At 32.6% G+C, this 72089-nt stretch overlaps 3 protein-coding genes, 3 long non-coding RNA genes and 1 pseudogene across 13 annotated transcripts; 4 read left to right on the top strand and 3 right to left on the bottom strand.

The window, feature by feature from the left end:
- Positions 1-2260: 2260 nt before the first annotated feature.
- Positions 2261-3167, top strand: LOC112030734 (uncharacterized). The gene is made up of 2 exons (XR_010631496.1): positions 2261-2413; positions 2825-3167. It is a non-coding gene; the product is annotated as an uncharacterized LOC112030734 (long non-coding RNA).
- A 1069-nt stretch (positions 3168-4236) lies between these two features.
- Positions 4237-6357, bottom strand: LOC112030741 (uncharacterized). The gene is made up of 4 exons (XM_024063408.2): positions 6156-6357; positions 5527-5661; positions 5074-5169; positions 4237-4630 (listed from the first exon to the last, which is right to left on the bottom strand). The coding sequence occupies exons 1-4, from the start codon at positions 6355-6357 to the stop codon at positions 4536-4538; spliced, it is 528 nt and encodes a 175-aa protein (XP_023919176.2). The 3' UTR covers positions 4237-4535.
- A 22228-nt stretch (positions 6358-28585) lies between these two features.
- Positions 28586-35064, top strand: LOC136070203 (uncharacterized). 8 transcript variants are annotated; one of them, XR_010631493.1, is made up of 10 exons: positions 28586-28966; positions 30147-30235; positions 30523-30596; positions 31615-31670; positions 31759-31833; positions 32490-32528; positions 33474-33578; positions 33861-34051; positions 34133-34378; positions 34825-35064. XR_010631493.1 is itself a non-coding variant. In XM_065779804.1 (8 exons), exons 1-6 carry the CDS (start codon positions 28893-28895, stop codon positions 33879-33881), a joined length of 369 nt encoding a protein of 122 aa, XP_065635876.1. In that variant the 5' UTR covers positions 28587-28892; the 3' UTR covers positions 33882-34051; positions 34133-34378; positions 34825-35064. The 8 variants fall into 8 exon arrangements, 3 of the variants coding, with proteins under 3 accessions (XP_065635876.1, XP_065635878.1, XP_065635877.1); XR_010631491.1 differs by lacking the exon at positions 30147-30235 and having other exon boundaries at positions 28587-28966; XR_010631492.1 differs by lacking the exons at positions 30147-30235; positions 32490-32528 and having other exon boundaries at positions 28587-28966.
- A 281-nt stretch (positions 35065-35345) lies between these two features.
- On the bottom strand, positions 35346-36087 carry LOC112015443 (actin-depolymerizing factor 7-like; annotated as a pseudogene).
- A 23477-nt stretch (positions 36088-59564) lies between these two features.
- LOC136070204 (uncharacterized) lies at positions 59565-61182 on the top strand. The gene is made up of 2 exons (XR_010631498.1): positions 59565-60412; positions 60463-61182. It is a non-coding gene; the product is annotated as an uncharacterized LOC136070204 (long non-coding RNA).
- Positions 61183-61915: 733 nt separating this feature from the next.
- Positions 61916-62865, top strand: LOC112015445 (uncharacterized). Its single transcript, XR_010631497.1, has 2 exons — positions 61916-62052; positions 62501-62865. It is a non-coding gene; the product is annotated as an uncharacterized LOC112015445 (long non-coding RNA).
- An 850-nt stretch (positions 62866-63715) lies between these two features.
- LOC112015441 (uncharacterized) lies at positions 63716-65500 on the bottom strand (the record flags this gene model as incomplete). Its single annotated transcript, XM_024047843.2, is given in 3 exon segments — positions 63716-64036; positions 64580-64714; positions 65201-65500. Coding segments are annotated over 3 exon segments (612 nt in total). The 3' UTR covers positions 63716-63857.
- Positions 65501-72089: the final 6589 nt, after the last annotated feature.

Raw genomic sequence — 72089 nt, forward strand, 5'->3', positions numbered from 1 at the left:
TTGCTTTCTTTTGCAATTTGGGCCACTTAGATTGGGGGACCTTATTGCCTCAATGTTACTTTGAGCCTANTATTGCCTCAATGTTACTTTGAGTCTATTTATTAGTGGGACCTTAGTGCATTGTTATTGGAGCTACCTAACTATAATTCTTACTTTGAGATTACTCTATGCCAAAGTTTCTTCAAGGTGCACCTAGTGGTTGGAGGTGGGGTGAGCGTAAACCCAAATATCCTGAGTTCAATCCTTACTAGGAGTTCCCTAGATTACCTGATCTAGTTCTGGCAGGTGGGGTTGTGATATGTAGTTTACTCCACAGGTATGGGTCAAAAGGCCAAAAGGAAAAAAAAAAAAAAAGAGGTAGAAGAGAACAGTTAGAGAGAAAAGCCTTCTAAAAATTTTCTCATGAGGAATCCCTCAAATAGATGGCGAGATAACAAGAAAGCAATAAAAGCTTCAAGTTCATAGGGGCTTGAGTTACCTTCTCCCATGACATAGTCAGTGCTCTCCTTTAAAGAATCTACATTGGCTTCCTCATCTACGCCATCAACATACTCCCTTTAAAAGTACTTGATCCACCCCTAAAAGTTGGTTGTAAAGCCTTTGTCCCCGCCAATACTGGTGTCTTTTGGTACTTCCTCACTTGAGGCTTTCCCTTTTCTTGCTGCCTTTAGAACTGGTTTCTTTAGCTTCATCAGGAGACAAAGAAATGTTGACTACTTCATCATTTTCAAACAGGGAAGTCTCAGTATCTCATTGACATCCTTTAAAGATGGAGAGACTTCTTGACACCCTGTGAAGAAGGTGTGAGTAATGGGATTCTACCAATACAAAAGCAAGAGAAGGCTTTCACTGTCCTTGCTAATCTCCAAACCATTAAATATGAGTATTGTGTGCACCAAATGCACCTTTTGTAGAATGTCCGTAAAAGGAGGATGAGCTAACAGCCTTCAACTACAATTTCTCCAACCTCTGGAAACGAAAGTATGAGATTTGAAGACCACATCTATGGTGGGAGCAAAATCCCCTTTGCAAGTACCAAGTTTGGAATGTGCTTCAAATCTAGATCCATTGTTAAGAGATCACTAGGTTCCCCACATGCTATGTAGGGAGGATTTTCAGAATAAGGAAATGAGTCCAATCAAGACTTTTGTCAAACAAGTAATCCTCAAAGAAGGGAGGAATAATCCATTATTCCTATGTGGAAGGATTTTCATCTCCCCCAACAGCGCCTAGTGTTTTTAAGGGTGAAGCATCTGAAAATTTTACAGAGTTAATCTTAGACCACGTTTGACACCCATGGTTTGTGGTTTGGGAAAGATTTTGGGTTTCGGGTTGAAGAAGAAGAAGAGGATAAGATGGGAATGAGAGAAATAAGGGAAGAAATGTTTCTTTTCCTTTTATACTTTGGGAAGTTACTTTTTTCCCTCTAAAAAGAGATTACTAAAATGAGGGTCTTTTCAATTTGATATGTGTAAACAAAGGAAAAATAAATTGAATCTCTCACAAGGGAGCAGTTGATGGTGAGAAAACCAAGGAAACCGCCTTCACAGACAAAGTGGAAAGGCCCAACCCTTCACCAATAGATTCAGTTTTACTTTGTTTCATTTTTGTTAACTGATATGTTTACATTCTTTGCCTTTGTGTAGGGATTTTATATGCAATAAAATAAACATAAAGCATAACATAAATGTAAATATGCAATTGTAAACACATAATGAAAACAAACTACTTTTATATAATATATATATATATAATTTTGTTTAAACATTACAAAATTTGAAAGGGGGATTTATATAATTTGTCCTGTGACCTATTATCGTTTTCCTATATAAAAACACAAGTAAAAAAAAAAAAAAAGCTATTTTAAGGAAAACTAAAATCCTACAACCTAAGCTAGTAATATAGCTTACATAAAAAACAAAAATTACAAAAAGAAAGCTACAGGTTCAACCTAAGGAGAACGAGGCTTGTAGGCATCCTTATCAACATCAAAGGCAGAATCCTCTTGAGGGTAATCCGGAGTCATGTCCTCTTCCTCTTTTTCGCCTTCATCATCTTCAAAGTCAAAGCTATCAAAAGACTCTTGCTCCTTAGAGTCAGCATTAGACTCAGCTTTAGAGGAAGCGCTTGAGTCAGAGCCCTCTTGGAAGACCCTATGCCTTCTCTTGCGCTTGAAGAAGACGCCATAAGCAGCATCCTCAGCAGCATCTTCAGCATCCTCTTCGACCTTCAACCGAATCTCCTTAAAGTCCACCTTTTGAAGTATTACTTGTACCATTGACAACTCCTGATTTTAGTATGCCTTACAATGTCATCACAATTACATGCACGGTGTTTGCATTATATTTTGGATCTTTGCTCAATGTACTTCGAAGACGTGTTGGCGAAGAGGAAAGAATTCTGAAAAACAGAGGTAAGTCTCTCTCGGTTTATTATTAAAGGGTCTATCGGTTTAAATCATTGACTCATTTGTGATCATACAAGTTTGTAGAATAATTAGTAAGCAACACAGTACTACCCTCACCTAGGGTGCCTCGACAGTAAGGGAGAGTGTAAACTTGGTTCGATTCCTAGTTGAGGCATTTCACGATTTACCCGATGCCTGCTTACTGGGGTGTGTAGGCATCCGGGGTTTGCCCCTCAAGGGTGGTCCTACTGGCCCATACCTTCAAGGGGATTCCTTGTCATCAAAAAAAGAAAGAGGGAGCAACACAGTACCGATCATAATAACAGCTGTCCATGTGTCTTTGATATATATCCTGCAATTTAGCTGGCTTGCTGTTTCCCTGCTCCTTATGTTTGCCTTTTATTATCCTGCTTGCAGCTTCCAAGAAAGCTGGTCGGCTTCCTCAGCTGCTATCCCGGTTGTCTGCCAAGCTTAGAGGAAAGGAATGGGAACCCCCTCAGTCTCACTCAACTTCATCATCCATAATCAGTTCAAAACTTATACTAAAAGTCTTAATAGTGGCTGGTGTGGCTGTTTTTTGGCAATACTACTCTAAATGACATTAGCAAGCCAACTAGGTATTTCAATGTACACTATGTGCCAATGAGTATGTACAATATTAGCATCTAACCCAAAACTAACACCCTAGTTTTATGTGTAGGGTACACACTTTGCTAAGAATCATCTTAAATGAATTGACTTATTTACTGACTTCTTTAAATATTAATTACCTTCATCCGTCATTTCCTGGTTAATCACTATTCGACAGTTTTGAGTTTGCAACTGGAAACTAGGCGAGGCCAATCAAACTTGCCTATGCTGTACCTTTCTTCTTTCCTGCATTCTTATTTGCACTATCAAATTCAAAATTTATTATACAGAAATTCCCTTTCTTTTTGTCTTTCCCTTATTCTTCCTTCTTTGGACATACAAGTGTTCTTTTTGAAAACAGAAGGCAATCTCAGCCCTCCACAAACAACAACTAAAATGGGAACCATGCTTAAGATTCCTTTAAGCCCCAAAAAATTTACAAGTCTATTGCGTGAGGTATCAGAAATATCCGGCCAAGTGGTTACTTTGGCTTGAACGTTTTATAAGCTGCACAACTTGGTTCAGTGTGAAATTGATTACCCTACTACTTGATACGCTTCTCCATCCGTACTCATTAATGTGTGAATCTACCAAGTTTTGCACTAAAACACAGATTTTGCCTTTTCATGTGTGTTTATCCTACAAGTATCTTATACATCCGACATGAATCCTTACTCTAAAGTTTTAGTCCCACAATTGTATGTGACTCATGCTATGAAGGGATGATGCATAACTTCCCCTGGTTATTTGTAGTGCTGAGGGAACGCAGATTATTTTTACACGACAAGTTGTAATGACTCTTCAAGCTGCCTGTCTTATTTCAATCGAGTTTGTTCTGAACTGCTAGCCAACTTATAAAGCCAAGTTTAGGTATGGTTATTGATTGCCAAATAATTTAATATACAGTACAAATGGTAATCACCAAGATCAAGTTGTCCAAACAATTTTTACCTGATTGAACTGATTTCAACATCCACGGCTGAACTCATGGAGTCTCAAGCAGAAAAGACATTAAAATATGAATATTATTTTCATAAGTAGAGTCACACCAAAGATGTTTCTGTTTGTGTAATGTGCAAAAAGAAAAAAAAAGAAAATATACTCTAACACACCCAGTATAGGAATTTATTATTGCTAGTGACCAAAGGAAATAACCCATAAACTAGAATCCCAAGATGATTTCATGTGTGCAAAGAGAATGAAAATCAAATCATGTTCTAAACTGCTGAAAATCAATTGTTGGTAGATCACAAACATTTATTTGTAACAATGGCCATTAAATTACAAGACCTTTCAAGCAATATACATAGCAAAAGCCTTATATTTGTATCAAAGGCAATTAAATTACAAAATTTTACAAACTTACCACGCTTATATCCTCATCTAAAACCATTTACAAGTTGACAATCTATCAGGAGACTAGAAGTAAAGAAAAAAGAAACTTATAAGGGGGTGAAACCATGGAAGAGAACGAAAGAGAAAGAAACAAAAAGAAGCCTCATGTCATCCTCTTGCAAGGAGAAGCTTCAATTGTCTCATCTCCTCGCATCCGCTTCAAATTCTTACTTATATAACTGCATGTAAATTGAATATCTGCAAAAAGGCCCAACCAGTATCATTTACAATTAGTTTGCACAGTAAACAAAACACAAAACAAATCTTTTGTATCTGGGGAAGGGGGCAATTGGTTGGACATTTAGAAAGATACTGGTCATTAAATTGTTAGTCAGGTCAGTATTATGAGGATGGGCCATTTAGTTAAACCCAAGCTCTATTCCAAAAAACAAGAAATTCCAACATGAGCCAAATTAAGCAAAGGTGAGATCATGTGGGTAGCCATAGAGATACAAGGGAGAGATAATGCTTTCATCTAAGCAGAAATATTCAACCCAAATCCAACAGGGACCACCTGGCTTCCATGTCTTTGGAGGAAAGGAGAAATATCACATATAGTTGATGACTTCAAGCAAGAGTAACAAACGGTATAAAACTAATATATACAGATGAATTTTAAGTCACATGTCTAGTCAATGTACCTGACTCAGTTTCATTTATCTTTAACTTCTTGAGTAGGCTTACATCTTCCAACATCTGCTTTCTCTTGGAGCTCAGGCCATGGAGAGCTTCGCCTCCTGAAAGAGCCAACCACAGGTTTGTTAGTTTCAGAAAGCATATTTTCTAAGCCCTAATGTTATGCCAATCTTTCATTATCAAGAACATTCCAAATTGACATATGACTTGAAGACATTTCTTATAATCGTCCTTCATTATCACAACCTGTTAAACAAGCACACAAATTCTTTTTATTGTTTTCTTTAAATATACGTTTCTTCACTGCACATGACTAAAATTCCCAAAATTGCAACATCAATTCCAAACATGGTATAGTATGGCTAGAGTTAAAAAATGACCATGGCATGAAAGCAGCTTAGGAAATTATAATTTTCCAAAACATTATCAGTTTATCACAATGACATCCGAATGTTTACCTGTGTCCCTTTCCTTCAACCTTTTATTCCTCACCAAGTTGAAATCTTCAGCTTGTGGCCTTGTACTATCACCATCAACTTTGTCTGCTGCTACATAGTAACTTCCATCAACAGCATCTTGAGGGTCACACACCCCTGGAAAACCATAAGCATATTTTAATGAAAGAACCGAGTGATCAAATCACACTAGGGAAAGACTGTGTACAACATTGTATATATTGTATAGCATTGTGCACACCATTGGACAGCATCATTCAATTTTTTGGATAAATTTCTGAAACCATTTGTGATGTGACCCAATCCTTCTCGCAAAAGTGCTACAACATTATATTACAAACTAATATCACAAACAACTCAACCCTTCCCAGATAGTCTCACCATGAAAGTTTGAAGTGACTGCTTTTGCTCACTAAAAATCTCAAAATCAAAACAAACAGATGTTTATTTCACTTTTTCACATTTTTTGAAGAAACCCAACAGAGCATATAACATTAACTATATATTCCAAGTCCAACCTACAGGTTAAAAGAAAAGCCAAGCAAATAAATAAATACCAATTTTTCTTTCATTCTCCCATAAACTCTGAGAAACCCTTTAAAAGTAAAGAGAAAAGAAAAAGAACAACATACTCTTAGAGCCAAGTTTGGTAAGCTTGCCATCAACAATAAGAGCGTCTTGGTGATTTTTCCCAGTGGAGAAGCCTCTGGCAGAGAAGAAAGAAATAAGGGAGTTCCAGGTGACTGAGGAGGCTATGAAATCAACCCCTCTACTAATGAAGTGACCATTGAGCTTTAGAGTTGATGGGTCGAGCCCAAAGGTCCGAGCTGCCATCAACAATAAGAGCGTCTTGGTGATTTTTCCCAGTGGAGAAGCCTCTGGCAGAGAAGAAAGAAATAAGGGAGTTCCAGGTGACTGAGGAGGCTATGAAATCAACCCCTCTACTAATGAAGTGACCATTGAGCTTTAGAGTTGATGGGTCGAGCCCAAAGGTCCGAGCAACGGAGCCCAGGTCGAGTCTCTGCTCGTCCCATACCACCAACCACACCGCCTTTGATACTAAGGGACAGAACAGCTTGACGCTTCTCTGTTTATTGCTCATTCCTTTCTCTCTCTCTGTTTGTCTGTGGAGACTCTGCGGCAGTTGTCTTGTCTGAGGATATCGGGTGACAGTGTTTACTGTGCTATGGTTCTAACGGCTTCTGGAATTGTCTCTCTCTACTCTCCAGAACTTGTTACTACTTTTATTATTATTATTGCTATTTTATTATTAAAAAAAAAAACAAAAACAAAATATCTAGGTCGGAATCAGAGTTTTATTAGGAACGGTAAAAGCAAAACTAATTTTAGCATTTAATTTATATTATTTACAATTTATAATCTACAATATAATATTTTGTCAAGTTTTTGAAAACTTCACAATTTTACCCATTATTATTTTAATACATATTTTTAAATTTGATTTTATAGTTAAATTCTTCATTAAATTCTCAAAAAATATAAATAAAGATATTCAGTGCATTTCGCCATTTTAGCCGTATAATGAATGTTGCAATTAAGAAACAATATAAATAAAAATATAAATGTCTTATTTAAGAGAATTTCTGATATTTTTGCATTAAATTTAGTTGTACCAATTTGGTATTAAACTAGTTAGTACTTGTATCTTAGTCTGCTGATACAAAGCAATCCTTATAAATGTAGAATAGATAATCTGACATTGATGTTTTTAAAAAGTGGTTGCATAAAAAAAAAGAAAAAAAAAAAAGTAAGTTCTTAAGTTAAAATATATACAAATTTATTAAAAAAAAATTAAGTTCTTAAGTTAAACTAATGCGAATACACTCATCTAAACCCCAAAATCACTTACGTTAGTTAAGTTAAAAATGTGTAAATTTATAAAATTGCTATAGTAACTGTATAAATTTATACTGATATTATTTATTTTACATTTAGTTTTTTTTTTCTTTACATATCTCATTGAAGAAAAAGAATGAATGCCGGTTGTTGTGTGTGAAAAAAAAAATAATTATAAAAAATTAATATTTTAATGAAATAGAGTTTAAAATAAATTATTTTTAGGTAAGAATTTTTGAAAAGTAGTTATATAAGAATCAGTTTATGATAGGCTGTAGGTACTATTATGTGGCGTTGGGTACGGGGGAATCCACATTACTCCTGGTATCTAGATTCCTAGGAATCACATTCCTAAGAATGTAGCTATTCCCATGTTTGGTTTATTCTCAGGAATCTTAAATGAATTATTTATTTTTCTCATTCTATCATTCGATTTGAATGTGAACTATCAAGCCATTTAAAAAAAAAGGTTAAAATTGTCAATTTATAAAAAATACAATTTCCTTTAAGCTTGGGAATCTAGATTCCCACCTGTTTTAAAGAGAATCCACATTCCTACTGAGAGGGGTTTAAGGGGAGAATCCAGATTCCCCTGGCATCTGATTCCCTAGCATGATTTACAACCAAACATGGGAATCTTTAAACATTCCCAGGAATCCTAAAACATTACGCTGTACCAAACGCCACATTATGGTATTATATTGATGCAGTTCCTACGCTGCTACGCAGGTACAATCTTTCGGAAACTTTTTTTTTTTTTTTTTAATGGAAGATATTTTTTTGAATTATTTATTTCCCCCACTCATTTCCGTAACAAGTATATAAAAGTGTCAAATTACGTGCTTCCTTTGATAAGGTTTTAATGGGTGAGCCATGGTCCTTTGATAGACATTTGGTTGTGTTGCAACGATATGATGGAATAATGCCTATGGATAAAGTGGATTTTTCGAAGTCGTCTTTCTGGGTTCAAATCCATAATCTCCCTCTTAGTTGTTTGAATACTGAAGTTGCTTTGGAAATTGGTGATTCATTGGGGACTGTCAACAAATCAGTTGGTATCTCTGACATGGTTGGTGGAAACTTCATGCGAATCCGAGTGATTATTGATATAACCAAACCTTTGTGCAGAGGCAGAATAATTACTTTGGACTCTAATGATGATCGCTTTATTTCTTTCAAGTATGAAAGGCTACCCAATATCTGTTACTGGTGCGGAATGGTTTCTCACGATGACAAAGACTGCTCTCTCTAGCTGAGTAGTAAGGGTTCTTTGAAAATTGAAGACCAACAATTTGGTAACTGGATAAGGGCTGCACTAGTCAATCCATCTAGGAAATCTGTCATGGATGTCAAAGGTTTTGAGAAGAATGATACTCATAGCCGTGCCTCAAGTTTTTCAGATACAAGTTTCTCATCTGTGCATGAGAGGAGTTTAGCATTAAAGCCAGTTATTGAAACACCCGGAGAAGCAGATTGCAGGACTGTGGTTGATTCAAAATCTGTCATGGAATTTTCTGCGGCGGATGATGCTCGACAGAAGAAGCAGTTACAATTTTCTGAGGAGCGGTTACAGGTTGTTTTTTCGGATTTGAAGGAAAATGCATATAAGGAGGTCACGATGCTTGGGAATAAAATGACAGCTGTTGCCAACGTCATTAGTGCACCCAACGTGTCTGCCACATCACTACATGATGAGGTTTGTGTTACGAATTTGGAGGCTATAGGAGTCTGGGACCGATTGAAAAAGGACAATCCAGTGATGTACAGGCTTCAAAAAACAGTGACATTAAATTTGATACTCAGAGTTTGCTATGCTCTCAACCACTATCTTTTCCATCTGCTCAAGGAGATAACGTTGGTCAAATACACACTATTGCCACTGTGATGGATAAAGAAACTAGTGCTAATCTAATACGGGCTTCTGATGCAAATTTTATATCAGGTCAGACTGATAATGTTATGGTTAATGAAGGTAAGGATCAGCATACTGGTACAGAACAGAGGCAATTCCATTTACTCAAGTCAAGTTGGTACGTGGAAAAAAGGGTGGCTTTAAAAGAGGTAGATGGACGAGATTAAGGGGTAGAGTTGGTATGGATAACTTGCAGGATGATAATTCCACCAGTTCAGGTAAACGTAATTTTCCAGGAACATTTGAGGCTATGGTTGAAGGTTCAGAGACATAAAAGAAGTTCAAAATAGAGACGGTACCTACTGAGGACAATGACATTTTGGCTTCACATTTGGAATCGGTGGAGGCTGTTGATCAGCCCCGCCAGGCCCAATGAGTCTCTTAAGCTGGAACTGCCGGGGGCTTGGGAACCAACGGACAGTTAATGCCTTGAAAAAGATTATCAAGGCACAAGTTCCTGATTTAGTTTTCCTAATGGAAACTAAATCTGATATAGGCTGGATGGCATATGGTCGTGATCAATGTGAGTTTAAAAATGGTTTGTTTGTGCCTAGTGATGGATCTAGTGGTGGTCTAGCTTTACTTTGGAGGAAGGAGGTTACAGTTCACTCAAAATTACTCATCTTCCCACATTAATGCTTTTGTTGATGGAGGTGTTGATGGGTGGTGGCATCTTACAGGTTTTTATGGTAACCCAAAAACATCTAGGCGGTGTGAATCATGAGCTTTGCTTAAATCTCCTAGTAATTATTCTCACTTACCGTGGCTTATTATTGGTGATTTTAATGAATTGGTGGGTTTGTCTGAAAAGGAAGGTGGAGCTACTAGACCTGCAAGTCAGATGGCACGATTTCAGGAAGCAATTGATGTGTGTGGACTTAAAGACCTTGGTTTCATTGGTCCTCGGTTTACTTGGTTATATCAGAAATTTGATGGCACACAGATACGTGAAAGGTTGGATCGGGCTTTGGCTACATGTGATTGGATGAGTAAGTTTCCTACAGCAAAACTATATCATCTTTCCTCTTCTGCTTCTGATCATTGCCCACTAGCTTTGCATTTTCTTAGAAGGAAAAAGAAACGCAGGCATCATCAGCCTTTTAAATTTGAATCCATGTGGCTAAAAAACGACAAATGTGAAGAAGTTGTTCATAGAGCTTGGGATGAGGGGTTAATGAGGGATTCGGCCTTCCCATTAAATTCTTGTTTAGAATCTTGTCGTGTGAGTTTAGATGCATGGAATAAGAATGACTTTGGGCATGTTGGGCAGCAAATTGCAAGGCTACAGAAAACTCTTGAATGGTTGAAGTTATAGCCTACTTCTCCTTCAATCATTACTGACATGCAGAAAACAAGAGTTGAGTTGAATTGTTGGTTGGACAAGAATGATGCCATGTGGTTACAAAGGTCGAGAATTAATTGGTTCAGAGAGGGAGATCGGAATACCAGGTACTTCCATTCCAAAGCTTCTGCTAGATATCAAAATAACTTAATAGATGGTATGGAGGACTTGAATGGTGTTTGGCAGGAGGGTATCGACATTGTGGAGGGGATAATTGTTGATTATTATTCTACATCATTTTCATCCTCTAACCCAACTGACTTTATGGAGTTACTTGATGCTTTGGAGCCTAAAGTTACTGGTGCTATGAACCAAATGCTTCTTAGGGATTTCCAGGAATCTGAGGTGAAGACAGCTTTAAAACAGATGTATCCTCTAAAAGCGCCTGGTCCAGATGGTATGCCCCCTCTTTTCTTCCAACATTTTTGGCCTTTAATTGGAAATGTTGTCACAAAAACAGTACTTGATTTTCTTTATTTTGGAATTATGCCTCCAAATTTTAATGAAACTCATATTATTTTAATTCCTAAAATTAAAGAGCCAAAAAAAGTTACTGATTATCGCCCAATTAGCTTATGTAATGTTGTTTATAAACTAGCTTCAAAGGCGATTGCAAACAGATTGAAGAAGATTTTACCGTCTATAATCAGTGACACTCAAAGTGCCTTCGTATATGGAAGATTAATTACTGACAATGTTTTAGTGGCTTTTGAAACTATGCACCATATTAATATGAAAAAAGGAGGGAAAAATGGAGAGATGGCACTTAAATTGGATATGAGTAAGGCCTATGATAGGGTAGAATGGGGCTGCCTTGATAAAATTATGGAGAAATTGGGATTTGAGGCTAGATGGAGGAAGTTATTGTTGACATGCATTTCCACTGTTACTTACTCTGTTCGAATTAATGGGAAGCCACATGGAAAAATAGTCCCTTCAAGGGGATTAAGACAGGGTGATCCATTATCTCCATATCTTTTCTTATTATGTGCTGAAGGCCTTTCTGCTTTGATCAAGAAAGGGGTTGGAGAAGGTCAGCTAGAGGGTATTTCTGTTTGTAGGAATGGGCCCAAATTATCTCATTTATTTTTTGCAGATGACAGTCTCATTTTTTGTAAAGCATCTTTGCAGGAATGTGACTCTCTACAGAGGGTTCTCCAGGTTTATGAGAATGCCTCTGGTCAGCAATTAAATAGAGCAAAGACTTCTCTTTTCTTTAGCTCTAATATTGATCATGCAATTCAAGAGGAAATTCAAAGAAGATTTGGAGCTCAAGTTATCAAGCAACATGAGAAATATTTTGGCCTTCCTTCGCTGGTTGGAAGAAAAAAGCGAAGAACTTTCAATGACATCAAGGAAAAACTTGCAAAGAGGCTAGCTGGATGGACGGAAAAATTGCTTTCTAAGGCAGGTAAGGAAATCTTAATTAAGGCGGTGGCTCAGGCAATACCAACTTATACTATAAGTTGTTTCAAACTTCCTGATACTCTCTGTGAGGAATTGACGAGTATGATTCGAAATTTTTGGTGGGGTCAAAAACAGGATGAAAGAAAACTGAATTGGATGAGTTGGGATAAACTGTGCATGCCTAAGGAAGATGGGGGAATGGGATTTAAGCAACTAAAACCTTTTAATTTGGCTTTATTAGCCAAACAAGGGTGGAGGTTGCAAATGGGTCAGAACTCTCTTGTTTATCATGTCTTTAGAGCAAGATATTTTCCTAATTGTGATTTTGTAGAAGCTTCTCTTGGTGCTAACCCTTCATTTGTTTAGAGAAGTCTTATGGCTGCTCAAAAGCTTGTGCAAGATGGTTTACGATGGCAAATTGGAAATGGGTTCAAAGTGCAGGTATGGAATGATAAATGGTTACCAAGTTCTTCAACTTATAAAGTGGTTTCTCCTAGGCTGAATGCTCCCGTGGACCTCAGAGTTTCAGAGCTCATTGATATGGAGAACAGGTGCTGGAATCTTCACTTGTTGCAGCAACTATTCCTACCGTTTGAAGTGGAGGAAATTCGTAGCATACCACTTAGTTACTCACTTCCATCAGATAAACAAATCTGGACAGGGACTTCTAATGGTTTGTTCACAGTTAGAAGTGCATATAAATTGGCTATGGACAATTATAGTGTTTCTGGGGGTGCATCTTCTTCGAATGACAACAACCTTCGCTGCTTTTGGAAGAAAGTTTGGCGGCTACCAATTCCGCATAAAGTAAAACATTTTTTATGGCGTGCTTGCCGTGATATTCTTCCAACTAAAGCAAATCTTTTGCGGAGAAAGGTCTTATCTGAGGATATTTGTGAGGAATGTATGCTAGAGGCCGAAACTTCTGGTCACTTCTTTTGGTCATGTCCAAGAGCTAAGCAGGTGTGGCGTTATTCTGGGCTTCTCAATCCAGATTATGCAGGTCCGAATTTTGCAGGTTTCAACAGTTTCATGGAGTTAGCATGGAAAATGTTGATGGTTGATCACTGTCATGACAGTTTGGTAGCTTTGATGGGAACGATTGCCTGGAGGTTGTGGGGAAACAGAAATGAAGTTCGCCATGGGGGTAGAGGCTTGGTGAATTGGAGTTATGTCATGATGCCTTAATCTGGCTATTGCAATTCTAGGAAGCAACTGAGCCCAATGCTGCTACGGAACTGGTGCAGTTCGAACCTGTGATTCAACGTACATGGGTGCCTGCCTCAAACCGATTATACAAGGTCAACGTGGATGGGGCCGTTTTCAAGGACAGAAATGAGTCGGGAGTGGGAGTCATAATACGTGATGTTAATGGTCTGGTGGTGGCTGCAATGTGTAAAAAATTATATGTGCCATTGGGCCCATTAGAGGTGGAAGCCAAGGCATTTGAGTCCGGTCTGCTCTTTGCCAAAGATGTAGGACTACAGGAGTTTATTTTAGAAGGGGATTCTCTTAATGTGGTTCTTGCTCTCCAAGGTTTATCGCCTCCATCTGTTTCGGTCATGCCTATCATCTATGGGATCCAAGTATCTTGTAATGATGTTCGGAAAGTGCTGTTTTCTCATGTATGTAGAAAAGGAAATAGACCTGCCCATATCTTAGCAAAACATGCTATTGGTATTGTTGACTTTATAGTTTGGATGGAAAAGAATCCTTGTTTTTTGGAACAAGCTCTCCATCATGATGTAATGTTTTCTTCTGTTTAATAAAAGTGTTCATGTTACTTATCAAAAAAAAAAAAAAAACATGTGCCCTATTTAATTAATCAATATATCAATTGAAAATAAAACCTTTCATTTACTAATGCATACATGGTATACCGTAATCATGTATAATTTAAAGTTATTGGCTATTAGGACAAGGATTTTACATAATTCGGCTTAATGACCTACGTCTGTAGCAAAAAAATCCTTATGACTACATCTTTGATATTAAGCTCTTCACTTTATAATGAATTTATAGTTGTTAGTATTGTACAATATGCGATCTATATCATACTATACATACTGTATTGAATAAAAAATAAGTCTTGTATTATAAGGGCGTATCTAAAATGTTCATGAATCATACAATACATAGGTTCATATTGTTTAAATTATATCATAAAATCATATGTGTCATACGATACACAGGCACGTCGATTTAAAATGAGATTTTTAAAAAAAAATTAAATTTTGTGCTTTTACTTGAGTCTAATGAGTTATTAGACTTGTTTTTGACACAACATTACTGAGCTACTTAATTGAGCCCAATAAAATAACATGCCCATGAGAGTTTTTTTTTTTAAAAAAATTTCTTAAAAAATTTAGACTACACACTTGATATTTCACTTCCATATTCGCAAATATATTTTATATACTATTAATATGGTATTAAATGACAAAATAATTATTTCTTTCTTTATTATTATTATTACAAGTCTAAGAAGTTAGAATGCCAAGAAAAAATATAAAGAAATTTAATTAAAATAAAAGAACAAGAACAAATGGTAAATGTTGATAAGAATGAAGAAATGAATTTGCAAGATGATGAATATGATAATAACATTAGCTTAGGTTGGATTTATTAGGTAAGACGATAAATATAACGAAAAGAAATTATTATTTTAGTTTTTATGTCATGTATTATCACTTTTGAGTTTAATAAATTTGAATGTATATGTTATAAATATATATTAGTTTGATTTATTTAATTAGCATTGTTAAATATTATTAAATAAGCGATGATTGAATTAGTCATTATTTGAATATATTGCAAATTTATAATGAAGATGCCTTTTATATATTATATAGATATATAATTTTTTTTTAAATTATTAGGTGTCCATGTATTTATAATACATGATACGGAAAATTAAAATTCAGTTCATGATACGATTATCATTTTGACAATTATGAATGAATGTAATGTAGAGTCTATATACTAGAGAATATTTAACTTAATTTTAGACAAACTCAATGTTAATTTGCTTGTTTTACAAATATATAGACCTAAAATTGGTTCAGGGTTAGTTTAACTAGTAAAGTCTTTTATCATCGAAAAAAGTTATGGAGTTTATTTCCCACTTAAACAAAAAAACCAATTGGTGTATTGATATGATGATAAAAAGCAACCATCAAGAATAGATGCTATATATATATATATATATATACACATACACACATATTTTGTACCATTTAAATAGAAGTAATCAAAACAAAGTGCCGCAGAACTAAATACATACTGTAAGATTCAAATAACAAATTTATAGTGCCAACTGCCAATGGGAAAGAATCAAAGAATTGACAAAAAGATGGTAAAAACTAAATGAAAGATATACAAAAAGAATCTTTAAAATTGCATGGGTAATGGTATGACAACGTGTACATCAACGACGATAGTAATATTTGAACTCCTTGGTGATCTTAATCCCAATAATTGAATCTTCTTTTTGGTATTTTGTACTTGGAATCGTAGTTTTACTTTCTTTTTTCCTTTTTGCTACTTCAAGTTTCAACTCTAATGACTTCTCTTATAAAAAATAAAAAACTCCGATGACTTCTCCCTCTCTTTTTGGAACCTTTTCTTTTCAAAAGAGTTGAACTTGCATTAGCTGCAAGTGTAAATCCCATCTGTGATTCTGTAGCAATAAGATAGACAAGTTGAAATTGATCACATCATACTCTTGTTGTCTTATCACCGTTCATCATTAACATACCACTCCTGCATCAAGGTATGTGCAAATATGTACATTTAAAAAAAGTTTATTACATGCGTTAGTTAGAGAATTCATAATTTCAATTGTTTTTTTATGCTTGTAAAAATATGTATATTAACGTATGTGCAACAAGTTTTTGCCTTTTCAAAAATACTCCCTTCAATTCTATTAAAATTTGAAAACTACAAAAATAATGAGAAACTTTATGGTAATGTCTCCTTCAAATTTTTATTTTTTATTTTTAAGTATATACACTCATTTTGTATTAGTGTCTAATTTGTTCTTTTATTATTCAATTTTTGCCACATATAACTCATTAATTTTGTGAACATTTAAGAAATACTATGTTTATAAAAATATATAACTAAATCTGTTTAGTAAATGTTCCTTTTCTTTTCCAAAACAAACTCATTTTCATTTGCATTTAGAAAGTTTGGGATGCAAGGATATGATTTTATATATTTTTTACATATTTATATTAGATTGATATGTTAAGGCATTAGAAGATGACATTTATTAGGTTTTTTTTTTTTTTTTTTTGAGAAACAAACACACATACACAATAGGAAAGGAATGAGGTACATTTATTAATTAATTTGTAAGCATTTTATGCTTTTGAATCTTTGATAGCTAATTTTAAAAAAGAAATTGCAACTATAATTTTTGCCACTTCGATCAAATTGAAGCAAATGGAGGAACCCCCAATTAATAATTAACACTTGCATGTATGAAAAGAGAAATAGAAGTCTATGAAAGTTCTCAACGTTTATAAGAACAAATAAGTAAAATTTATAAATAAATAAAAAAAATCAAGAATTTTTTTTTGATACAAGATAAAATTTTTACTCTAACCTAATCTAAGTGTATATATGTGTGAAACTTCCTCTTAGAGACTTAAACCCCGACTTTTACCCCAACACCCCACAAGAAATTATACTTATGGAGTGACCACTGCACTAATGTGGCATTTGGTACAGGGTAATGTTTTAGGATTCCTAGGAATGTTTAAAGATTTCCATGTTTGGTTGCAAATCATGCTAGGGAATCAGATGCCAAGGGAATCTAGATTCCCCTCTTAAACCCCTCTCAGTAGGAATGTGGATTCCCTTTAAAACAGGTGGGAATCCAGATTCCTAAACTTAAAGGAAATTGTATTTTTTATAAATTGACAATTTTAACCTTTTTTTTTAAATGACTTGGTAGTTCACATTCAAATCTAAGGATAGAATGAGAAAAATAAATAATTCATTTAAGATTCCTAGGAATAAACCAAACATAGGAATATCTACATTCTTAGGAATGTAATTCCTAGGAATCACATTCCTAGGAATATGGATGCTAGGAGTAATGTGGATTCTCCCGTATCAAACGCCATATAAGAGTGTGTGGGGATAAAATTTTCAAGATTTACATGCAAGGTCAATGTGGAAATCCAAAAAAAAGAAAAAAAAAATCCATCGAAGCAAAATCCTACTTTAGTCTGAAAAAAAAAAAAAAAAAAAAAAAAAAAAAAAAAAAAAAACCCAAAACGGTTTTGGCAAAAACCCCATTTGTTTTTGCAAGTTGCATACGCCAGCACAATTCAAATTTCTCTCTCTTTGACTCTCTCTGTTTCCAGAGAGAGAGAGAATGAGCGGAGGCTAAGGGTTTTGTCCTTTTCAATACGACGACGCTCGCCCCATCCTCAACTGGATCTGCTCCAGGCTGCGCTTCTCTCTGTCTCTCTCTTTTTCAATTTTCCATTTCAATTAGGGTTTCTTATTTTCGTTTATTTTAAATCACAGGCGTCAGTAATTTTCCACTGAATTTGAATGTTTGGGTGATTACAGGGAGAGAGGACTTGGACTTTGCTTTTGATGATTATAGCATTTCTGCCTTTTCTACTAGACAAGGAAGGAAGCACCTTTTTGGCGTTGAAGAAAGATATTGGGTATTCTTTCTACACATTGCTTTTACTTGTACATGGTTGTCAACTACCATGGACTGAAATTCACTCACCGCTTCTACAACTTACCAATAACAACATGGTTGTTGTACATTTTCCGCTTTGAATTGACAAATAATGTAAGAAACATATTTGGGGTTAGGGTTTCAAATTTGCATCATAGTGATTGTTGTCCCACTTACATAGTTTCCACCAATGGCCAAAAAAGATCTTCAGTAGAGAATCTTTCTTTTGGTAAGTTGATTGTGGAGTCCTTCAAAATTTTATTTATTTTTTTTCTAAGTAAAAAAAAAATAAATAAAAATAATTCTGAGATAACAGTCAAGAATATTTTCTACAGATCCTCTGTCCAAGGTCAGAACCAAATCAGTGATTGGTCCATCTTGGTCATAAGCGTTATTTCAATAAAATATAGCATGCCAGAATTTGAACATTCAACCTGTTGGTAATGACTTAGCCTAAATACAGGCAGAAGAATCTCCAAAAATAAAATATGGATCAAACCATGGATTTTACCAAACTGTTGAATTTAACCATTAATCCATAAAATATTTTAGGATATAAGACAGCTGATACTGAAGAGCATGTCGGAATTGTTTTTAAGCTACCTAAGGGGGAAGATATATCAGAAAAATGTGGATAATTAAAAGCCACAGTTCAGTTCTCAATTTTTTTTCTCTTAATATGTACTTTTTTGAGTGATGGAATTGAAATTAAAGGAAAAACATGGGATAAAGATATATGGGGAAGAAAGATTTTCCACCATTTCAACATCATCACGTTCTTCCTTTAAGACTGCCAACATTACAGGGAAGCCTGCAAAAGTAAATAAAAAATATTATAAAACGCAATCATGGCACAAAAACTAATCCACTACATCATACAAGAGAGAAGCATTCACCCATTGCCCCAAATGCTAGCTGGGCACCACGACTTTCTGCCACAATAGCCTGAAGTTCAATCATGGCACTCCTTCGGTCCTCAGCCAGTTTACCATTGCTTATACAGACTAGCAAGCGCTCAACATAGGTATCAATACAAAGCACAGAGAAGATTGATTACAAAAGGCAAATAATTCTCCAGACAAATAAAACGGTGATACATGGCAATAAGAAATGAAGCAAAGAACGCTTTAGAATATTCAGGACATAAGAAATGTAGTTGCAAGAGAGGCAAAAGGTGGCAACTAGATTGCTTTGAGAAAACAATACAGTACAAAACAGGCTACCAGCTGCACAAACCAGCTAAATTCCTCAAAAATCCTAACAGAACCGATGTATTTTTACATTAACCACCTATTCCAATGAGATGATACATTACTTTCAAATGCCTAACTTCTTCCGAGTTCAGACACATTACAGTATGATCTCTCTCCTAACTCCAATGAAGGACCGAAAACAACACAGGATAACAATTTTACTAAAAAATAAAATTAAAAAAAAAAAAAAAAACGTATAATACGAGAATGCAAAGTGTGTGTGAGACATAAGTCGTAAACCCTTATTTCTCAAAAACAAGTTCTTCTAGAATTAGTTATGACAGAAAAAGACTAAAGTCGTATCTGGGTCATTTTCAATTTCTTCAAATTTATAAATATCATGAACATAAAAGAGAACTTTACTTATCTTCATTTGAACCAGAATTCTCATTGCCAAAAACGAGCCCAATAACCCCCTGCACAATAATTTCAGGCTCAATTACATCCAAACATATTATAAAAGGCACAACCACAAAATCCATTCAATCATAAATTGGCTCAAAATCAAATGGCAACAACCCTCACTAACGAAAAAATAAAAAACCCATTCTGCCCATGACTTTTACATAGTCAAATCATACCATTGGTAGAGGAAAAAAAAACTATTGTGCCCACCATTCATTATAATCTTTGGTGTATCTTATATATTTTCCATGTTAATTTGGTTTTGCATACTACAAAATGTGAAAAAACTTTAGGTGTTAGGGACAATTTTGGTAACTAAAGAGGATCACTAACATGACATATATTGACTAAAGATAGAGGATCAATTACCTTGTCTAAATATATCTCAAAAGAACCACAAAAGCTAGGATTAACATGGAAAATATATAAGATACACCAAAGATTTGGTGTCAAGAGCAACAACAACAACAAAAAAAACTCAAAATATTGCAACTTCAATCACATTATATGGGTTTAAAAGTATGATATAACTTAGATTTTGAAATCCATAAACCCAAACTACACACATAGTTAATAAAACTACAAAAAAGATAAATTTTCAAAACTCAAAATCCATCATATTTCTCAAAAACCAATTGAATTCAACATACAAAAACTATGACATTTGAGAATTTACTATGACATATATCTCACATGCACCATCCATAACACAAAAAAATTTGTTGCATGCATCTTTAACAAACCTCTTTTTCAAGGTTCACCAATTTTGCCTTTTTTAACCCTTGTGTAATGTTTAGGCGAGGGAGGAGGCTGTGGGGCATCAGCCTTAGGCTCATCATCATGCTGCAAAGACATTAGGTGCATACAATCAATATTCGGTGTAATGATAAAAGTAAATAGAATATTGCAAAATAAGCGTAAACATCGTAATTAATGTTATCGTACCATAGAGCTGCCTTTGTGTCCTATTTTGTGTCCACCTGTCCCACATATGGGTGCTCTTCTAGCACGTTGCGGTCTACCTCGTGGGGGTGATGGCTGATGAGGGGGATGCTCGTCCGATACATCAATATCTGACTGTAGCATGTCAATCCCAACCGGAGGTCCTAGAGGGTCGGATGAGGATGAGGTAAGTGGGTAATGATGCTCTATGTACAGGCCAGGAGTGGGGATCATTGTCATGGGTTCAGTACGGGGTGGGTCCATGGGCAAAGTGAGTGCATTGGAGCTGGTGGCTGGGTATAAGGGTGTCTCAGGGTGCATAGGAGGGGTCAAGGGACTGGGCTGCGAAGGTGGGGTGGGTGAAGGGACCTCAGCCTGAGGAGATACATCTACCATGGGTGGAGGGACCTCAGACTGAGGAGATGCAACTGGGATGGATGGAAGGACCTCAGGCTAGGGAGATACATGCGGGGTGGGAGCATGTATCTCAGGACTACTTACAACCGTTGTTGCACACCGACCACGGCCCCTAGTTGCACTTGTGCTTGGGCTTGCTGTAGCTGGCCGACCACGGCCCCTAGCTGCACTTATGCTTGGGCTTACTGTAGCAGGCCGACCACGGCCCCTCGCTGCACTTGTGCTTGGGCTTACTGTAGCAGGCTGACCACTGCCCCTAGCTGCGCTTGTGCTTGGGCTTGCTGTATCATGCCGACCATGGGTCGGTGTAGTTACGGGTGCTGTACTTATGACTAGGGCTGCAGTAGTTGCTAATTTAGTCTCAGTACGGTTGTTTGCCTGCCCAGTGGCTGCAGGATCAGCACGAAGCCCAGCCACATTATATAGGATGCGCCGAACATAGTTGTGTTCTCGGCTGCCTGCAGGAAGCCAATTCAACAATGCTAAATGGATTTCAATTTGAAACAAAGAAAGAACCAGTACAATCAGAATTTTTCACATTTATATAACAATTATAGAATGCATAATATAGTACTTATTACTCTACTTAAATACTCATCTAAACTAAGAACTGAAAGTTTTATTATGAGTCATGCAACAGAAACTCTTTTTAATTGGATGTCAGTCAGATCAAACAAAATTTGTTGAAAGAAGAAATCAATTGATTCTACGTTCGTACATGTACTAAATAAAAAACAAAGCAAGCAATAAAATATAATTAGAACACATTACCATCTGATGTAATCTAGCGCTGTTGCGGTCGACATACTTTACAGTGACCGGACGGTACCATTGGTAATAGTCATGATCGCGGTCCATCTCACCAGTTTGAGGAGGTGCATGGCAAAGTCGTCGTTCTCTGCTATTCCATGAAATGATATACGGTTCATGCTCCTGCCTCCAATTCTTGTCCACCTTCCCACGCAAGTCTATTCTATGCAGCCTTTCATCGTACACAACACGGTCAGGCAGCCCTTACGCCAACCCAAACTGTCGAAGGACACAGTCCGAGTGGTGTGTCTCCATTATGCAAAAACACACAAGCGACACCCTTGCTGTCCATGTACCCCTCCTTGCAACCAGAAGTCAGAAAGGTGGACGAAGTGTGCCTCGTATGGCTGCCACACAATCTACAATAGAAATAAAAAACAATTATCATAGCATCTTAAAATGTGAACCAAGGGAGAATACATAGATACAAGGAAAAACAAAAATTAAAATGGAAGATATGTTAAAGTATGAAGCAATCATATTCTTAAGGAAAATTAACATAACCGAACAGAATATTTGAATATTATTACCTAGTTCGGCTTCATTGTAACTAATTGCTCACGATAGTAGATCAAGGCCATCCTGGATGGCCTACTCTTCGAGCTTGGCACCTGCACCCACCTACAGTTACGAGCAAATAACATAAGATAAGTAGCTACTTAGTTACTAAGAAGAATACATTGCATAACACACTAAATATCAAAAAAATACTTACTTAAAGGCAAGTGGAGCATACGGCCACGGGCCGTAATCACATCCAGGTAGGGGCTCTATCCTCGGGCACAAGAATGGCAACCTTGCCCATGCCCAATACTGGACCAAGGTGCACGCCCCACTAATCTGCGATGCCCCTTTCTCACTTGCCCGACACAACTCTCTGTACAACCAGGCCAAGCAACCACTGCCCTAGCTATACTGTGGCGGATCATGAAAGTTCCGCAGTTGCTCCAAAAACATCAGATGCACCCTATCTCCCGACTTGTCCATAAAAAGCTTATCTCCTAGTAGCACTAAAATATAGCACCGGGCATACTTGTGTATCTGAATTTCCGTTGCGTCATCAGGCAGTGGCGCTGCAATGGCCTCAACAAGGCGGCTAATAAGAATTCTTTGCCCCACCAAAGTTTTGTTGTCATTCGCCGGAGTAAAACCAAGAAACTCCATGCAAACAGTGCTCTAAGTTCCATCTAACACAGCAGTCGGCCCAACCAAGACCTCACCGTCTATAGGAAGTCCGAAAATGACCTCCACATCTTGTAAGGTGATTCACATCTTACCATGTGGAAGATGGAACGTATGAGTCTCCGGCTGCCATCGCTCAACTAGGGCCGTTATAAGGCAATTATCTATCTCTCTGGAAGGGGCCCTAAACAATCCTTCAAGCCTTAGCAACTTGATAATGTCAATCACCCGATTATCTCGCATTTGAACGTTTGCCATCTCCTTAGTGCGACCACGGCACGTAAGTGGGCCCGGGTCCTGCAAAATCAATAAAAATTATAGCAGTTGTTAGAACTATAAATACAACTTTGAAAGAACTTGCTAACTAAAAGTCAAAGATAACGTAAAAATTAAAGCAGTTGTTAGAACTAGATATTTCACATCGCCATTCCAAATGTCCTCTGATCGATGATGTGGTTGTCGTGTCAACAATGACCCATCACTAGGACCAGGCTCCAACATCTGTGGCTCATCATCAATCTGAGGCTCCATACTGCAAAGAGTGCTACTGTGAGATCATTAATAGTGTGGGGGCAAAGGAAGGGGCAAAGAAAATAATAGATATAATTCATCTAAAATCAGTTGATTTAGGAAGCTAATTGAAGCATGTATAGATTCAATAGGGTCACTAGCTGATTCAATTGAGCATGACAAAGATCCACAAAGAGAGTTTAAGTTCTTCACTGATTTAAACCAACTTGACAAACTTAAACTTCTAGCCGGAGAACATCTTATCTTCCAAACAATTAATTAGTGCAATTGTTCTAGTAAGTAACTGTGAGATGGAATCATAATAAATGTGCTGAAATTATAAAGCAATATTGAACTTACACCATGTTTGGAAAATTTCAGTGAAAATAACTTCCTAATATGATTGCATGCTAACTTTCGAGGATTTAGAGGCAACCTCCCAACTAAAAAGAAATTGTCAAGTCAAAAGAAACATCTTGGTAATAAATCAAAAGACAATTAGACAAATCATTGAAAATATTATAAAATATTTTGGAGTGGACATGGACATTACATGAACGTGGTAATGTTAACAAGAAGTTAAAATTTTATATAGTGAGTGAATGAACTTGGTAATGTTATGAATCAAAACTAAAAGAATCAATATGTACCTATATATTCATTCATGTACATGTTCATTTAAAATTTTGACTCTCTGTTAATAAGTTATGCACAGTTTTCCTAGCATGATGGAACTTTTATTTCTATGGCCTTAGTTACAATTATACTTCCTAATTCAGGACCGGTTGGTATTATCAACATTACTCAAATTCTTTGTCTTACTAAGGAATTCTAGACATTATACAAACTGCAAACAAAATATCCTCTTATTTCACCTTTTTCTTACTCCTATATGGCCATCCAACAACACACATAGCAAGGAATACCCATTCAGCTTTTTATCACTAAAGAAAATTAAAATTTGAAATTTTATTAAAAGCCCATAAACACAATCTTGATTCTTGAATGACAAACAAAATAAAGAAAACTCCTTTATCCATTTATTCTCAATCCCACCAAAACAAAAACCAAAAAAAAAATGAAATTCTGATTTCAATGACATCTATGTCTACAAATATAAAGCAATTTTAAACAAAACCCAAATGGGCATGTATCAAAAGCAACTGAAAACCCAAGTAAATCCACAACCCAGAAACAAAAACAACAACAGCAACAATGTGTAACCCTCCATGCAAAAAGCCCAAATCTATAAAATAAATTCAGCAAAAGAGGAATGGAGAACTTTTACCTAGCAAGCGAGATGAAGAACGAAGAAAGGAAGAACGAAGAAAGTGAGATGAAGAACGAAGACAACAAACAAAGCAAAAGAGAGCCCGTGGAGATTGGGAGCACAGGGTAGCTGATTTGGGATTGCGAGTGAGTGAGTTTGAAATTTTAGAGTGAGTGAGTTTGAAATTTTAGAGTGAGAGAGTGGAGTCTGAGAGAGTGAGAGTGTTAAGCGGTCAAAAATGTGTCTTAATATTAAACATAAAGCGAGTTTTAAAAACTTGAGTTCATAAAGCGAGTTTTAAAAACTCGCTATCCACGTGGAAAACTTTGTCCATATCAGCATATGAAAACCAACAAAAGGAGTTTCTAAAACTCGAGATGCTAATATTATATATTCTTTCGTAACCGGGCAACTAACAAAATTCTTAGCTTATTACAGTTATTTAGAAAGGGTGTTCTTTGAAAGTTGAAGGATGTTTAAGTTTCAAATCCTCCTCTCGTTGAATTATCAATTATTATTATATGTCACATACCCGTTCATGAAAAAGGTATAAGAAAAAAATGCAGCATGAATACACAACTCATTCAAAAAGATCCTTGGAGTCAACATGTGCCCTATTTAATTAATCAATATATCAATTGAAAATAAAACCTTTCATTTACTAATGCATACATGGTATACCGTAATCATGTATAATTTAAAGTTATTGGCTGTTAGGACAAGGATTTTACATAGTTCAGCTTAATGGCCTATGTCTGTAGCAAAAAAATCCTTATGACTACATCTTTGATATTAAGCTCTTCACTTTATAATGAATTTATAGTTGTTAGTATTGTACAATATGCAATATATATCATACTATACATACTATATTGAGTAAAAAATAAGTCTTGTATTATAAGGGCGTATCTAAAATGTTCATGAATCATACAATATATAGGTGCATATTGTTTAAATTATATCATAAAATCATATGTGTCATACGATACACAAACACGTGGATTTAAAATGAGTTTTTTTTTTTTTTTAATTAAATTTTGTGCTTTTACTTGAGTCTAATAAGTTATTAGACTTGTTTTTGACACAACATTACTAAGCTACTTAATTGAGCTCAATAAAATAACATGTCCATGAGAGTTTTTTTTTTTTTTTTTTTTTTTTTTTTTTTTTTTTTTAATTTTTTTTTAATTTCTTAAAAAATTTAGACTACACACTTGATATTTCACTTCCATATTTGCAAATATATTTTATATACTATTAATATGGTATTAAATGACAAAATAATTATTTATTTCTTTATTATTATTATTACAAGTCTAAGAAGTTAGAATACTAAGAAGAAATATAAAGAAATTTAATTAAAATAAAAGAACAAGAACAAATGGTAAATGTTGATAAGAATGAAGAAATGAATTTGCAAGATTATGAATATGATAATAACATTAGCTTAGGTTGGGTTTATTAGGTAAAACGATTAATATAACGAAAAGAAATTATTATTTTAGTTTTTATGTCATGTATTATCACTTTTAAGTTTAATAAATTTGAATGTATATGTTATAAATATATGTTAGTTTGATTTATTTAATTATCATTGTTAAATATTATTAAATAAGTGATGATTGAATTAGTCATTATTTGAATATATTGCAAATTTATAATGAAGATGCCTTTTATATATTATATAGATATATAATTTTTTTTTTAAATTATTAGGTGTCCATGTATTTATAATACACGACACGAAAAAATTAAAATTCAGTTCATGATACGATTATCATTTTGACAATTATGAATGAATGTAATGTAGAGTCTATATACTAGACCTAAAATTGGTTCAGGATTAGTTTAACTAGTAAAGTCTCTTATCATCGAAAAAAGTTCTGGAGTTTATTTCCTACTTAAACAAAAAACCAATTGGTGTATTGATATGATGATAAAAAGCAACCATCAAGAGCAGATGCCATATATATACACACACATATTTTGTACCATTTAAATAGATGTAATCAAAACAAAGTGCCGCAGAACTAAATACATACTGTATGATTCAAATAACAAATTTATAGTGAGAAAGGGAAAGAATCAAAGAATTGACAAAAAGATAGTAAAAACTAAATGAAAGATATACAAAAAGAATCTTTAAAATTGCATGGGTAATGGTATGACAGCATGTACATCAACGACGATAGTAATATTTGAACTCCTTGGTGATCTTAATCCCAATAATTGAATCTTCTTTTTGGTATTTTGTACTTGGAATCGTAGTTTTACTTTCTTTACTTCAAGCTTCAACTCTAATGACTTCTTTTATAAAAAATAAAAAACTCCGATGACTTCTCCCTCTCTTTTTGGAACCTTTTCTTTTCGAAAGGGTTGAACTTGCATTAGCTGCAAGTGTAAATCCCATTTGTGATTCTGTAGCAATAAGATAGACAAGTTGATATTGATCACATCATACTCTTGTTGTCTTATCACCGTTCATCATTAACATACCTCTCCTGCATCAAAGTATGCGCAAATATGTACATTTAAAAAAAGTTTATTACATGCGTTAATTAGAGAATTCATAATTTCAATTGTTTTTTTATGCTTGTAAAAATATGTATATTAACGTATGTGCAACAAGTTTTTGCCTTTCCAAAAATACTCCCTTCAATTCTATTAAAATTTGAAAACTACAAAAATAATGAGAAACTTTATGGTAATGTCTCCTTCAAATTTTTATTTTTTATTTTTAAGTATATACACTCATTTTGTATTAGTGTCTAATTTGTTCTTTTATTATTCAATTTTTGCCACATATAACTCATTAATTTTGTGAACATTTAAGAAATACTATGTTTATAAAAATATATAACTAAATCTCTTTAGTAAATGTTCCTTTTCTTTTCCAAAACAAACTCATTTTCATTTGCATTTAGAAAGTTTGGGATGCAAGGATATGATTTTATATATTTTTTACATATTTATAATTTTATATTAGATTGATATGTTAAGGCATTAGAAGATGACATTTATTAGGTTTTTTTTTTTTTTTTTTTGAGAAACAAACACACATACACAATAGGAAAGGAATGAGGTACATTTATTAATTAATTTGTAAGCATTTTATGCTTTTGAATCTTTGATAGCTAATTTAAAAAAAGAAATTGCAACTATAATTTTTGCCGCTTCGATCAAATTGAAGCAAATGGAGGAACCCCCAATTAATAATTAACACTTGCATGTATGAAAAGAGAAATAGAAGTCTATGAAAGTTCTCAACGTTTATAAGAACAAATAAGTAAAATTTATAAATAAAAAAAAAAAAATCAAGAATTTTTTTTTGATACAAGATAAAATTTTTACTTTAACATAATCTAAGTGTATATATGTGTGAAACTTCCTCTTAGAGACTTAAACCCCGACTTTTACCCCCAACACCCCACAAGAAATTATACTTATGGAGTGACCACTGCACTAATGGCGTTTGGTACAGGGTAATGTTTTAGGATTCCTAGGAATGTTTAAAGATTCCCATGTTTGGTTGCAAATCATACTAAGGAATCAGATGCCAAGGGAATCTAGATTCCCCTCTTAAACCCCTCTCAGTAGGAATGTGGATTCCCTTTAAAACAGGTGGGAATCCAGATTCCTAAACTTAAAGGAAATTGTATTTTTTATAAATTGACAATTTTAACCATTTTTTTTAAATGACTTGGTAGTTCACATTCAAATCTAAGGATAAAATAGGAAAAATAAATAATTCATTTAAAATTCCTAGGAATAAACCAAACATAAGAATAACTACATTCTTAGGAATGTAATTCTTAGAAATCACATTCCTAGGAATCTGGATGTCAGGAGTAATGTGGATTCCCCGTACCAAACGCCATAAGAGTGTGTGAGGATAAAATTTTCAAGATTTACATGCAAGGTCAATGTGGAAATCCAAAAAAAAGAAAAAAAAAAATTCATCGAAGCAAAATCCTACTTTAGTCTGAAAAAGAAAAAAAAAGAAAAAAAAAAAAGAAAAAAACCCAAAACGGTTTTGGCAAAAACCCCATTTGTTTTTGCAAGTTGCATACGCCAGCACAATTCAAATTTCTCTCTCTTTGACTCTCTGTGTTTCCAGAGAGAGAGAATGAGCGGAGGCTAAGGGTTTTGTCCTTTTCAATACGACGACGCTCGCCCCATCCTCAACTGGATCTGCTCCAGGCTCCGCTTCTCTCTCTCTCTCTCTCTTTTTCAATTTTCCATTTCAATTAGGGTTTCTTATTTTCGTTTATTTTAAATCACAGGCGTCAGCAATTTTCCACTGAATTTGAATGTTTGGGTGATTACAGGGAGCGAGGACTTGGACTTTGCTTTTGATGATTATAGCATTTCTGCCTTTTCTACTAGACAAGGAAGGAAGCACCTTTTTGGCGTTGAAGAAAGATATTGGGTATTCTTTCTACACATTGCTTTTACTTGTATATGGTTGTCAACCACCATGGACTGAAATTCACTCACCGCTTCTATAACTTTCCAATAAAAACATGCTTGTTGTACATTTTTCGCTTTGAATTGACAAATTATGTATGAAATATATATGAGGCATCAACATCAAACATATTTGGGGTTAGGGTTTCAAATTTGCATCATAGTGGTTGTTGTAGTATATTAGGGGTTACCGGGTTAGGCTTTCAATCTTTGTTAAATATGCATATTTATTGCATGCCTTTTTTTCATGTTTGAGAGATAGGGCTTTTAAAGTTGACCAGCAAAACGCTTGTGTTTGTGTATAAAAGCTTTCTTTTAGAAATTAAAAACGCTTTACATATTCAAGTACTTCTTAGCTTCACATCAAGAATTTTGGTTTACAGATGAAACATAGGTAGAGTGTGGAATGGATTTGTTGGGTTTGTGGTTTTACTTTTGGCTCAAAGGATTAAGGTATACATATAGTGTTTGATACTTTATTTCTCTGATTTTAATCTGTTGATGGTTTTGGAGTTTCATTTTAGGAGCAGAAATTTTAGCGAGTTTGAATCATGATGGATGATATGTATCTGTGTCTTAGTTTGATGCTGAATCCAATGATTATCTTCTGGGTTGTATTTGGTTTTCACTTTATTTTATTATATTAACTAAACATGGTGTTAGGTTCATTAATACATGACACATTTTTGTGTGCCCACTTAATGCAACAGATGCTGAAGGTAAAACCTTATCCAAGCCACCCCTTCTAGGACCTCACTTAGTTGGGAGACAAATACTCTATCTTTTAGCTTCTGATGAAATTTTTTGTTGTTGATGTATTTGTGGTCAATTTTTTTGGGTTAGTGATAATGAAATTCTAGTATTCTGCTTCCAATGCTGATTTTTTTAATTAAAGAATTCTTAAAAATTGTAATTTATTTATAGAGTTGCAACTTTGGTATATCTTCTATACTACTATTTAAGGGGCTTCCCCTGTTTGGATTCCACATTTTTTATGCCTAAAATACCCTCATTATTCCCACTAATAAGTTTTCAACTAACGGGGATAGATATGTAAATTAAAACTCTCACACTTTAAGACCCACAAACTCACATACGCTTTGCAGTTTCTACTTCACTTTCTATCTCTCATTCTTTTTCAGATTGAAGACATTTAGTCTAGCTTTACATCCTTCTTTCTTTTTCTTCAAATTAAAGACATTTACTGTCAGAGGTTCCAACAAATTTTCAGGTTCTATCTTTTTCAAATTCCTCTTTGTTTTCTTCTCTTTTGTTTATGATTGACTTTCTTTGAGTTTTTTATTTTTATTTTTTTTTAATGTATTATGTTAACTCTCTTTGACTTTCTTTGAGTTCTACTTTTTTTTCTTTTTTATGTGTATTTCTACTTTTTTTTCTTTTTTATGTGTATCAGGTTAACTCTCTTTTTTCTTTTTTTTATATGTAATTTTGAAATGAATGGTTCCATCATATACTGTACCATTGTACTTTTTAATGAATTGTAATTTCATGTTGTAGGTATTGTGATCCAAAAACATGGCTACTTTATGTTACAAAAGAAGCATTCAAAATCATTCATGAAGAGTTAAACAGTATGGCTTCCCTTACTTCCCTTTTTTTTCTTTTTCTTTTTTAGATCTCTATTAGTTATTTTGACACGTTAACTCCTTTTCTTTTCTTTTTTTCTTTTTTTCTTTTAGATCTCCTTTAGTTATTTATTTAAATAATTGATGATGTGGTGATAAGATTTTAAAGATTTCATGATAGACTTAAATTCTAAAAGGTCTTTTTTTTTCCACAAAAATTGCAGATTTAGAACCACTAATATGGCAAAAAAATAAGGCTACCTCTAAAAAATGAACACAATATAACATTGAAATATGTTTAGTTTTAGTTTTTTTTTTTTTTTTTTTTTTAATAGGAAACCGTGGGTGGGATTTTTTTAAAGAAGGTGGGTAGTTTTATTTTTTTTATTTTTTACCGAACTTAGGATAGGTGTTTTTTTAATAGAAAACCGTAGGGTGTTTTTTTAAGAAGGTGGGATGGTTTTCTTAGGAGAAAGTGGGGATTGTGGAGAGTTTTTATTTTTCACTTTTTTATTTTTATTTTTATTTTGCAAGATCTTTTTTTTTTCCCTCTCCTTCACGTTAATTTGGTTTTAAAAAAAAAAAAAAAACTCTTACTTTTTTTCCCCCTTATCCTTATCCAAAAAAAAACTCCATCAGGAAAACTCTTCACGTGTTCCTTACAATAACTTCCTACTAAATATTACTAACAGCCCGTAATGGTGGTCACTAACTACAACAAACTTCTCCTAAATTCAAGCACCGAATTTTGCTATTGAAATTTTAATAAAAAATAATTGAAGCGTGGTATTTTTTGTTCAAATGAATTCCATCTTCTTCCTTATTATTATTATTTTTTTTTCCAACTTCTCATCATACTCACTTACAAGTTTTCAACTAATGGAGATAAATATATAAATTAAAACTCCTATACTTTAAGACCCACAAACTCACACCCACTTTGTCAGTTTCTCTCATTCTTCTTTAGATTAAAGATATTCAGTTTAGCTCTAAATCCTCTTCTTTCTTCTTCTTCTACTTTCAGATTTCGTTTCTAAACAATTTAAACAGACTTTATCAAAGGCTCCAACAATTTTTCAGGTTGTATCTTTTGCAAGTTTTTATTTCTTTTGTTTTGTTTTGTTTATCACTAACTTTCTTTTAATTCTTACCTACCATGGCTACAAAGTATTCAAGGGTGTTTGATGATTGCTTATTATCAGTTTTTGCTTGAACTGGCTACTTTGCTTGAGAAAGTATATTGGTAAGGGCTTTTTCTATTTATTTTAGCGTAGAATCAAACACACACTTTTTTTTTATGAAAATTTTCTTTTATATATTTTTTAAAGGGGATTACGCTACTTGGTAGTTTATTGGTATTGGTGAAAATATGGTGCTTGATTCTCATATTTGTGGGCACTTTAATTTGTTTGTGGTGTTTCAACTTACTTCTTAAAATGGAACAAGTGGTTCTTGGTTTTGGGGACACAGTTTGCTGGAGATATGTTTTTAATTTAACTTTGTTTTCTTTAAAAGTGATTTTTTTTTTTATTATTTAACTTTGTTTGCCGTGTAAGTTGTAGAACTGGAATGTGTTTTGAGTTTGTAATCCCTCAAAACACAAACTGTTTTTTTTTTTAATAGGAATTTTCTTTTATATATTTTTTTTCAAGGATTTTTTTTTTAAAAGGAACCGGATATAAAGCTTTTTCTTTGTTTTCATTCATTTAACAAAAAATCACAAAAACGTTTTATTTACCCGAAGCTATTCAAAGTCATGCAAAGTGTGTGGACAAAAAGTGTCATTCAAAGCCATTGTTAATTAAAGTTTACTCTTTTAAAAAAATATATTTAATATACTTGGTTTATTCAAAATAATGATAACCTTATATTTAACCCTAACTCTTTTATCTCTTTTAGGTTGACGTGTGCAAAAATTTTTTGGATTGCATTGAGGAGGTATTGGAATAGAATATTAGATAAGTTCGAATGAGATTCAAACCTCACATGATGTGGTTGTTATTTAAGAAATTGTTGTAACTTTTTTTTTTTATTGTAACAGAAACTATATTTATCATTTGTATAATTTTATGTGAAATTCAATTTACATTTTTTTTTTTATAATTATTAATTTACTACTCCATAAAAAAAATTACATACTTTTTCTTAAATTTAAAGGTAGATGATAAATTTTAAATTTAAGCTCTTTTTAATTTTTGTTATGGATGTGTAGTAAGTGGCAAACTTTTAAGACTAAAAAACTAAAATTTTGGATTAAACAAAAACTGATAACTGTGAGCCTTTCCTTTAACACAATAAATAAATAAATAAATAAACAAAAAAATTGTGAGCCTTTTACCTTAAAAGAAAAAAAAATGTAGTTGCTAAATTTTAAATATAAACCCTTTTTAAATTTTTATTATGGATGTGTACTATATTACTAAATTTTAGGATTAAAACACTACATTTTAGGATTAAATTTAACTTGATATTGTCATAAATAAATACTAGCCTCTGAGCACGCGCTCACGAGCGCGTGCTCAAAGGCTCTTCTATTTTTTGGGTAAGAGTTAATTTAGGATATTTATTATAATTTGGGATTACTACATTCTCTAATCACAAAAAATAAATAAATAAATAAAACCTAGGGGTGTGATGAGTATTATGAGTGATAATATAATTTTTTCATCACACCCCTAGGTTTTATTTTTTTGTTTTTTTGTGATTAGAGAATGTAGTAATCCCAAATTATAATAATACCCTAAATTAACCCTTACCCAAAAAATAGAAGAGCCTCTGAGCACGCGCGTGAGCGCGTGCTCAGAGGCTAGTAAAGCTGAAGCTTTAGAGTTGCAGAAACAACTCAGGCATATTCAGTCTCAATTTGATATGCACACTGGCCAGGTTTTGTCTTTAATCCAAGCGAGACGGGCACGGGTTGCTGCAACATCTACTGTCAATGGACACCTTACAGATCTAGATGATAGTCTTTCAGCGAGAAATTTAGAGGTATGTAAGCTACGATAAATGGAATATACTTTTGAACTTGTTCACTTTTATGATAGTTTTGATTTAAACTATGCAAATTTGATTAGTCCGGTTCTAGAGTTCTTTAAACTTATGAATGAGGTTGAGAATGAGGACCTTCTCTTTATTTTGGAGACTATAGTGGACAAGTTTGGGGAGGAGATGGCACCTTAAGCTCTTGGCTTATGCCAGAATTTGATAGTTTTGATTTTACACGTATATTCAGAAGTGCTTGACAACTTTTTTTAATAAATATTCAAACAGCTGCATTTTGGAGGAGCATGAACACAGCTGAAGCTGATGATCCTGGTGCTTTGGCTGCAGTTGGCTGTTTGCATGCCATTAGCACAATTCTTGAATCAGTGAGCAGGCTTCCTCAACTTTTTGTCCAAGTTGAACCAACATTGGTCCCTATAATAGTATAATGTGTAGAATGTTAACAAGTGATGGCCAAGGTATGTATTCTAATACCTCAATTTGGCTTATTTTTTTACATTGTTTCTATTCTTTTCTGAATCTTTTTATTTCCTGATAAGGTTTTGCTGCCAAAGAGGATTGGCGGGCCTTGTATATGTTGTTATCAATAACTCTCAAGGGTATTTAATTTGATTTTGTATTATGTTTTCTGTTTATATTGGATTCCTTATCTTCTTGAGTGTTTGCGGTTGACAGTTGTTTAAAGGATTGGTATTTTTGCTATTTCGTATGGGTACGTAAAGGGTTTCTGTATCCTGTCCTTGTGCCTTCACATGTAAATACACACAAGCACTTCTGTGTAAAGGGTAATTCTACTTTATTACCACTGTTCATTTTTCTGTTGAATTTTCTTGTGGCTTGCCAAGTAAAAAATTTAATTTTTTTTCGTATGCCCGTCTTTGAGTTTTGATAATACTTGGCCCATTGAAAATTACAAAAATAATGAGAAACTTTAAGGTAATGGCCCCTTCAATTTTTTCTTCTTTTTGTTTGTTTGTTTTTTTGTTTTTTTTTGTTTTTTTGTTTTTTTGTTTTTTTTTTGGTTTTTAAGTAAAACACTCATTTTGTATTAGTTTCTCATTTGTTCTTTTATTATTCAATTTCTACCACATGCTTCACAATGCTACTGAAGGAAACAGGGTTGGCACTGTGACGAGTATTTCTTGCACATTTGTATCATAAAATATTGTACTACGGTGCGCATGTAACTTGCTAAAAGCTTACACTGTGGGAATACAATTGATTATTGCAGGACCTTGTGTATGCTTCCGAAGGCAGCTCAGGTTCATGTGCACCATAGTGGTATGATTTCTGCCTATGATCTGTACGAACTATTTATGTACACAGTGGTATGTCTATTCACTTTGCACTAAAAAGAATAGAACACTAGGTTAGTTGTTTATATCTTTCCAGTTTTAAGCAAGTCTGTAAACAACTAGATTTATTAATCTATCCCTTAATATGGGCTGCTTATTTTTTCCTTTTTTATCCAGTCAATGGATGTATGGATCCTTGGTACCTAGTTCTTTCCATTAAAACACAGATTTGGTGCTTTTCCAAATGGCCTGTACTCTACTTTAAAACCCACACAAATTTGGGGGTCTGAAGTTTGAATTATGTGCTAGGAAACATGACTTTGAAAAACAACCTAAAAGATGCTAATCATTACAGATGAACTCATTGTATGACATTATACTACAGGTTTAGTTTGAGCCCATACAACACTAAAGAATAAAAAGGACAAGGGATAGAAAAAGGAAAAAAAATGCTCATAGAATGTTATTGTTAGGAAAAGCTAAACATCAAACGGGTGAAATGACAAAGTGCTTGCCCTTTTACAATGTCAAGGCTCATTTTACTAGGATTTGTTACTCTCAACTCAACTTGATTGGCAACCAGATGCAGGTCCTTCTTGAATCTATACTTCGAGGTAGTATAGATCACCTTACTTCTCACTTTTGATGTATCAAGGTGACCTGAAAAACAAGAGAGTCAACTTTCCTAGACAACATTGCACACCAAATTGCCTCCAAAGAGAAGTGTTCTGCCTGGAAGCCAAATCTAGTTTGGCATCCAGTTTCTAGTTCCATTGTGTCATTAGCATTTTGAGAGTACTTACATTAATTGGGAAGCAAAATTTGCTATGATTTTTTCATCAAAATTTTTGTACATGGTATACCAAAGGAGAAACATTAGTCTTTTAGCATGCATATAGACTTACTTGAGGAAAAGTAGAATTACCATGCAGTGAAAAAAATCTTGCTTTTCTGGCAATCCTCATCAGTGATGAAATACAAATCATAGACAGCATACACCCATTTGCGGGCAGAGACTCAGCAAAGTCCTCAGGTTTCATTTGGGCTTCCAAGTTCCTCTTCGCTTTTAGCTCCAAGAATTTCAGTTTACATTCATCACGCACAGCCATTCCAGATGCTGCATTTGCCTAACCCAAAGGTTTTATTTTTGGAAAGAAAGAAAGGTATTTATCAATCACAGAAGGCCTAACAGATGTCATCATGCATATAAAATAAAGATTATAGGATTTATTTGTCTGGAGAGGAAAACAATATCAATAAATGCATATCAGCATTTCTTTTAGTATACTATAGGTCATAATTATCAGAAAAAGCATATTATCATTACTGGATTGCATCATAACTAAGTGCACTTGTGAGATTACTGAAAGGCACTTTGAAATGACCCTTTCTTTTTGATTGTGGCACCAAGTATAAGAGAATAAGAGATGATGGAAATAGCTAAATGTTGTTTATTTTGTTAAAATCTTCACATCATGGAACAGAAATGATTTTATTCTCTTATGCTGCTTGTGTAGGATCAAATGAATATAGTTTGTGTGTCAAGAATATTTTCATAAATGAAATAACAGGAAGTTGCATGCAATGTTCATTTTGGGAAATTGAAGTACATTATCAACAATTCATGGTGTGGTAGACATATTGGGACAAGTAGCACAATCCTAGAACTTTTTTTCTAGATCTGCTTTGCCTACTTCCTAAAAAGATCCTCTGCATTGATGACAGATAGAATATTTATTAATACGATGTTTCTTCCAATAAATGTTAAAGGCAATCCAATATGATAGTCAAAAATCAATTTCAGTTCATACAAGCAGTGATCTGTTACAATATTTTACTATACCTAGCCATGACACCACCTCCGTTACTGCCATTCAAAAAGAAAAATTGATACATTCTAATAGGTGACCTAAGTGTTCATCTAGCAATCGGGGTAGCTCTATTTGGAGTCTTTTAGTGATCAGTGATCACTTTGTAAAGTATCAAACAATAGACGACAAGGTTCTATGTAACTGTACAAACTAATTGGCTCTTTGTAACAAAATCCAAGGTTATTTGATGAATTCCTTGCAACCAGTATGTAAGAAAGAGGCCCAGGCTGTAGAAGAGTTGGTTGCTAAAGTATACTTCTCCATTTGTAGAATCTGGCCTTCAATGTTTATGGAGAATATCTTGGGAGTTTTTTTTCTTAATCTCCAAAGAAAATTATTATTTTCAAATACTTCTTCAATTAGTAAATAAAAGGTTTAATTACCTAGGACATTGATACAGCAATTAGATTAGTGCTGTTTTGTTTTCTCAAGTTTGGCAAATGATAGTTAATTATACTTTTGTACCAAATGAGTTTTCTCTTAATGGTGCTTTCCTTTAGCCCAGGAAATTTAAATTTGGATAGTTCATTTATTTAGATAAATGCAGCAGAGGAACAATAATGAAAAGGAATCTTAAGGGAATTTGGACAATTACTAGGGATTGGCCATATGGAAGTCTTACAGGACCCTTATTTAGCTAGACAGTTTCTTTGACATCATAATGGATATGAAAATAGTTCTTATCTTTGGCTGGATAATGGTATCCTGAGGGTCCTTTATTGCTTACATATGGACCTTGAATCATTTATAACTCAGTCTGTACTGTGAATGAAAAGGTCTAAACAGCTCTCAGTGCAAGAAACTAAAGTTGGCTACCAGCAAGATATGTGATTAAGTTTAGTATTCTAGACAGGTAAACTAAGGTGAACACTGATCAGAACGCAGAAGAAAATGTTAAAAATATGGGAATTTGGAATTTGGGGCAACATGGAATGCTATATTTAAAGTTACTCTACCGAAATTTGAGTGGTGCAAGCGTATCTAATTTTCTAAATGTGATTATCAAATTTTTTTTTTTCTAAATCTACTTCCAATGATAGTTTCATAGCTTGGTTAACTATAAAGAATAGATTATCCACTAGGGATTGATAAATCTATTTTAGTGCTGCACATTTGTTTTCACCCAAATGAGATTTTTCTCAACAACGCTTTCCTTTAGTTTTAGGAAATTTAAAACTGGATGATGTGTTTCATTTATTTAGATAAATGGACCACAGGGACAAATCAATCTGCAATTTCATAAAAAAAAATTCTAAAAAATTAGGAGATTTACAATCAAAATCATTAAATTTAATTAATTGTATATAAATCTATTTAAACCAAAACAACGAAGATACTCAATGCATAAACTAATTGACAATTTGACACTAACACATTTTAATCATACTATTTTTTATCTTTTACTTAGGGATTCACATATCTAGACTTTTAATATCTTACCAAAATTTCACGCTATCAAGAAAGAAAACTTAGTTTACATAGTACTAGGTCTTGATGTCTCCTGTTGTTTGTTGTCAAGATTCTAAGGCCTAGCGATCAAGCTTTAATTTTCGTGAAAGACACTTTCTTGAAAAATCTAGATGGACAAAAATGCTATTTTCATGAAAGACACCTTCTTGAAAAATCTAGATGGACAAAAATGCTATTAAGTGTATTTATTGTTAGTGTGGAAAATTAGGTACTAAAGAAACAATTTTCTAAATTGAAAAGTTTTGCCTAGCGTAAGGATTACTCCAAATCCAAAGACTTTGGACAAGAAAAATGAAGTCTCCAAAACTCTTTTTTCAAGACTTTAAAGGTTCAAAGCCTTTGGATTATAAATTTATAATTTCTTAAAAGAATATTAAATAAAATTTATTTATCATTATTTGAATAATTACAAATTCAAAATTATCGTTTTGTATCTTGACCTTGGTCACAATGGTGGCAGTTTAGCAGCCTCATTATGGTTAGGAGCCGGTCTAATTTGGTTTTTCGAATAGTGACTCAGAATTTTGGATATTTTGTTTAACCTTTATTTTATCTTTTATTCTACAAATAAAAAGTAGTCATAATGTTGTAATTACTATAAGACCAATTGTCTCTATTACGTTATGCAAGTTGGAGGGCTCTCTTTCATGTTGTTTGGATTTTAAATATATACGTGTCCTAAACCATCAAGCTCAACTCTTCATCCAATTCTTTATGAAGCACATTTCCTAGATAGTATTGAGTTAGAAATATAGAAAACATGTCATCAATCAACTATAAAGTTCCCAAAAAATGGCATTTGAAACAATTTAGATTAATTAGAGCAATATAAAATTTCTAGGCATCTAGAAGTAAATTGAGAATCTATAGAATCTACATAAATATATATATATATATATATAACTTATATGGTTAGCTAAAAGTCAAACAACTTTAGTTTTATTTATATTATCATGGCTTCATCATAATATATATATATATATATAAATCGATTATTTAATATTTCTACAATCAAAATCATTAAATTTAATTAACGGTATATAAATTGATTTACACCTAAACAACTTAAGTAAAAAAGTCAAAGATACTCTACGCATAAACTAATTGACAATTTGACATTGAGTCATTTTAACTAGACTTTTTTTTTTTCTTTATTTTTACTTAGGGACTCACATATCTAGACTTTCATACCTCACAAAAATTTCAAGCTGTCAACAAAGAAAACCCAGTTTACACGGCATTAGATTTCGATGTCTCCTATTGTTTGATGTCAAGATTCTAAGGCCTCACAATCAAGCTTTAATTTACTTGAAAGACACTTTCTTGAAAAATCTAGACAGACAAAAAAGCTATTATGTGTATTCATTGTTAGTGTGGAAAATTAGGTACTAAAAAAACAATTTTCTAAATTGAAAAGTTCTGCCCAGCATGTGGATTACTCCAAATCTAAAGACTCTGGACAATAAAAACAAAGTTTTTAAAACTCTCTTTTCAAGACTGTAGGGGTTCAAAGTCTTTGAATCATAAATTTATAATTTCCTAAAAGAAAAAAAAGTATGAAAATGAATTTATCATTATTTGAATAATCACGAATTCAAAATTATTGTTTTTGTATTTTGATCTTGGTGACAATGGTGGCATCGTAGTTGCCCCATTATGGTTAGGAGCCAGTCTAATTTGGGTTTTCAAATGGAGACTCAAAGTTTTGGATATTTTGTTTAACCTCTATTTTATCTTTCCTTTTGCAAATAAAAAATAGTCATAATTTTGTAATTACTATAAGACCAATTGTCTCTATTACGTCTTGCAAGTTGGAGGACTCTCTTTTATATTGTTTGGATTTTAAATATATACGAGTCCTAAACCATCAAACTCAACACTTCGTCCAATTCTTTTTGAGGAACATTTCCCAGAAAGCATTGAGTTGGAAATATAGAAAACATGTCATCAATCAACTATAAAGTTCCAAAAAAATGGCATTTGAAACAATTTAGATTAATTAGAACAATATAAAATTTCTAGGCATCTAGAAGGAAGTAAATTAAAAATCTATAGTATATGCTCCGTGATAATTATCTATATTATAAATTGAAGTCTCCAAAGATTATTTAGCATGATCTTATGTGGTTAGCCAAAACTCAAACAACTTCAGTTTTATATATATTATCAATTGTAGATTTCCTTGACATTGACATTTCCTCACCCTAGAGAGGATCACTTTGTCATGGCTTCATCATAATATATATATATATATATATATAAATCGATTATTTATACAATCGATTATTTTTTTCAAATACTTTTTCAATTTTTTTCTACAATTAAAATCATTAAATTTAATTAACGGTATATAAATTGATTTACACCTAAACAACTTAAGTAAAAAAGTCAAAGATACTCTATGTATAAACTAATTGACAATTTGACACTGAGCCATTCTAACTAGACTTTTTTTTTTCTACATAGGGACTCACATATCTAGACTTTCATACCTCACAAAAATTTCAAGCTGTCAACAAAAAAAAACCCAGTTTACACGACATTAGATTTCGATGTCTCCTATTGTTTGTTGTCAAAGTTCTAAGGCCTCGCAATCAAGCTTTAATTTACTTGAAAGACACTTTCTTGAAAAATCTAGACAGACAAAAAAGCTATTATGTGTATTCATTGTTAGTGTGGAAAATTAGATACTAAAGAAACAATTTTCTAAATTGAAAAGTTCTGCTCAACGTGTGGATTACTCCAAATCCAAAGACTCTGGACAATAAAAACAAAGTCTTTAAAACTCTCTTATCAAGACTTTAGGGGTTCAAAGTCTTTGAATAATAAATTTATAATTTCCCAAAAGAAAGAAAAAAGTATGAAAATGAATTTATCATTATTTGAATAATCACAAATTCAGAATTATTTTTTTGTATTTTGATCTTGGTGACAATGGTGGCATCGTAGTTGCCCCATTATGGTTAGGAGCCAGTCTAATTTGGGTTTTCAAATGGAGACTCAAAGTTTTGGATATTTTGTTTAACCTCTATTTTATCTTTTCTTTTGCAAATAAAAAATAGTCATAATTTTGTAATTACTATAAGACCAATTGTCTCTATTACGTCTTGCAAGTTGGAGGACTCTCTTTCATATCGTTTGGATTTTAAATGATTTTAAATATATACGAGTCCTAAACCATCAAACTCAACTCTTTGTCCAATTCTTTTTGAGGAACATTTCCCGAAAAGCATTGAGTTGGAAATATAGAAAACATGTCATCAATCAACTATAAAGTTCCAAAAAAAATGGCATTTGAAACAATTCAGATTAATTAGAACAATATAAAATTTCTAGGCATCTAGAAGGAAGTAAATTAAAAATCTATAGTATATGCTCCATGATAATTATCTATATTATAAATTGAAGTCTCAAAAGATTATTTAGCATGATCTTATGTGGTTAGCCAAAACTCAAACAACTTCAGTTTTATATATATATTATCAATTGTAGATTTCCTTGACATTTACATTTCCTCACTCTAGAGAGGATCATTTTGTCATGGCTTCATCATAATATATATATATATATATATAAAGACACACGCACAATTGAATTTCAACCCATAGTATTCGTTCTATGATAATTATTTTTTATCAATAAGCCAAGATACCCATTGATTTTTGGTGTAGATGGGGTTTAAATCTCAAATCTCTTATTCAATAATAAGAAATTTTACCAATTGAGCTAACTAAAATTCACAATGTGTACTGTATTTATACTTAAAAATTCATTGATTCAATTTTAATTAAAATAATTAAAGTCTTTTACCCTTGTATCAATAATAATAATAATAATAAAGCATTAAAGGGAATATATTTGGTGTGAGTAAGAAACTGCATTTCTATGAAACTTTTGTCTAGAGAAAGATTTCAAAAACATTGGAGATGGAAATTGATAAGGAATATTTCTACTTTTTATGCATCAGCAGAAATTAATGTCCCAAAACTTTTAAGATTTAAACACTTGCACGTTCATAATTATTTTGTTGGTTTTCTCGATGATAAAATTGTTATTGTGCCATTTCCATTCGAGCTAAGTTCATTATGCTCAAACTTTGCATAATATAACTATACATTTTTGAGAATACACCAGAAAGTAATATTTTTCATAAAAATACAATATCGTTAAACATTTTATACCCCCTTTTTTTGCAACACTTTTAAAGTAAAATCTAGATATTTTTGAAAAAATAATATTATTTTATGTGGAAAATTTTTCTGAAAAATAGCCTCTAAAAAAAATCATGTTTTAGTATCGAAACTTCAAAATTTGTAATTCTAGTGTCAAATGTATTTATACTAAAGTTGTGTTTTCAAAGCCATTTCAATGCAAAATGTGATATAATCAATTTTACTGCAAAATATGAAATTTTAATGCTTAAAATAATGTTTATAAAGAGAGACTATTCTCCCATAAGATTTTATCATTATTTGTAATAATAATAATAAAATAATATTTTTTTTTTGGGCCAAAAAAGCCGTAAAATTTATCTAAACTCCCGACTAACTTGTCATTTTAATATGCAATTTAGCATGCTATATGTGCTTCTCAAATCTCAATATATTTTATCAAAAAACAAAAGTTACGAGTAATGACTATTGACCAATGAAATTTCCATATTGGCAGGTAAGCTAATTGATATGATATGTGGCCATATCAACATAAAAATGGAGGGTCTTACTACTTATTAGTACTTACAAAAGTCAGTCAATGCTCGACTACGACTAGTCATAGAGCTGGTAGTGGTTGGAGATAATGATGTGTAGAATTTTAAGCGTAAAACAAGGGGGGCCGGCTCACATGTCTAGAGTTTCAGTACCCCCACTGAAACTTCGCCCCATCCACAAAGAAAACCCAATGCATACGGTATTGTTGATTTCTTCTCACAAAAATTGATGGTCAATAATTGGTACTAAGAAACAAGTTTTCTAAATCGGAAGGTTCTGCCCAGCTTATATAAGGGAGACTAAAGACTTTGGACAAAAAAAATCAAAGTCTCCGAAACTTTCTTTTAAAACTTTAGAGGTTGAAAGTATTTGGATTATAAATAAAGTAATAATTTGAATTAGCATTATTTGAACAATCATGAATTCAAAATTATCATTTGGTAAAATTGCAATTTGATTTTGATCACAATGGAGGCACAGTAGCAACTCCATTATGGTTAAGAGGCATTTGATCTAATTTGGGTTTTTGAATAAGAGACTCAAAATTTTGCTTATTTTTCTTTAAATTTTATGAATCTTTTATTTTAATTAAATATTATTAATATTTGAGTTTATAGGAGTTATATCCACATGTTGAATAATATATATATATATATATAGCCAAAATTTGGAGAAAATTCAATTAAATTTTAATTAGATACTCAATTTTGCACCACGTCTCTCACTTAATTTTTATTTTTATTATTATTTTTTTAGAAACAAACACACACACACAAGGGAGAGGGAAAGGGGTTCTAATATAAAGGCACACCACAACTCCACTCAAAAGCTATGGTAATTTTTAATTTTGTGCCAAGTTAATTATTGAGTGGAAAAATTGAAGAGTCCAAATCCAATTAGATTTTAAACTGGATTTCAATTGGAGTCTAATTTTCTGCCATGTGTCCATCAGTTTTTAATTTTTGTAGCAATTGAATTATTAGGTGCAAAAATCGAAAAGTCTAAAATCAATTAAATTCTAAATTATATATATATATATATATATATAATGAGAAACCATTACATATTTTAGAAATGTATAGTTTAAAAAAAGTGTAAGATAATACCATTTATAATTTGAACATCTTCTAAAAAATATAAATATAATTTAAACCGTATAATTATGATTGTTTTTAATTGTACCTGTGCAAATACACGGGGTTACACACTAGTTTAGGTAATTGAGAAGCAGGAGAAAATTTGGTATGAAGAATTCCACAAAATTTTGGCATTGGCAGTGCCGAACTAGGGGCAAGAGAGAAGAAAGACTCTGACAACAAATGCAGTACTACCTTTCATATTACTATAACACTAATTGTCTCTGTTACATATGCAAACCAAAGGACTCCCTTTAAAAAATTATATATATACAAGTTCTAAATCATCAATTAATCTGTTCAAAATAAATAAGTAAACTATCAATTAAAGAATGCTCAAAGCATCAAAAAAAATTTCAATTATTTTTAAGGACATTTCCCAAATAGCATGGAGATGGCAATATAGAAAACAAGTCATCAAACAACTGTAAGGTTCCAAATAATGGCATTTGGAATAATTTTGATTAATCATAACGATAATTATAAATTTTATATAGACATATATATATATATATATATATTTGAGTCCTAACTCCTAAACCATCCATTAATCCATTTAAAATAAATAAATAAATCATCAATTAAAGAATGCTCAAAGCCTTAAGTTCTTTGTCCAATTATTTTTAAGGACATTTCCTAGAAAGCATTGAGATGGAAATATAGAAAACATGTCATCAACCAATGATACGCCTCATATTTTTTTCCCTAGTTCTGCAAATTTAATGAGCACTTCAATTACAAACATAAATTAGAAGATATCAACAAAAATCTATAAATAAGGTGCAAATTTTCTTACATGGAAAACTCATTAATGAGAAGAGAAAAGCTACACAATAGTTTAGTAAAAGAACTTCTAATATAAAATAATGAGTTTATAACACACACACACACACACATATATATATAATGGATGGAAAGCTTTGTTTTACTATTTAAAGAGTTTTGGTTTAAGGGGAGGAAAATTAAGAATTTCAAACTAATGACTTTGGTTTTATGAAGCGTTCTCTTTAATCACTTGGGTTACTCAAGTAGAATACAATTAAAAATTTAAAATAAGTCTAGAGTCACACAAAAAAAAAAAAAAAATTACAACTATCAAGGAAACAAATTGTTATTAATAATTTAATAGATAAAAATGTAATATTAGTAGTAAACTTAGATAAAAATTGATAAAAAAATAATAATAATTAACAATTTAATTATTGTGAAAATTTCTATATTCATAGCATTACTCATACAATTATTAGGTCTAAAACAAAAACCCTTGCTTTTTTTTTTTATGGCAGAAGACTTTTAAAGTACAACCTTTTTTGTTATTAATAAACTTTTTATTTTTGTTTTTTTACCCAAAAAAAAAGCATTAAACATTTTTTCAACTATAAACAAATAAACACAACTTTTTATAGTGGAAGACTTGGGAGACTAGCTTTTTTTTTTTTTTTTTTTTTTTTGCAATATTTGAATATTTTTCACTTGACAAATTTTATATGCTAAGAAACAAGCATTAAAATCGTGACTTCAATGAGTAATGTTTATTTTACACAAACTATTGCACACACTTTGCACTAAAATCATGACTGTCCAATAACCAATATTTATTTCACACCGGTTGTACACAACCATACATATACATTTTGCGTTGAAATTGTGACTTCAATGAGTAGTGTTCATTTCACACAAACTGTTGCATATAACTGTACGCACAAGGCGTACTGTTGAAACAGTGCAGGCACTATGATGATATTTCTTTTTTTAAAGAGAAAGATAGAAATTTTATTCACTTGTAAAATTTTGGATTGCAATGAAGGTATTTTGACAAACCAACTCTTCTGGAACTCAATACAAAAGGCATACTGTGCTAAAGTTCATTTTAACTGACTTTTTTTTTTCTTTGACTTGGGGACTCACATATCTAGACTTTCAGTACCCCCACCGAAACTTCACCCCTCTGCAAGAAAGAAAACCCAATGCATATGGTATTAGATTTTGATGTCCTGTATTCCCATTAAATGAATGTTGATTTCTTCTCATTGTTTGTCAAGATTCTAGAGCCACACCGTCACGAGCTTTATCTTTATCCTAACGTTAGTGTGAAAAGAAGAAATTGGTACTAGGAAACAATTTTTCAAAGTCAAAAAGTTTTGCCCGGCTTCTATAAGGGAGACTAAAGACTCTAGACAAAAAATAAAACGAACTTAGAGTTTAGTCTTTGGATTATAAATTTGTAATTTCTTATTAAAAAAAGTATTAAAAATTGAATTAGCATTATTTGAACAACCACGAATTTAGAATTATCTTTTTGTATAATTGTATTTTGATTTTGATCACAATGGTGGCAACATAGCAACCCCATTATGGTTAGGAGGCATTTGATCTAATTTGGGTATTCGAATAAGTGACTCAAAGTTCTAGTTATTTTTCTTTGAATTTAATGAGCCTTTTGACTAAATATTATTAAAATTTGAATTTATGGGTGTCATGTTCCAAAGATGCCAAATTAGGGGGAAGAGGAGAGAGACTCTAACAGCAAATTCTATACTTCCTTTTATATTATTAATTTATGGGAAATGCTAACGAATGCCCTAAGGGCATCCGTTAATAATCCATTTAAAGAAAGTTTTTATAGGAAAAGAAAAAAAAAAAATATTTTGACAGTTTTTTTCATTTCCCATAAAAATGATGTCAAAACTTTCCTAAAATAGATTGTTAACCGATGCCTTAAGGGCACTCGTTAGCATGACCCTTAATTTATTATAAGACCAATTATCTTTGCTTACTTTATGCAAACCGGAAGACTCCCTTATTGATTGTTTGGATTTTAAATATATATGAATCTTAAATAGTTAAACCATCAATTAATCCGATCAAAAATAAAATAAAATAAAATAAACCATCAATTAAAGTATGCCCAAACATCAACTCATTGTCCAATTATTTTTAAGGACATTCCCATAAATTATTGAGATGAAAATATAGAAAACAGGTCATCAATCATTCAACTATAAGGTTCTAAATAATGGCATTCATAATCATTTTGATTAATCCTAACAATAATTTTAAATATTTATTAGTCCTAAACTGTCAATTAATCCACTCAAAAAAAAAAAAAAAATAAACCATCAATTAATGAAATGCTCAAAGCCTCAAACTCCTTGTCTAATTTTTTTTGTGAGGACATTTCCCAAAAAACGATGAGACGGACATATAGAAAATAGGTCATGCATCAACCAACTGTAAGCTTGAACTTTTTATCAAAAAAAAACTGTAAGCTTGAACTTCTTTTTTTTTTTCTTTCTTTTTTCTCTTTCTGGTTGTGTGAATTTAATGAGCACTTGTTTTCCCACAAAAAACAAAAAGGAGCACTTCAATTAAGTTTTCTGAGTCTAATCAAATTTTGATGGTAAAAAAGACTTTCTCTTTTTTTTTTTTTTTGGTAGTAGAATACTAAGCAAACGTGTCAGACATGTAGTGAGAAAATGTCTATGTTGCTTTCTCAAATCTACACTCTAACTTCTAAGAACAAGGATTAGAAAGTGATCGGAAAGTTTGAATGGTTTGAATAAGTCAATCTTTTTGGTAAACTTGGATAAGACAATATTCTTTTATAGAGAAGCGAAGCTTTTTTATTTTTTGTTATTATTATTTTTTTAATATAAATAAGTTTTGGTCTTAAAGAGAATGGGAAAAGAGAGATTCAAATTATCAACTTTTGTTTCAACGTCTAATCACTCCATTGGCTACTAATTATGAAATTATTGTCTTTGTTAAAGCAAAAAGGACACATGACTTTAGGTGGGAAAAGCCAACTGAAGCTAAGACACTATCATACCAAAATATTACAATGGAATTTAAACATAGCCTTGCATTAGTATTGGTAGTGCTAAAATGTCATATTGCTATTATGGCATTTGAGTTATAGTGCACGACCATCATTGTAGTTGAGATGGTAAAAAATAAAACAATATTTTATTAAAAGTTATATTATTTTATTGTGTTGGTGGTAGTGATTGTTGTTTATTATAGTAGATATATTATTTTCTCGTGTTGTTTATATTATTTTATTGTGTTGAAAGCTAAAATAAAACTACCGATGTTGAGTGTTTTGTAAACTAAAGTGGTAAAATAGATAAAATAGCTTTTGCGATATTAAATTGCTAAATTTATGACTCCAGCTAATGAGGCTTCTTAATTCTTATATGGCTCTTCAATCATCAATACTAGAGGATTGCAAACATAGTACCCTACTTCAAACTAGACATTAATTATTCTATAAAAATAACTTTTTTTATGGGTTTTATTTTTTGACAATATATATATATATATATAATTTGGTCACTCCACCCTAACATATCTTGAGTATATATATTTCTTATTTAATAACATTTTAATTATATGGAATAGAATTTCTATATACCTTTTATATTTATAATTTATTTATTTGTACATATTTTATTATCATTTCTAAAATATTTGTCTTTTAAAAAATAAAATAAAATAGGTCTCTTATAGTCACCCCTCCTTTGTTAGAGTCATCTCATTAAAGATGGCAAAATACATTCTCCTGAAGCAGGGACATGGTATCTATGATTTGACTTGGCTACACCGCGTCGTCATCCTTACAGTATATACCTATTATTCTTGGCTTATCATATCATTGGATGGAGAAAAAATTTGTAACATTACTATGTTTTTTAGGGTTTTGAAATTTAGAGTTTTGGTTAAAGCTAGAGGACAATATGATTAAGATAAGAATAGGTGTTTTTTAGGGAACGTGTTTAAGGTTGCCCCCAAGAAAGATACACTCTTTTGTTTTGGGGAGCAAGTCTAAAAATCTAACTTAAAATGAGCAATATACAAGTATTTTTACTTTTTTAGTATGAGAAAAAGGAACAAGTTTTGTTTTTAAAGAGAGAAGCTTTTAAATAGGATCTTATATTTTCATGTTTAAATGGGCGCTCCTTTTGATGGTCTAAGTGAGAGTTTTAGTCCAAAACGTGGATTTCCTTCCAAAAAAGAAAAATCCAAAACGTGGGTGGGGTGTATTTTTAAGGTTTAACTTACCTCCAAGACTTTCTTAAAAGTAATATACTTTTTGTTTTAATGAGAGACTGCCACATCACCCACTAAATAAATAAAAGGTGGGGATTAAAACCTACTAACACTTGTCATTGTATATTTAAAACAAAAGGACATGTTCAGTTAAAAAAGTACTGGAGGTAAGCTACACCAGTATTTTTAATTGTTGTTAATGGACTAATTTGTCCTTGGATTATAGCACAGGTGGTAACTAATGGGTAATCAAAATGAGAAAGTATGGATTTTTTCCATAGTACTTGATTATTTATTTATTTATTTAATAAAATGAAAATATATAGATTTGGAGCTGTTTTGTAAAAGTTAAAATTCAAATAAACACTTTCATTTTAAAATTCAATTCAAAGCATGAATTTTTATACTCTAGGAATTTTAATATATGGAAATTGTAGTAAACTTAGATAAGATTACAATAAGTGTTATTCCTATTTTATACTCTAAACAGGAACTAACAAACTTTTTAAACTACTAATAGATAACTGACACGTACATTTCCACTCTAATAGGTGATCTTAGTGTTCATCTAGCAATCGTGGTAGCTCTATTTGGAGTCTCTTAGTGAGCAGTGATCACTTTGTAAAGTATCAAACAAAAGACGATAAGATTCTACGTAATTGTGCAGACTAAATGGCTCTTTGTAACAAAATCCGAGGATATTTGATGAATTACTTGCAACCAGTATGTAAGAAAGAAGCCCAAGTTGTAGAAGATCGAGTTGGTAGCTAAAGCTTCTCCATGTGTATGGTGAATATCTTGAGAGTTATTTTCTTAATCTCCAAAGAAATTTATTTTTTTCAAATACTTTTTCAGTTAGTAAGTAAAAGCTAGATTAAATGTTTGACGTTGGATACGGTATTAGAGGGTATTAGATTTCAATATCTCCTATTCCATGAAATGAATGTTGAATTCTTCGCACAATTATTGTTTGTCAAGATTCTAAGGCCCCCACTGCCCCCACAATTTTTAATTTTCTTGAACGATACTTTGTTGGAAAAACTAGATGGAGAAAAATGTTATTGAGTGTATTCGATGTGTAGTGTGGAATTCCATCAAAAAGAAAAAGTTCGGTGTAGAAAATTAGGTAGTACAAGAAAAAAAAATTGTGGAAGACATTTTGTGGAATTCCATCAAAAATAATAAGTTTGGTGTGGAAAATTAGGTAATTTAAGAAAAAAATTTCTAAATTGAAAAGTTTTGCCCAGCGTAAATGAGACTCCAAAGACTTCGGAAAAGAAAAACTAAATCTCCAAACTCTCTTTCAAGACTTTAGAAGTTCAAAGTCTTTGGATTATTAATTTGTAATTTTTAAAACAAAAAAAAAAGGTATATAAATAGACTTATCATTATTTGAACAATCATGAGTTAAGAATTATCATTTTGTATTTTGATTTTGATCACAATGGTGGCAGCATAGCAACCTTATTATGATTAGGACTTGGGAGGCATTTGATCTAATTTGGGTTTTTGAATAAGGAAGTCAAAGTTTTGGTTATTTTTCTTTGAATTTTGTGAGTCTTCTAACAAAATATTATTAAAATTTGAGTTTATGGGTATTTGTCAAAAAAAAAAAAAAAAATATATATATATATATATATTTTAAGCGATTGAGAAGATGGGGAGATTTCGGTACCCTAAGTGCTAAGTTTTACAGAAATTTGGCATTGACAATGCTGAATTGGGGGAAAGAGAAGAGAGAGACTCTAACAACCAATTTGGTACTCCATTTCAAATTACTATAACACCAACCGTCTTTTTTACATACATACATACATACATACATACATATATATATATATATATAGATACATACATATGTCCTAACGCATCAATGAATATGTTCAACAAATAAATAAATAAACCATCAATTAAAGAATGCTCAAAGCCTCAAACTCTTTGTTCAATTATTTTTAAAGACATTTCCAAAAAGCATTGAGATGGAAATATAAAGAAAAGAAGTCGTCAACCAACTATAAGCCTCAATTTTTATTTTTTATTTCTTGGTTGTGCAAATTTAATGAACCCTTCAATTAAATTTTATGAGTACAAACAAACATCAATTAGAAGATATCTAAGACAATCCATAAGTAAGATGTTTTTTTTTTCTTACATGGACAACTCATCAATGAGAAGACAAAGGCTACATGACCGTTTAATAAAAAACTTCTAGTATAATATAATGAGCTTATAATAATTTTTTGTAATGGAAGGAAAGCTTTGGTTGACTATTTAATGTGTTTTGGTTTAAGGGTAGGGAAAAAGAGAGATTCAAAGTTCAAACTAATGACTTTGGTTTTATGAAGAATTCTCCTTAATCACTTGTGTTACTCGAAAAGAATACAATTAAAATAAGTCTAGATCCACGGGAAAAAAAAAATTGCCACTATTGAGGAATAAATTGTTATTAATAATTCGATAGATAAAAATGTAATATTAGTGATGCATGAGATCAAATAAAAATCAATAAAAAACTTAGTGATTTAAATATTGTATGTTAGATTGGATAAACTTGTCTTATTCTTGTTGGATATTTAGGTTGCTAAACACTTTGCCATGATTTCATCATAATGTATACTTTATTTATATTTAGAATTCCCCAATTCATTTAAATTAAAACAATATTGTCCTTCTCAAAAAAAAAAAAAAAAATTGTCAATCTATTAAATAAAGTCTATGGTCCTGGGCCTTGAATGAGAGAGTTTTTTTTTCTACGAAAGACTACGAAGGACATTGTCTAATAAATATTGTCTAAAATTCGTTGCACATTTGGCAGGCAGCCAAAAAAAAAAAAAATTGTGGCCAGATCAAGATAAAGGCTCCACAAAATAGAGGGAGGGTCCTACTCGCAAGACTTCAGTCAATGCTTGAAGTGTAAAACAAAACAATATCAAACGGAGAAGTGCTCCTATAAATTACCATCCAATTAGTATCCTTTTTCACAATTAACCCTTACTTCTCATAATCTGATAATGGAGGGTTCCTTTGGATTCCTTTTCCTCACTTTTCTAATTATTCCTCTTCCTCGTTTCTTCATTTTCTGCACCGGATACACTGACTCTGAGGTTCGTTGCATCGATAGCGAGCGACATACCCTTCTCAAGTTCAAGCAAGACCTTATTGATCCTTCAAACCGGCTCTCCTCTTGGACTGTTGATGGGGATTGCTGTCACTGGGTGGGTGTTGTTTGCCACAACCTCACTGCTCACGTCCATCAACTCCATCTCAGAACCCTCCCTCCTATTTGGGATGATTTTAGGACTACGGAACAATATGAGAAGGCTTATGAGTGGTCAATGTTTGGTGGTAAGCTAAATCCTTCTCTGCTTGATTTGAAGCATTTGAATTACTTTGACCTCAGCTTCAATAATTTCTCTGCTTCTCCTATTCCCTCATTTCTCGGTTCAATGAAGAGTTTAACATCTCTTAATCTCTCTAATGCGGGATTTGTGGGACTCATACCTCATCAACTTGGAAATCTCTCCAATTTGCTCTATCTCAATCTCGATCGAGATTATAGTTTTCCTGGTGGTTTATATGTGAATAACCTTCAATGGCTTTCTGGTCTTCCTTTGCTACAACATCTCGATATGAGTCGTGTAGATCTCAGCAAAGCCTCTGATTGGCTACAACTCACAAACACACTCCCTTCCTTGTTTGAGTTGCGGTTGTCACGTTGCCAACTTCCTTTCATTCCACCGACACTCACTGTTAACTTTTCATCTCTCCTCACCCTCGATTTTTCAGGGAACCAATTTGAAAACACTTTGATCCCATCATGGATCTCTGGTCTTCGTAATCTTGTTTCTCTTGATCTATCTTACAATAACTTTCAAGGTCCAATCCCTGTTGATCTCCACAATATAACTTCTCTTAGGCACCTCGATCTATCTTGGAACAATTTCAACTTTTCAATTCCCAATTGGTTGTATAGTTTTAGTCGTCTTGAGTTTCTCGACCTTCGCCTCAATAATTTGCAGGGTACAATCTCCAGTGCCATTGGAAACTTAACCTCTGCCATTAGTATTGACTTGTCAGAAAATGAACTTGGAGGGAAGTTGCCAATATCGTTGGGTAATCTCTGTAACTTAAGGGAAATCAGATTGTCATACAACAATTGGAGTCAAGAGATATCTGAAATCTTAGAAAGTTTATCCGTGTGTCTTTCAGATAAACTAGAGATCTTATACTTAAGTGAGTCTCAACTTCATGGTCATTTGACGGATGAACTTGGTCTATTCAAAAATCTAGCTGTTCTTAATCTTTGGAATAATTCAATCTCAGGTCCACTCCCACTGTTTTTAGGTAGTCTTTCATCTCTGACATACCTGAATCTTGGGAATAATCAATTAGAAGGAACCCTCCCTCAAAATTTTGGACAGCTTTCCAAACTTGAGTATTTATATATTCATTCTAATATGTTGAAAGGTGTCGTGTCTGAAGTTCATTTTTCTAATTTAACTAGTTTGAGGAATTTTGATGCATCTAGAAACCAACTGACTTTAAAAGCAAGTCAAAATTGGATTCCTCCTTTTCAGCTTGAGTTTTTATCCTTGCAATCATGGAATTTAGGGCCAAAATTTCCCCCATGGCTTTGTTCACAAAGGCATCTGCAGTCGTTAGACATTTCTGATACAAGGATTTCAGATGTGGTTCCTCTTTCATTTTGGAACTTGTCTTTTCAGTTCACAATTTTAAATCTCTCCCACAATCTAATCCATGGAGAAATTCCTGTGATTTTGTCTGCTTCAATGATTTATTTAAGTTCAAACCATTTCAAAGGTCCTCTACCTTGTATATCCTCTAATGTGTTTATGCTAGATCTTTCTGAAAATTCATTCTCTAGATCCATTTCCCACTTTTTTTGTTTCAGAGTGAATGAGCATAAAACCATAGTACATCTCAATCTTGGAAAAAATCTTTTATCAGGAATAATACCTAATTGTTTGATGAATTGGAACGACTTGGTGGTCTTGAATTTGGGGAACAACAATTTCAGTGGCAGTATTCCAGCATCAATGGGATCTTTGACTTATCTTATATCTTTGCACCTAAACAAAAACAAATTTTCTGGAAAGTTACCATCATCTTTGAAAAATTGTGAAAAGTTGGTAACTATTGATGTTGCTGAAAATAGGTTTGCTGGAAACATACCTTCTTGGATTGGGCATAGATGTACAAGCTTGATGATTCTTAACCTTCGCTCAAACTATTTCCATGGTCACATACCAAAAGAACTCTGTGCTCTAGCTTCACTCCAAATATTGGACCTTTCACATAATAAGCTATCTGGAAGCATACCTAGATGTGTTAAAAATTTTAGTGCCATGGCCACAAATAATATTTCAAATGACCACTTGAATTCTAATCGTTCTTTTCTTCATAAAGGTTATATTGAAACTCTCCCACTTGAAAGTGCATTGCTTGTGATAAAGGGAAACATTTTTGAGTATAGCACCATTCTCCCATTGGTAAAAAGTATAGACTTTTCCAAGAATAGTTTATCAGGAAAGATCCCCATCGAAGTTACTAGTCTCCAAGGATTACAATCTTTGAATTTGTCATATAATCTCTTGATCGGAAGTATTCCTGAGAATATAGGTGCTATGGGATCACTGGAATCTATTGATTTCTCTTTGAACCAACTTTCGGGTCAAGTTCCCTCAAGCATGTCAAGTTTGACATTTTTAAATCATTTGAACTTGTCAAACAACAATTTGACTGGGAAAATTCCTTTAAGCACTCAACTACAAAGCCTTGATCGATCCAGTTTTATTGGAAACAAATTGTGTGGACCACCACTTACTAATAGTTGTACTACAAATGGTGTAAAACCCAACATAAGAAGTAAAGATACTAGTGGACTTGAAGTGGATTGGTTCTATGTGAGCATGTCACTCGGCTTCGTGGTTGGGTTTTGGGGTGTATGTGGTCCTTTACTATTCAATAAGCAATGGAGAATAATGTACTTTCAATTCCTAGGTCACATAGGGTATAAGCTTAAGAGTGTTGTCTTGTAAGATTCTTAATAATTTGTGCAAATGTTAAATATTTTGATCATGTTAAATATTGTTAGTAAATGCTGTCTTGATCATGTTAATATTTTGATGATTTCCAAATAATCTTTTTGCTGGTTAATACTTATATTATTAGTTAATTCACTCCATTAGCATTTCTGAATATGGTGTTTCTTCCTATGAACATCAATGGCAATCCAATTTGTAGTGTCATGTAATCCCTGAAGATTAATATTGTAAAATCAAATTTTAGTTCATAAAAGTAACTGATTTGTTAAAAGTAGTAATGTAGTATACTATACCTTGTAATGATGCCCTATTACCGTTTTTGTTACTCTAAAGAGAAAAGTTGATATATTCATACGGCTATCCTAGCAGATCTCTTTAGAATCTCCTAGCGATCACTTTCTAATGTCTAAAGTCTCAACGTGATTGTGTATAATTGGACAAACTAAACATTTAGTTTATAACAAATTCCAAGGCTATCATTTGGATACGTCCCAACCAGTTTCTAAGAAGGAAGCCCAGTTTACAAAATTGTGGCTCTCAAAAGTCTACTTCTCCTCCCTTGCCAAATAGGAGAAAATTTTCCTACAATTTTAAAGAAATAAATAAAAACTACCTTGGATCTTGATTTTAAGGTTTTTCTGATTTTTATTTTTTCAATAAATTTTTATTAAATGTACACAATATTGTGATACAATAGTAAGTCTAGTACTCTACCCAGGTCTGCCAAATGATAGTTAATTTACCATACCTTTCTCCTAAATAACGTATCTTAGCATTCCTTGAGTTTAGGATATTTAAAACTGAATGGTTCATGTTTTTTAGAGTTCTGGTCATGCTTGTAGAGGATCAATAGTGAAAGGTATAGTAAGGGGATTTTGAAACTTAGTTCGGAACAATTTTACACGTTTTTGGTTTTCTATATAGGTAGACAATTTCTCAAACATATTGTAGATGAACATGGAACTTGCAACTTGCAATTAAGCTAAATGGTATGCTGTGAAATACTTTCTCTCACTTGCAAGAAAGTTTATAGTATACATGAAGGTCCTATTTACAAGTCTTCAGAGAAGCATGACCCTAGCATACATGAAAAAAAAAAAAAAAAAAAGGGCATACAAAAAATTCTCATGTGTTGGGAAAATCAAATCATAAAGAGTAGTCCTCTTCTTTCTAAGGTGATATTTAAATGATCTTCTTGGTTAATTGCTAGAGAAAATGAACAAGACAAAAACGTTATTTATGAGATAAGTATGGATGTTTGGTTTTGGCTAAAAACATATTTAACCATAAGCTTGTGTTGTTTCCTGCTTTGAACATGCTTCTCTTGCCGTAGTTTTCTTTGTAATACCCTACAATTCCAGCTTATGCAAAGAAGTTCCAATGTAAACTGCAATGAGGAAGAAAAACAAGCCCTTCCAAGTTTCAAAGCTCTTACAAATCCTTCAAATGGGCTTGTTTTTTACTTTTTGTCTATTCAAGAAGATTGCTATAGATAAATTGGAGTCTGATGTGACATCGTAAGTAGAAAGTTGGGTCAAGCTCCAACTAGGAATTTCATATTCTGCTAAGGATATAGATTAATGTTGGGTGGCAAGATTCATCCTTTTTAACTGGAGCTAGAACTACTAAATTAATTGAATTAATAATTCTACTGATATGGGCATTCCAAGCTACTTTGATTACTAATAGAGATTTAGACATCTTGACCTCTTGATGCATGTCAGGAATTGGCACCCAACAATTTGGAAAACTCCAATTTGGAATTTCATTAATCAATCGTCTCTTCAATATACAACCATATAGAACCCTTTAATAGATCTTCTAGAAATAAAAGATAATCTTATCTAAAACTGAAAACTTAAATCTAATCCCTATCTAAATTCAAATACAAAAGTCTACAATAATCCAATCTCCTACGAGCTAAAGAAAATTTGAGATAATAAATTCTAAAATAATTTTGGCTATGCTCCTGCACCACCTCTTCTTTGCAGGATTTGGAGTATTCATTCTCAGCAGCTTAGAAATCTATCACAACTTTATTTTCTTAATCTACATGGAAATGATCTTTATGTGAGTGGTTTAGGGTGGGTTTCTCATCTTTCTTACTTGCCATATTTGCATGCAAGTGGCATCAACCTTCAAAGGGAAAAGACAAAGGCTTCAGGTATTGAATCAGCCCCCTTCTCCTTCAACCTCATGGTCATCTCAATGCCAACTTCACGACATGCATTGGTCCCAAAAAATGTCAATTTTCTATCCATAATTTGACAAAATTCCTTGTAGGAAATGTGTCCGAAATGCATTTTGCTGAAGTCAAAATTAAAAGAATTTAGATTGTCTTCACACTCTTTTGTCATGAATGTAAGCTCCAATGGGGCTCCTACTTTTAAACTCAATGCTATTAGTGTGAGTTCTTGTCAGATTGATCCAACATTTCCTGCATGGTTACCAACACAGAAATCTTAAGCATTTTGACATCTCACAGTTAGAATTGCAGATGCTGCCAAACTGGTACTGGAATTTGGATATGTACCTTGGCTTAAATTGATCAATCTCCCTGAGAACAAATTTGATTGCAATGTATCCAAGGTATTGCTAAATTTTGAACTCATTGATTGAGCTCTAATTGTTTCAAAGGTACCTCAATTATCTCCAAATATTACAATTTTGAATATTACACTTGATTATTTTTCTAGACCAATATCCTCATATTTTTGCCAAAACATGAAACGAGATTGGCCTGATAATTTTAGATTTATTGGATAAATGTCTATGAGGATAACTGCATCATTGCCAGATGCACTAGCTATCTTTGAACCATATTAAAGTCAAACAATAAACCTTCATTGTAATTCACAACTCACTGGCTCCCTCATATAAGCTTGAGCCCTTGTGCTTGAACAACTATAGCTTCTTCATAACTGTACCTTTTCATTGACTACACACATTGTAGGCTCCTTGATCTAGGCTAGATAGGAGAAATGATGCTCATCCAAAAATATGGCAATTTGCTTTTCAAGTGGTATTGGATTCTTGCCAATAATCGCCTCAGGACATATACAAAGGTGCTCAAATGAACCTAATCCTAATGGTTTCTTCTTTTCTCTAGCACTTTTTAAGAGTCTTTTATATTCCATATTTGAAAGGAGCATAGACCTTTCAAGTAACTTGTCTGTATCAGTTTCTACCGAGGTCTTATAGGATTTCGTTTCTTGAACTTGTCTCAAAGTCATATGATATTGTTGGAAATCCCTGATTTCTAAATAAACATTATTTTTGGCAAAATTTTCCAGGGCATATCTAATTTTCTTTTCTTGGTTACATGAACTTTCATACAACAATTTTTTTAGAACAATTCCTTCACACACCCAGCCTAAGATTTTTGATGCATTTAGCTACATTGCCAATCTTGAACTCAATGAAGCTCCTGTTTCCCAAAAGTGCTCAATAGCAATTGACAAAAATGAGGATGACTCTGAAAATTCCTGGTTATGTATAGAAATGAGAGTTGGATGTTCTGTTGCTTCTTGGGGAATCTGTGGAGTTCTCTTCTTCAAAATGACTTCAAGTCATCTTGATTTCAGGTTTATCAATGACGTGAAAGATCAATGTGACTACAATGTTAAAAGTGAACTGGTTCCTTGAAATTTTGAGTGAGCAGGTATTTGAGTTCAATTTTTGGGAGGAAAGTCACAGGAAGATGTGTTCTCACAAAGTCTAGTAATTTTTAACTTCAACTTGAGAGAGGCTTAGTCATTGAGCTTGAGAATCTGCAGAAGGACAATGTGATAACTGGGCTTGATTGTGTAGGCTCTGGAGGGTTGAAGGATAAGCCTAGTTTTGAATTGTCTGATAGGCCGGACAAGGTGTTTAAAGAAGTAAATAGCTTGCATATGATGAGCTCATCTGTTCTTTATGAATATTCAATTGAGAGGTACAGTGCCTGCAAGCCATTTGATTTAGGCCTTACCTGGAAGTTTCCTGTAGTTTGGTCATGTCCACGAGCACCAATACACTCTAGTAGGTTCTTAATGGGTAGTGGGAATCAAAGGGGCACTATTGCAATATCTTTTATATCCACAGATTTGGAGGAAGGGTTCCTGGGTGCTAATATTGGTGAAGACAGTTGTAAGTTGCAAGCAGACATTTTTCAAGTTGTGCCTTGGTATATTAAGGTCTATTATCATACTCTATGAGTTTTTGTTGATGGGCAACCTCAAGCTATTGCTAATGTTGTAGAGAAGATGCATGTTTCACCTTCTGAAGACAAGGTATCGCCTGGGGTAATGTAACTGGTCCTATAATTTCCTTGTGCTGTGAAATCAGCAGCTTTAACTTTAGAGTTTGATAAGGTATGAATCATATGATCTAGCTATTCTTCACTGTGTTTTTTTTGGGGGATTTCATTTATTTGATAATAATAAAAAAAAAAACTTCTTCTAAATCTATGCTGTGGTTTTGTCTGATTGAATCACAGATCTTCTTTGATCAGATGCACAATGCTATTTTAAGGTCTCATAAATAAATAACTTTGTAGCTTAGAGTGAAACACTGCCAATTATGTCATGTGTTGCATAGGATGTCAATATAGTGACTCTAATAATGAATCCTACTAATTCATTGAAATCCTGCTAATTCATTTGACTTCATGGCTTAATAATGGACAAAGTTGATAATGTTATTTATAAATATAGGTTGTTGAGTTCACTAATTTGAACTTTGATCAACCACCGAGGGCTATAAATGAACCAACCTGTTTACTAACAGCTCTGGCTCAGCTCAAAATTTTTTTTTTTCCTCTATCTTTCGAAAAAGATGTTACTTTATTTGGTGAATGAGCCAAGCTTGAGCCTAAGTTTAAGCTCGGTTATTAAACAAGCCGTGCTCAAACGTAATAATGTGTTTGTGAACAAACTTGTGAGTTTGAGGCTTTATTTAAGTATATATGATATATATTTATATTAATACATCTAAAAGTGGGAGTTTTGTGCATTGTGTACAATATTTTTAATGTATACATGTATAAAATAATTTTCACTATAATTTAGTTATAAATTATTATCATAGATTTGTGAATGGGGAAAATAATATAGTCATAGTGTTTACTCAATATGAGAAAAAAAAAAGAGAGTTAATCAAGTAGCTCCTAAACAAGCTTGAGCTTGTTCGACAATAAAATGAACCAAGCTTGAACATATAATATAGTTTGGTAATTAGCTCAAAGGTTTTTATTTTTATTTTTTTATAAGTAAAATAAAAGTGATTAGCTCAAAGTTAGCTCATGTTTGAAGTAAAACTAAATGAACAATCCTGAAATTTTAAATTCTTTGCTTGGCTTGTTTCCGCTCCCACCTCCCCAAAAAAGTAAATTAAATATTCTATTGTGGATATCTGACATCATTAACAATATTCAAACACATCTGACTGTGAATTTTACGTAACTCGTTTAAATATTGGACCGATATCAACAGTGCATTCAAACTGTTATATCTGTTTAGTGTCCTTGAGAGGGTTCTGTTTAAAGAAATCAATCATTGAAATTTAGCAGGTGATATTTTTTTTTTACTCATTCAATTTCATTGCCATCCAAAAGTAGTCTCCCACTTCATGTGTTATAATGACTAGGACTTATCTTCTATACTTGGCCCTTTATTAATGCTTCAATTAATTTAACTGGAATTTGTGTTTATTTACTTAATACTTGATGAAAATTTGCATCATCTTGTCAAAGAAGTTCTAAGTTTGGCACTGTATATGAACTTAACAATTTTTCCAAATTTGAGGGGCCTAAATAATGTTTAACTTGTCAAAGTAATGATCATGCATTAATTATTTATATATCAAAAAGTATATTATAGATATAAAAAGGCAAGCATATGCTGGTTTTGATGAAGGTGAAGATGATAATAATGAGGAACACTATGCGGCCCTTTCAACAAAATTGAAAAGGAAACCCATGTAGTTCACTTTGAATGCACCTTCTTTTCTTAAGTTCTATTTATATTTAGAAATGTTCCTTACTTCATGAAGCATTGCTTTCTTTTTCCATTTGGGCCTCTTAGATTGGGGGACCTTATTGCCTCAATGTTACTTTGAGCCTCTTTATTAGATGGGACCTTAGTGCATTGTTATTGGAGCTACCTAACTATAACTCTTACTTTGAGATTCCTCTATGCCAAAGTTATCTGTCAAGGAGCAGCCTAGTGGTTGGAGGCTTGGGATGAGCTGTAAACCCAAATATCCTAAGTTCGATCCCTGCTAGGAGTTCCCTTGGATTACTTGATACATGTTTCAGGCAGGTGGGGTTGTGTATCTGCATTTTACTCCTCAGGGGTGGGTCCAAAAGGCCTTACCTTGGCGAGGTTCCATATCAAAATAAATAAATAAAAGAGGAAGAAGAGAGAGAGACTCTCTATGTCAAAGTTGAGTGTGCATTTAGCTCTTCATTATAATTTGTTGATATTATTGCTTACTTCTTATGTCTGAATAGGGATTTTTGCACATTGATGAATATCCTCCAGATGCTAACTAGGGGTTTGACATTCCATCAACTGTAATAATCTTTCCAAACTTCCAGACAAGCATGCATTATCTTGAAGATAACTCTTCAAACAAGTCACCCATGTTGTCTAAATTTGAGATCCTCTCTACTCCTTGCATGCCATCAGTTGTATTTATGCTTTAAATTTTTCCTATGCATCTGATCTATTATCTGAGTCTGTGGTGCAGGAAAAGAGCCCAGTTCTGTCTTACACAGAAGTATTACTTGTACCATTGACAACTCCTGATTTTAGTATGCCTTACAATGTCATCACAATTACATGCGCGGTGTTTGTGAAGAGGAAAGAATTCTGAAAAACAGAGGTAAGTCTCTCTCGGTTTATTTATTATTATTATTATTATTTTTTTTTTATAAAGGGTCTATCGGTTTAAATCATTGACTCATTTGTGAACATACAAGTTTGTAGAATAATTAGTAAGCAACACAGTATTACCCTCACCTAGGGTGCCTTGACAGTAAGGGAGGGTGTAAACTTGGTTTGATTCCTAGTTGAGGCATTTCACGATTTACCCAATGCCTGCTTAGTGGGGTTTGTAATCATCCAGGGTTTGCCCTTCAAGGGTGGTCCCACTGGCCCATACCTTGAGGGGGATTCCTTGTCATTATTAAAAAAAAAAAAAAAAAAAGAGGTAGCAACACAGTACTGATCATAATAACAGCCGTCCAAGTGTCTTTGATATATATTCTGCAATTTAGCTAGCTTGCTGTTTCCCTTCTTCTAATGTTTGCCTTTTATTATCCTGCTAGCAGCCACCAAGAAAGCTGGTCGGCTTCCTAAGCTGCTATCCCGGTTGTCTGCCAAGCTTAGTGGAAAGGAATGGGAACCCCCTCAGTCTCCCTCAACTTCATCATCCTTCATCAGTTCAAAACTTATACTAAAAGTCTTAATAGTGGCTGGCGTAGCTGTTTTTTGGCAATACTACTCTAAATGACATTAGTAAGCCAACTAGATATTTCAATTTACACTATGTGCCAATGAGTATGTGCAATATGAGCCTCTAACCCAAAACTAACACCCTAGTTTTATGTGTAGGGTACACACTTTGCTTAGAATCATCTTAAATGAATTGACTTATTTACTGACTTCTTTAAATATTAATTACCTTCATCCTTCATTTCCTGGTCAATCACTCTTCGACAATTTTGAGTTTGCAACGGGAAACTAGGCGAGGCCAATCAAACTTGCCTATGCTGCTTTTCTTCTTTCCTGCATTCTTATTTGCACCATCAGATTCAAAATTTATTATACAGAAATTCCCTTTCTTTTTGTCTTTTCCCTTATTCTTCCCTCTTTGGACATACAATTATTCTTTTTTAAAACAGAAGACAGTCTCAGCCCTCCAAAAACTACAACTAACATTGGAACCATGCTTTAGATTCCTTTAAGCCCAAAAAAATTTACAAGTCTATTGCGTGGGGTATCTAGAAATATGGTTACTTTGGCTTGAACGTTTTATAAGCTGCACAATTTGGTTCGGTGTGAAATTGATTACCCTGCCACTTGATACTCCTCGCAATCCATGCTCATTAATGAGAGACTCTACCAAAGCTTTGCACTAAAACACAGATTTTACCTTTACATGTATGTTTATCCAACTATTATCTTATACATCTGACATGAATCCTTGCTCTCATAGTTTTAGTCCCACAATCGTATGGGACTCATGCTATGAATGGATGATGCATAACTTCCCCTGGTTATTTGTAGTGCTGGGGGAACACAAATTATCTTTACACGAAAAGTTGTGACTCTTCAAGCTGCCTGTCTTATTTCTATTGAGTTTGTTCTGAATTGCTAGCCAATTTATAAAGCCAAGCTTAGGTATGGTTATTGATTGCCAAATAATTTCATATAAATAGTACTAGTGGTGATCACCAAGAGCAAGTTGTCCAAACAATTTTTACCCAATTGAATTGATTTAAACATCCACGGCTGAACTCGTGGAGTATCAAGCAGAAACGACATTAAAAATGAATAATATTTTCATAAGTAGAGTCACACCAAAGATGTTTCTGTTTCTGTAATGTGCAAAAAGAACAAAAAGAAAATATACTCTTAATACAGAGCAACTCAACCCAGCATAGGAATTTCCGAATTTATTTATTGCTAGTGACCAAAGGAAATAACCCGTAAACTGGAATCCCAAGATGATTTCATGCTCTTGCAAGGAGAAGCTTCAATTGTCTCATCTCCTTGCATCCGCTTCAAATTCTTACTCATATAACTGCATGTAAATTGGGTGGGTACAAAGGTTTTTGGGAGGTCATTTCCTCTTCCTTGAATATCTGCAAAACGGCCCAAACAGTATCATTTATAATTTGTTATTTTGCATGGTAAACAAAACACAAAACAAATCTTTTGTATATGGTGAAGGGGGCAATTTTTTTTTTTTGAGAAACAGGGGAAGGGGGCAATTGGTTGGACATTTAAAAAGATACTGGTAATTAGATTGTTAGTCAGATCAGATATTATGATGATAGGCCATTTAGTTAAACCCAAGCTCTGTTAAAAGAAACAATAAATTCCAACATGAGCCAAATTAAGCAAAGGTGAGATCATGTGGGTAGCCATTGAGATTCAGGGGAGAGATAATGCTTTCATCTAAGCAGAAATATTCAACCCAAATCCAACAGGGACCACCAATCGTATGTTTTCTTTAAGTATACGATTCTCACTGCATATGACAAAACTTCCCACAATTGCAACATCAATTCCAAATATTGTATAGTTAGGCTAAAGTTAAAAAAAGACCATGATATGAAAGCAGCTTAGGAAATTCTAATTTTCCAAAACATTATCAATTTATCACCATGAGTCTGAATGTTTACCTGTGTCCCTTTCCTTCAACCTTTTATTCTTCACCAAGTTGACATCTTCAGCTTGAGGCCTTGTACCATCACCATCAACTTTATCTGCCGCTACATAGTAACTTCCATCAACAGCATCTTGAGGATCACGCGCTCCTGGAAAAACCATAAGTATATCTTAATGAAAGAACCAAGTGATCAAATCACACTAGGGAAAGACTGTGTACAACATTGCATAGCATTGTGCACACCATTGGACAGCATCATTCAATTTTTTGGATAAATTTCTGAAACCATTTGTGATGTGACCCAATCCTTCTTGCAATAGTGCTACAACATTATATTACAAATTAATATCACAAACAACTCAACCCTTCCCAGATAGTCTCACCATGAAAGTTTGAAGTGACTGCTTTTGCTCACTAAAAATCTCAAAATCAAAACAAACAGATGTTTATTTCACTTTTTCACATTTTTTGAAGAAACCCAACAGAGCATATAACATTAACTATATATTCCAAGTCCAAGCTACAGGTTAAAAGAAAAGCCAAGCAAATAAATAAATACCAATTTTTCTTTCATTCTCCCATAAACTCTGAGAAACCCTTTAAAAGTAAAGAGAAAAGAAAAAGAACAACATACTCTTAGAGCCAAGTTTGGTAAGCTTGCCATCAACAATAAGAGCGTCTTGGTGATTTTTCCCAGTGGAGAAGTCTCTGGCAGAGAAGAAAGAAATAAGGGAGTTCCAGGTGACTGAGGAGGCTATGAAATCAACCCCTCTACTAATGAAGTGACCATTGAGCTTGAGAGTTGATGGGTCGAGCCCAAAGGTCCGAGCTATGGAGCCCAGGTCGAGTCTCTGCTCGTCCCACACCACCAACCACACCGCCTTTGATACTAAGGGACAGAACAGCTTGATGCTTCTCTGTTTATTGCTCATTCCTTTCTCTCTCTTTCTCTCTCTCTGTTTGTCTGTGGAGACTCTGCGGCAGTTGTCTTGTCTGATGATATCGGGTGACAGTGTTTACTGTGCTATGGTTCTAACGGCTTCTGGAATTGTCTCTCTCTACTCTGCAGAACTTTGTTACTAATTTTATTATTATTATTGCTATTTTATTATTAAAAAAAAAAAAAACAAAATATCTAGGGCGGAATCAGAGTTTTATTAGGAACGGTAAAAGCAAAACTAATTTTAGCATTTAATTTATATTATTTACAATTTATAATCTACAATATAATATTTTGTCAAGTTTTTGAAAACTTCACAATTTTACACGTTATTATTTTACTACATATTTTTAAATTTGATTTTATAGTTAAAGTCTTCATTAAATTCTCAAAAAATATAAATAAATATATTTAGTGCATCTCGCCATTTTAGCCGTATAGTGAATGTTGCAATTAAGAAACAATATAAATAAAAATATAAATGACTTATTTAAGAGAGTTTCTTATATTTTTGCATTAAATTTAGTTGTAGCAATTTGGTATTAAACTAGTTAGTACTTGTGTTTTGGTCTGCTGATACAGAGCAATCCTTATAAATGTAGCATAGATAATCTGACATTGATGTTTTTGAAAAGTGGTTGTGTAAAATAAAAATGTAAATTCTTAAGTTAAAAAATATATAAATTTTTGCACAAATTGATGTGAATACACTCATCCAAACCCTAAAATCACTCACGTTAGTTAAGTTAAAAATTTGTAAATTTACAAAATTGCTATAGTAACTGTATAAATTTATATTTATATTATTTATTTTACATTTAATTTTTTTTCTTTACATATTTTAATGAAGAAAAAGAGTGAATGACGGTTATTGTGTGTGAAAAAAGAAAAATAATTATAAAAAATTAATATTTTAATAAAATAGAGTTTAAAATAGATTATTTTTAGGTAAGAATTTTTGAAAAGTAGTTATATAAGAATCAGTTTCCGATAGGTTGTAGCCTTGTAGGTACTATTATAGTATTATGTTGATGCAGTGCCTACGCTGCTGCGCAGGTACAATCTTTCGGAAACTTTTTTTTTTTTTAATGGAAGATCTTTTAGGGTTTATTGCCCCCACTCATTTCCGTAACAAATATATAAAAGTGTCAAATTACGTGCTTCCTTGACCAACTAAACAGTCTAAACTTCAAGGTTTTTTTTTTTTTTTTGGTTGTTGTTTTGAGAAGAACTAAACTTCAAAATTATTCGCAAGTAGTAGGGGAGTTATTATCAGGACTACTATATTATATTATTAGGATGATGTTGATTTTGAAAATTGAAGGATGTTTAAGTTTCAAATCTCCCTCTCGTTGAATTATCAATTATTATTATATATCACATACCCGTTCATGAAAAAGGCATAAGAAAAAAATGCAGCATGAATACATAACTCATTCAAAAAGATCCTTGGAGTCAACATGTGCCCTATTTAATTAATCAATATATCAATTGAAAATAAAACCTTTCATTTACTAATGCATACATGGTATACCGTAATCATGTATAATTTAAAGTTATTGACTGTTAGGACAAGGATTTTACATAATTCGGCTTAATGGCCTACGTCTATAGCAAAAAAATCCTTATGATTACATCTTTGATATTAAGCTCTTCACTTTATAATGAATTTATAGTTGTTAGTATTGTACAGTAGCGATATATATCATACTATACATTTTGAATTGAGTAAAAAATAAGTCTTGTATTATAAGGGTGTATTTAAAATGTTCATGAATCATACAATACATAGATGCATATTGTTTAAATTATATCATAAAATCATATGTGTCATATGATACACAGACACATGGATTTAAAATGAGTTTTTTTTTTTTTAATTAAATTTTGTGCTTTTACTTGAGTCTAATGAGTTATTAGACTTGTTTTTGACACAACATTACTAAGCTACTTAATTGAGCCCAATAAAATAACATGCCATGAGAGTTTTTTATTTTTTTATTTTTTATTTTTTTTAATTTCTTAAAAAATTTAGACTACACACTTGATATTTCACTTCCATATTTGCAAATATATTTTATATACTATTAATATGGTATTAAATGACAAAATAATTATTTATTTCTTTATTATTATTATTACAAGTCTAAGAAGTTAGAATGCCAAGAAGAAATATAAAGAAATTTAATTAAAATAAAAGAACAAGAACAAATGGTAAATGTTGATAAGAATGAAGAAATGAATTTGCAAGATGATGAATATGATAATAACATTAGCTTAGGTTGGGTTATTAGGTAAGACGATTAATATAACGAAAAGAAATTATTATTTTAGGTTTTATGTCATGTATTATCACTTTTGAGATTAATGAATTTGAATGTATATGTTATAAATATATGTTAGTTTGATTTATTTAATTAGCATTGTTAAATATTATTAAATAAGTAATAATTGAATTAGTCATTATTTGAATATATTGCAAATTTATAATGAAAATGCCTTTTATATATTATATAGATATATAATCTTTTTTTAAATTATTAGGTGTCCATGTATTTATAATACACGATACGAAAAAATTAAAATTCAGTTCATGATACGATTATCATTTCGACAATTATGAACGAATGTAATGTAGAGTCTATATAGTAGAGAATATTTGACTAACTCTAAATTAATTTTAGACAAACTCAATGTTAATTTGCTTGTTTTACAAATATATAGACCTAAAATTGGTTCAGGATTAGTTTAACTAGTAAAGTCTCTTATCATCGAACAAAGTTCTAGAGTTTAATTCTCACTTACACAAAAACCCAATTGGTGTATTGATATAATAATAAAAATCAACCATCAAGAGCAGATGCTATATATATATATATACACACACACATATTTTGTACCATTTAAATAGATGTAATCAAAACAAAGTGCCACTGAACTAAATACATACTGTAAGATTCAAATAACAAATTTATAGTGCCAATGGGAAAGAATCAAAGAATTGACAAAAAGATAGTAAAAACTAAATGAAAGATATACAAAAAGAATCTTTAAAATTGCATGGTTAATGGTATGACAGCATGTACATCAACGACGATAGTAATATTTGAACTCCTTGGTGATCTTAATCTCAATAATTGAATCTTCTTTTTGGTATTTTGTACTTGGAATCGTAGTTTTACTTTCTTTTTTCCTTTTTGCTACTTCAAGTTTCAACTCTAATGACTTCTCTTATAAAAAATAAAAAACTCCGATGACTTCTCCCTCTCTTTTTGGAACATTTTCTTTTCGAAAGAGTTGAACTTGCATTAGCTGCAAGTGTAAATCCCATTTGTGATTTTGCAGCAATAAGATAGACAAGTTGATATTGATCACATCATACTCTTGTTGTCTTATCACCGTTCATCATTAACATACCACTCCTGCATCAAAGTATGTGCAAATATGTACATTTAAAAAAAGTTTATTACATGCGTTAATTAGAGAATTCATTATTTCGATTGTTTTATTATGCTTGTAAAAATATATATATTAACGTATGTGCAACAAGTTTTTGTCTTTTCAAAAATGCTCCCTTCAATTCTATTAAAATTTGAAAACTACAAAAATAATGAGAAACTTTATGGTAATGTCTCCTTCAAATTTTTATTTTTTATTTTTAAGTATATACACTCATTTTGTATTAGTGTCTAATTTGTTCTTTTATTATTCAATTTTTGCCACATATAACTCATTAATTTTGTGAACATTTAAGAAATACTATGTTTATAAAAATATATAACTAAATCTCTAAGTGTATATATATGTGAAATTTTCTCTTGGAGACTTGAAACCGGCCTTTGCCCCCAACACCCTACAAGAATTTATACTTATAAAGTGACCACCGTACCAATGGTGTGTAATGATAAAATTTTCAAGATTTACATGTAAGGTCAATGTGGAAATCCAAAAAAAGAAAAAAAGAAATCCATCGAAGCAAAATCCTACATTAGTCTGAAAAAAAAAAAAAAAAAAAAAAAAAAAAAAAAAAAAAAAAAAAAAAAAAAAAACNATTTTTACCCATATCCATAAACCCACCCATTACCCACCTTATTTGGATAAGTCTTAACCAAACCCATTTGAATATTTGGGTTAAATGGGTAAAGACCTATTTGGTTATTTAATTAGATAGATCTAAATGGATATATCCACTAATACCCACTAAACCCATCTAAATTTTTAGAAAATGACCAAAATACTCTTGAAACCTAATAAATGACCAAAATATTCCCAAAATCCAAAAAATTACCAAAATACCTCCAAAACCCAAAAAAGGAGCAAAATACCCCCCAAAACCTAAAAAAATTACCAAAATACTCTAAAAATATAAAAATTACCAAAATACCTCCAAAACCAAAAAAAATGACCAAAATACCCATGAAACCCAAAAAATGACCAAAATACTCTAAAAACCCAACAAATGACCAAAATACCCCCAAAACCTAAAAATTACAAACATACTCCCAAAACCCAAAAAATGACCAAAATACCCCAAAAACCTAAAAATTACCAAAAAATGACCAAAATATTCCCGAAACCTAAAAATGACCAAAATACCCTCAAAACTCAAAAAATGACCAAAATGCTCTCAAAACCCAAAAAATGACCAAAACACCCCCAAAACCTAAAAAATGAACAAAATACCCCAAAAACCTAAAAATTATCAAAATACCCCAAAAACCCAAAAAAAAAGACCAAAATACCCCCAAAACCTAAAAATTACAAAAAAAAAGACCAAAATACCCCCAAAACCTGCAAATGACCAAAATACCCCCAAAACCTAAAAATTACCAACATACCCCCAAAACCCAAAAAATGACCAAAATACCCCAAAAACATTAAAATTACAAAAAAAATGACCAAAATACTCCCAAAACCCAAAAAATGACCAAAACGCCCCTGAAACCCAAAAAATGACCAAAATACTCCCGAAATCCAAAAAATACTAAAATACCTCTAAAACCTATAAAATGACTAAAATACCCCCGAAACCTAAAAAATGACCAAAATACATCTGAAACCTATAAAATGACTAAAATACCCCCGAAACTTGAAAAAATTACCAAATTACCCCGAAACCAAAAAAATGACTAAAATACCTCCGAAACCCATAAAATTACTAAAATACCCCCTAAACTTAAAAAATGACTGAAATACCCTGAAACCTTAAAAAATGACTAAAATATCCCCCTTGAAACCTAAAAAATGACTAAAATACTCCCAAAACCTAAAAAAATGACCGAAATACACTTGAAACCTAAGAATTACCAAAATTCACCCTAAACCTAGAAAATTACCAAAATGCCTCCCTAAACCTAAAAAATGACTGAAATACCCCTGAAACCTAAAAAATTACCAAAATACCCTGAAACCTGAAAATGATCGAAATACCCCAAGACCTAAAAAATGACTAAAATAACCCTAAAACCTAAAACAATGACCAAAATACCCCAAAAGTCTAAAAAAATGATCGAAATACCCTCAAAACCTAACAATTACCAAAATACACCATAAACCTAAAAAAGTACCAAAATACTCCCTAAACCTAATAATTGACCGAAATACCTCCAAAACCTAAAAAATAACTGAAATACCCCCGAAACCTAAAAAAGTGACCAAAATACCTTAAAACCTAAAAATTATCGAAATACCCCAAAAACCTAAAAAATGACCAAAATAACCCCAAAAGCTAAAAAAAAATGATCGATAAAAACACCTGAAACCCAAATTATGACCAAAATACCGCTAAACATGTAAGATGGCCAAAATACACCAGAAACATCTGAAATTACCGAAATAGAGGTTTAGGATATTTTGGATGTTTCGAGGATATTTTGATCATTTTTTAGGTTTCAAGGGTATTTTGATCATTTTTGGGTTTCGGGGGTATCTTGATCATTTTTATGTTTCAAGGGTATTTTGGTCATTTTTGAGTTTCGGGGGTATTTTGGTCATTTTTTTAGTTTCAGGGGTATTTTGGTCATTCTTGGGTTTTGGGGGGTATTTTGGTCATTTTTTGAGTTTCGAGGGTATTTTAGTCATTTTTTGAGTTTCAGGGGGTATTTTGGTCATTTTATGGGTTTTGAAAATATTTTGGTCATTCTTGGGTTTTGGGGGTATTTTGGTCATTTTTTGAGTTTCGAGGGTATTTTAGTCATTTTTTGGGTTTCAGGGGGTATTTTGGTCATTTTATGGGTTTTGAAAATATTTTGGTCATTTTTAGGTTTCGGGGGTGTTTTGGTCATTTTTTGGGTTTCGGGGTATTTTGTTCATTTTTTAGGTTTCGGGAGTATTTTGGTTATTTTTTGGGTTTCGGGGTTATTTTGGTTATTTTTTGGGTTTTGGAAGTATTTTGGTCATTTTTGGGTTTCAGGGGGTATTTTAGTCATTTTTTGAGTTTTGAAATTATTTTGGTTATTTTTAGGTTTCGGGTGTATTTTGGTCATTTTTTGGGTTTTAGGGAGTATTTTGGTCATTTTAGAGATTTTGGAGGTATTTTGGTCATTTTAGTGGGTTTTAAGCATATAGGGTGATTTTAGAGATA

This window comes from Quercus suber, unplaced genomic scaffold (genome assembly GCF_002906115.3).
Source record: "Quercus suber isolate HL8 unplaced genomic scaffold, Cork oak 2.0 scaffold_218, whole genome shotgun sequence".
In the NCBI taxonomy this organism is placed as follows: domain Eukaryota; kingdom Viridiplantae; phylum Streptophyta; class Magnoliopsida; order Fagales; family Fagaceae; genus Quercus; species Quercus suber.

Bases quoted from the DNA above. Each gene is read 5' to 3' on its own strand.
- LOC112030741 (XM_024063408.2), bottom strand. From the start codon at position 6,357: ATGGCAGCTCGGACCTTTGGGCTCGACCCATCAACTCTAAAGCTCAAT. The intron at 5,170-5,526 runs GTAAACATTCGG...TGGCTCTTTCAG, and splicing joins GTTGAAGGAAAGGGACACAG to GAGGCGAAGCTCTCCATGGC. The intron at 4,631-5,073 runs GTACATTGACTA...GCCTTTTTGCAG, and splicing joins GATAAATGAAACTGAGTCAG to ATATTCAATTTACATGCAGT.
- LOC136070203 (XM_065779804.1), top strand. From the start codon at position 28,893: ATGATTATAGCATTTCTGCCTTTTCTACTAGACAAGGAAGGAAGCACC. The intron at 30,597-31,614 runs GTATGGCTTCCC...TTCTACTTTCAG, and splicing joins CATTCATGAAGAGTTAAACA to ATTTCGTTTCTAAACAATTT. The intron at 31,671-32,489 runs GTTGTATCTTTT...TATCTCTTTTAG, and splicing joins AGGCTCCAACAATTTTTCAG to GTTGACGTGTGCAAAAATTT.